This window comes from Populus nigra, chromosome 1 (assembly GCF_951802175.1).
Source record: "Populus nigra chromosome 1, ddPopNigr1.1, whole genome shotgun sequence".
Classification (NCBI taxonomy): domain Eukaryota; kingdom Viridiplantae; phylum Streptophyta; class Magnoliopsida; order Malpighiales; family Salicaceae; genus Populus; species Populus nigra.
Window position 1 is genome coordinate 46397879 of NC_084852.1, and position 72089 is coordinate 46469967.

Below are 72089 nucleotides of genomic sequence, written 5' to 3' on the forward strand. Positions count from 1 at the left end.
AAGTTTACAAACTCTCACATTGTTATCACTTGATTCTGCTCATATATTTATTTAACAAGTATTCTTAAAACCTTCATTTTCACACACACACTTTAACATATGATTGTGAGTGGCGTTTTGGATTATTACATTATTTATGTTCTTTTGTTAAAGGTAACAATTAAGGGAAAGGGATAGTATATAATTTGTAAAAAAAAACAAATTGATGATAATAAAAATGTAGATAAGTTTGGTTTCGTAGCTTCCCTAACCTAAGCAATTAATCCAGAAGAGGTGTTTTAACACCTAATACCCTAAAGTCAATTGACTTGGGAGCTATTGGCCCAAAGCTTGTTATATAGGTTAAGGAGAAAAGCTTAAGGGAATCAAACATTGCACTATTTATGTATCAGTATCTGCAACCCGAGTTACTAAGCTCGTAGGGGTGTCTCAACACTTAATGTCCTAAGATCAACTGGTATGGGAGTCATTAGCCAGAAGCTCGTTACATGGGTTAAAGATGTATTGTGTTTTAAGTTATATATATATGTATATATATTTAAAAAAAAGGAAAAAGAAAAGAAAAAGATAATAATCCCAACCCAAGGAAGATAACCTTAAACATTAAAATAAAAATTTTGTTTTCGTTCAAGTAAAGCCCCATAACTATATGTTGATGTATTGAGCACAAAAAAAAGGTTTATTAATATCTTGTTTAAGAGGTATTGAGCAGATATATAAATTTAATGAGAGTTTGTTTATCTGGATAAATTAATGGAAGTTGAATGATGAATGCCTTGCTTTGGCAAATTTACAAATTGTTTTTCTATTTTAATGCTTTGATTACTAGAGACTAGTAATAAGTTGGTTGGGAGGTGTGATTAGTACTTAAAAGTGCATTTTTATCAAGGTTTTATATCATCATTTTGCACTTGAAGTATCAATAATTTCTTAACTAAAACATGTTTTATAATAACAAGTCTGATACTATAAGATACCTTAAATTTATAGTAAATGTTCATCTTAAATGCAGACCTATCACATAAATCAATGGATTGATTGATCAGTTTAACTACTGAAATTGAGAAGACAAAGAGAGGGTTAAGCTTAGAAAAGAGATGTTGGTTCAGTCCAAACTGAAACATTGTTCAGTCATTGGGTCATATCTGGAGCTGTAGATCTTGAATTTCAATTTGGTTTTATATGGATAGAAAGCTAAGACATAAGCCTAAAACATTCAAGGGAATGCAAGACTCAATTCTGCTGTTTGGAAGTCCAAATCTTAGCAACAACGGAGAAGTCAAAATTTGTTCTACAGCCCAGACACTATTCAGTGTTCAGCCCATATATAGAGTTCTAGAAGTCCAAATGCACTGATTCTTCTTTTTTTTTGGAAATCTGAGACAATTTCCTAGAACTTTCATGATTTAAGTCTGTTCAAATTCTGATGTTATCAATAAAGTTTTGTTCGGACAGGAATATAAGGATTGTCACCAAGTCAAGATGAGGCCACCCACTCAACAATTAGTCATCAAATCAATAGTTTCAAATTTTGGCCTATAAAAGGAGGTATTTGTTATGCATTTAGGCATCTTGGTTTTCAGATCAAAATCATGCTCTTGCTCTCTCTCTTTGTAATGCTTAAGTTTTATTTATATTAATCTCTTGTTTATGCTTTTCATTTCCTTTCCTTTACTTAGTTAACTTATATTTTATTTATGTTCTTATCTTGTTTATTTATGTTTCTCTCTTTCATTATGTTTAGTTAAGTTTATTATGTCAAGGTGAAAAGGTTACACTAATGGCGTAAGAATAAGTATAGTGTAAACTCAACATGGACTTTAATGTTTAATACTAACATGTTTTATATTTATTATCTTGTTCACTTTTAATACTTTGCTTGTTAAATGGTTAATCTAAATCTATGTTATATAACCCTTGGTACAAAAAATACTTGGCACTTTTATAGCCCAAACTGTATGGTATAATCGACACCTGTGCTATGAAAGGAACTTGATTTGTTGTTAACATAAGTTATAATCATGAATGCCTGACAACATTTACAAGTATTAACATTATTCGAATGAGATAACTAATGTAATCATGTTAACAATTTATAATCTGATTGGAACCCCATTTGTGTGTGGTTTCTAGTTGAATAATAAGATGTTATATTATACTTGTTTGACATACAATTAGTGGATCCTCTAACCTTGACAATTGTTTTTATCATTATTTAATCTTTATATCAATATCACATCTCAAAGCACTCTTTATTATTATTATTATTGTCGCGGGGGGCGCGATGTCGTCTGGCGACGGCGGAGGCTCTCTGTTGTGCCTCCTGATGAAGGGTGTTGTGTGTTGGGAAGTGTTTTTGGATTTAATCATAAAATTATGATTAATATTTAGGAGTCGCCACCTAGTATTATGGTCACTAGGAACCTATGGTCTGCGAGAGTCGGGGTAAGGGACTGGTTGTGCAAGGGGAAGACGCATCACCCCGAGTGCACCCTACCTAAGGTAAGCTGCATTGTTGTTTGATTGTTTTTTTTTTAAGTCAGGTTTCTATTTATTGGTCTTTTCTAAGGCTCAAGGCAGATCTCTCTTCATGAGAGAGTCTCTACCTTATTGGGTTAAATCCTAACCGTTCTAAAGTTTAAATTTTAGCATACTTTTTCGTGTAATTTTACACCTCACAAATATTAAAGTCTACATTTGGATCCTAAAAAAAAATATAAAAATATTTTTGACATGTTGGTCAAATCCTAATGGATAATCATAAACTAGTTTTTGGATTTTTTTAACATGAAAAAAGATGCAATTTTTTTTGAAAAAATATGCTTGAAAAAAATTTAGGATTTGGCAGTATGCAATAAAATATTTTTCTTTTTGAATTTTTTTAAAATATTTCGGAGAAAACCGGGCATTTTAATACCGAATTTGTATTTTACAGTGTAAATATACAACCCGATATTATGCAAAATTGATAGAAAAATATTTGGGAAAATCATAAATTTTTTAAAATATTTTTGAAATTTTTTGGATATTTATTATTATTATTATTATTATTATTATTATTATATATTTTTTGTCCACTGGAACTGTGGACGTGAATTATAATTCACGTCCACTATTCACGCATGAACAGTGGAACAGGGAGACGAAGGCGAAGTAAGGGAGGCGGACCACTTGGCATGGGGTGATGGCTGGCTGGGAGGACGACCTGAAGCCGGCGGTGGAAACGGCGGTGGAGTTGGCTGCCTAAGTTGGCTGCAGCTGGAAGAGGAAGAAAAGGAGGAAATCTGCAGAGGGGAGAGAGACGTTCACGGTGGCTTATTACAGACACAGTAGTGGCTGGCCGGTGGTCTTGGCAACACGTGGTGGTGCTGTTTTCTCAAGGCAGAGCTGGAAGAAGAGACGTTGACGGAGGAGGAAGAAAGAAGAAGAAGCAGAAGAAGAAAATCTGCAGCGGGGAGGAGGAGAGGAAGGAGAGGAGAGAGACGCGGTGTCTGCTCTACCACTGGTAAATGTCTGTTGGTGCAGGAGAAAGGTTTCTGTAGTGGATCGGATGGTGGGAATATCAGTGATGGTGGTGGTGGTGGCCAAAGGCCACGGTGGAGAGAGAAAGAAAATAAGAAATGTGTAGAAACCAGAAGAAAAACTGATTTTCTCCTCTTCCAAGCCATCAAACCCGCATCTATTTATAGGCGGAGGAAGAGGGTAATCTCGTCTACACCGAGGTAAAATTTCAGTCATTGATTCATATGGGAAGGATCCCAACCGTTGGCTCAAAGTAGGCATGGTGCACTGTCAAATTATCAAATCTGCAGCTGCAGGCTGCCTGAGTTGTCATGTTTAGGCCGCCACCAGCGCCGATGGGCTGTCATTCAGACTAGAATATTCACATATATCTGTAGAGGAACTGCAGAGGATCATTTTCCTGCAATTTTGGTTAACGTTTGTGGACGTTAGGTGTATTAAATGCACCTGCAACGTAGGTAACCGGACCAGCCTTTTCAGGAAAAAAAAATGAAGAAGACAATGAACAGTGCTGAGTTCTGTTTTTGGCCAAATTTCATTTCAGTCCTCCATCATTCAATTACTTTCAATAGAACCCCTAATTGACCCTAAACTTTTGCAATTAAGCCCCTGATGAATTTTAATTGCAGCCCTGAAGTTATGCGCCTTTTACAATATGATCCTTGGTCTCGGATTTCTTCAATTTAGCCCCTAATTGACCCCAAAACTTCAATTTTCTTGTAATTTTGCCCCTAATTTCAATCAAATAACTTGGTAAAAATTAAATTTGGTCTCTTAAAATTTCAATCTTATCAATTAAGCCCAAATTAGGCTCCCGAACTTAATGTTTCACCAATTAAGCCCCAAATAAAATTAATTTGATCCATTTAAAGTATAATTAAGTCCTTGCACTTAATTAAATCCTTCAATTGGATCCCAATTAGTTCTTAAACATAATTAAAATTTAATTTAGCCCATGATTAAATCAAATTGGCCCATTAAAAATTTAATTATGTCAATGGACTTAATTTTTATGCAAATTCATCCAATAATAATTTAATTTGACCTTAAATTTGCATTTTCTCTCTATTTTGGGGCATAGTGGGATGCAATTAGGCCTTGAATTTCCTTCAAATTGTTTTGATCGCAGACTCTTTCTTTATGGAAGAAAGAATTGAAGACAAGCCACGCCAACACAAGTGGCCAGTGGCAGCTACCGTGTAATTTACACTTTTTTATACCTTGAAGTGATGAGTGAATGGTTGCCAAGATCCCTTGGACTTCGTCCAAACTCGGTACTGCAGGTTTGAATAGTTCAAATTTTAGTAGATACAACTTTGTGCTGCAAGTGGTATTAATTTTTTTAATAAAAAAATATTTAATTTTGCTAACATGTTTTGGAATAATTTTTTAATAATAAATTCAAAATACAATGCATATTACATAAAAAAAATTTTTATATTGATTTGATGACATGTTCGATGATATTTTTTTTAATATTAAAATGATGATATATTAGATTGACTTATATTAATCCAAAATTTATAATGATACAAATAAATACGAGCTTTAATTAAAAGAATTACATAAACACTTACAACAAATACTTTTGTTCTGCCATCGACAAATTCTTTCACCCATTTCTTCCTATCCCCTTTCCTTATATAAGTTTCTTCTTATAATTTCATTGAAGTGTGTTTGCTTCCAAGCTGTTTTTTCAAATAAATAGTATGTAAAAAGTCTCATAAATGAAGACTAAATAAAAAATTAAAAAAAATATTTAAATATACAACAATGAGCTTTTACCAGGCACTTTGCATGGTTAACAAAGGAAAGTGCTCTTCTAAAATGCTTCCTCACATAACAATAAGTTTTATAAGGAACATATGGTTTTTCATATATAAACTAATAAAAATATTTCTCAATAAATAAGTTTTTAAGTACATGCATCGTCATAATATCTTTATAGTAGAACTTTTTTATTACACTTTGTACATGGATATCTAATTTCATCCCCATCAATATTGTTCATATTAGAAAGCATAAAATTAATAAAAAAAACCCCAAACCTTTTAAGATAATCTTTATTATACAAACCTTTAAAGAGTCTCAATATATTAAAAAACAATCATCCATTGTTTATAAAGCCTATAAAGAATTAATATTGATAACAAAATTTATTAATAAAGTAACTATCAACTCAAAATTCAGATAATTATTCTAAATAAAATCTCAATTCAATAACTAATTATCATTTTTACACAAATTCAATCTTGTGACAAAATGTGAACTAAACAATAAAAACTAATAAATAATCGGTAGCCAACTAAATATTCATCGTTTGTTCAATTCAGATTTATTTAACCTAATTAAACTTTTAATTATTATCAATTCAAAAAAAATTATTTTTTTTTTAATTTTCAACTTAATAATATAATTAATAAAATATAATTGGTCCCAACTTGGCTTTTATAAAATTAATGTGACGTGGGAATAGCTGTCCAGCCAAACGAGGATGAAGACGTGTTAACTTGACTAGTCTAAGTCCTCTTTGCGAGTTGGGGCGTCTAGCAACAGGAAGTTCCAACATATAGCTCTAATTTCTATCTTTTGGGAGAAATCGATATATAGTCAAGTCACAGAGAGTATCTCTCTCTCTCTCTCTCTCTCTCTCTCTCTCTCTCTCTCAGCTCTAGACCAGAGAATCCGCCCATTACAGCTAGCAGCAAAGGTCGAGCTTGCTAGTTTCAAACAAGTAAGCGATAGTTTTTTACAGTATCAGTTGATTGTTTATCCATTAATTATTAACCATTGTGCAATATGCAGGCACTCCATTGATTGGTGTGAATATTTAACTTATTTAATTGGTTTGTTTTTCCATGTCTTAATTCATGATCTGAAACTACTCAAAAACCCTTTACCATGCGGGAGCCAAAGCTTTAAAGATTGAGTTTATGATTTGAGAATTATATACATATGCTTCTTTCAAACTTACGAGACATATATATATATATATATATATATATATATATATATATATATATATATATATATATATGCTTCTTTTTGTTTGTTAAAAATAAATCTATCGTTTGTTTTTTCCTATATTGTTCTCGTTGTTATTGTTATTGAAACTCAAGAGTCAAGACTACTTCCGGTTTTTTTTTTAAAAAAAAAAACAAAAATCATATTATTAAGCTAAACGTCATTAATGAGATTCAAAAACATGTGTATAATATTTAAATTGTCAATCTTTCAGAAGCTCTAGCGTCATTTTAGAAGTTTTTATTTTATTTTTGAATGAATAGGTATTTTCTTAAACCACATAATTTTTTATATACTATTTGGAAAATAAAACGTTTTCAATTTAATTAAATATGTGTTTTTAAATATGAGTTATTTTCAACTAACAAATGTTTGGTTTTTAATAAATATGAGTTATTTTCATTTATTTTTTTATAAGACATAATTTTATTAATCTTAATTTATTGAATATGATTTTCTATAACTTTTACACAAAAGAATTATATATTTTCGAGCAAAATATGTGTTTTTTTAAAAAACAAAAAACTCTGTTTGTGGTTTCTCAACAAACATGTGTTTAATTTTTACTAGATATAAATTGTTTTTATTTATTTTTTTTAAAAAATAAAAAACATATTCTGATTAATATTGATGAACTCAATTTATTGAACAAGGTCTTCTATAAATTCCCCACAAAAAAAAAATCATTTTCATCCAAAATACTTGTTATTATGAAATAACTCTTTTATGTTTCTTCAACAATCACGTGTTTGATTTTTAATGAATAGAAATTGGTTTTAATGTGATGGGTGCGATGATTTCATGATGTAATATCATACTATGCGTTAACAACTTTCTAACAATTACAAACAATAATTTTCTGGATATAAATACAGAAAATAATAATTATTGTAAATAATATTTTTAAAACATATATATAGACAATAGCATAAAATTTAATTCACTATTTTGTCTTGCATATATATGATCATCCGACTAATTATTATATTATTATCGGAACTTTGCTAGTACAAATTTACTCATAACTATATTTTAAACACTTTTTTTAGTCATTCTAAAACGACTTTTAATTTATCCTCAACATCAACATTTTTTTAATGCTCTCCTGTGCTTCAATTATATTTAACATTTTGTATCCTTTGATTCAGGACGAAGAGATGAATCGTCCGGACCGTTTATCCCGTCAAATCCAGATGTCGCTTCAAAACTTGTCAACTAATCAGTCCACATGCAGTATTTTTAAGGTCCCCCGTGGCCAACGCTTCGTGAACGAAAGGGCATATGAACCGGAAATCGTCTCTATTGGTCCTTATCACCGTGGAAAAGATGACTTGAAGATGATGGAAGAATATAAAAAACACTATCTACAAAAGTTTCTTCAACGCAGGCCGGAAAATAGCTTGACAAGTTATGTTGCGGCCATGAGAGGTTTGGAAGCACAAGCTCATCGATACTATGAGCAGCCCGTAAGCCTTGGCGAGGATGCATTTGTTGAAATGTTGCTTCTTGATGGTTGCTTTGTTGTTGAGCTCATTTGCAAGCTTGCCACGTCTGGGCTTCAACAAGGAGATCAAAATGATCCCGTTATTGGAAATTTATTGATTCTCTCTAGAATATCATATGATATTCTGTTACTAGAAAATCAACTTCCATTTTGTGTTCTTTTGAAGTTGTTTTCCATGGCGATGCCGAACGAAAAGGTCCCTTTCATTGATAAGGCATCAGGTTTCTTCGAATGGATGTATCCAGGCTCGGGGCTCGAGAGAAGCAATACAATTTCTTCCCATGAATGCAAGCATCTTCTGGACTTAGTATATCATAATTGGCTGCTGCCTTCACCTTCTGAGCTGCCCAGTGGGATTGAAGCAAAGAACACGAAATTGGAGTTCATACGCAGTGCCAAAGAGCTGAAAGACGCTGGCATTAAGTTTGGAAAACAAGAAGGATCGTCTGGGTTGTTCCTAGGTGTGCGTTTTGAAAAAGACATGATAAAAATCCCATGTTTGAAAATTGATGATACAACAGAGTCTCTATTCCGAAATCTTATTGCCTATGAACAATGCTCACAGCGTCAACATCTGTACGTCACTGATTATATAACATTGATGGATTGTCTGATCAACACTCGAGAGGATGTGCGGATACTTCGACACCGCGGAATTATTGAAAATGGATTGGGTGATGATGAGATGGTTTGCACCTTATTCAACAAATTAGGCATAAATGTCATGATCTCCGATCGTGGTCGCTTTTATTATGCTCAATTATTCAAACGTGTGGAGAAGCACTGCGCTCAGCGGCGCAATGTGTGGTTGGTGAAACTGAGGCGTAATCATTTCAACAGTCCATGGTCACTGATTTCCTTTTTAGCTGCTCTCACATTGCTTCTGCTCACCCTGGTGCAAACTGTATTCACAGTTATGTCTTATTTCAAACCGGACCCGAAAACAGGGATAAAATAGGATGATCGTGAAACAGATTCATCACACAGTTCTGTCTACTTTCACATAAACCGTCTTTTCCATTTTAGAAAATCTCCAATAACTTGCTGAGGAAATATCTGCATTTGATATGGATCAATGGTACATATCACCCTTTCTGGGATCTTCGAAGGTTAAATAAAATCGTATTTTGGAGCTTCACTTATCAGGTTAGACTTTTAAGTTGATTGGTTCTTGAATAGGATGGTGTATGATTTTTCATAAACTTAAGATATTGCATGTATTTAACCTCTTATTTGGCTTGTAATATTTCTTAGTTTCCACTGCCCAGCTAGGTTATGGATCTATAATCCATTGCAGAATAAGATTTTTGTTTATTATTATTCTCCATTTGTTTCCTCATTTTTCTTTTTAATTTATCATTTGATTTTCTCTTTTTTCCCACTGAAATTGTTAATTTTATTGATTTTTGTTTCATTTTTAGAAAGAATTGCCTTACAAGCAAGAACATTCAGGTATCAGTGATTAATGGGTGGTTGTTGAGATCCCTTCGTCTTCCAAACTCGGTAACGCAGGTTTTAATAGTTCAAACTTCAGATTATTGTTTCCTGCTGCCTTGAAAGTTGTATTCATTTCTTGGACAATTTTTTTAAAAAATATTGTTACGTTGAATTGAATGATATTTGTTTTTTAAATATTTAGGTATTAATATATTAGATTAATTCAGGTTAACTTATGAAGTTTGTAATTCGAATTAAAAGATCATTATAACACTATAGAAATAAAGTTAAAATAAATTATGAAAATTAGTTCATAATTGATTAAATATTAAAAAAAAACTGAAAAAAATTATAAACATATAAAAAAAAACCACTTAAGTTAACCTGGTTTGACCTACCAAACATGTGATCCGGTTCACATTATAGAAATAAAGTTAAAATAAATTATGAAAATTAATTCATAATCGATCAAATGTTAAAAAAAGTAAAACTGAAAAAAATTTATAAAAAGGATAAAAAAATCATGAGTCAACTCGGTTTGACCTACCAAACCTATGATCTGGTTCATCAAACCGTAATAACTCTATAGAAATAAAATCAAGATAAATTATGAAGGTCAATTCCTAATCAATCCAATTTTAAAAATAAAACTACAAAAAAAATTATAAAAAGAAAAAAAATACTTTAGTCAACTTGGGTTGACCTACCAAACTCGTAATTCAAATTATAAGACCGTAATAACCCTATAAAAAGAAAATCAAGATAAATTATGAAGGTCATTTCCTAATTAACTCAATATTGAAAAATAAAATTATAAAAGAATAAAAAAACTATTCAATTAAAAAAGGATAAAAAAATAAATCGGGTCAACTCGAGTCAAGTTGTCAAACATATAACCTACATCATGGGATCAGGATAACCCCATAAAAAACAAATAAAAAAATTATAAAGTCTGGTAAAAAGTATTATTCAATTAGATAAGGAAATAAAAAAAATTAACAAAGTCAACTTCCTGAACTTGCAATCGGGTCATAAAATCGGTATAATGAAAAAATTATGAAGCTTACTTTCTAATTAATTCAATGTTTAATGATGAAATAAAAAAAATAAATTAGAAAAAGAAACAAGAAAAATACATGAGTCAAATTGAATTAACAATAAAAATCATGAGAACTATATATAATTCAATAAAAAAAGCTGAATTCTAAAAAATTAATAACTAACTAGTGAACTGAATTACATGGAAACATTTTTAGAGAATTTTAAGTCATCTTTGAAGTGGAGTTGACCCAAGGAATTGCCATTAGTCATAACAAAAGCCCACACTTCAGTTAAGGGAATGTATATTGGGCCTCAAAGTCCACAAAAGATAAGGCCCATATTATTCTCTTCAATAATGGTGCCCGAAGAGAGAGCAGCACTACATATGATCTCCTTCGGCCCTCCTCCAGAGACCATTCTATACTGATCTCAGCCTCTTTAATGGTATCGTCAATCTTCTGCACTACAAGCTTCGTTGCATTTATGAGTTTCTGCAATGCTGCTAGATCCATGAGTGTCTCCTTCAGCTCATTGGTAGCTGCTTTTTTTACTGTTACGCCATTTGCTATTACAGATTTCAGTATAGAATGCATGTGGGCAATCTTTTCGACTTCAGAAATCTTGGCTAACGATTGGCTTTAGCCATGATACCTGAAGTCTTGCAGCTTCTAAACTTTTCACCTCATTTTGGATGATTCTGATATCAGAAATTAATAGTGAGAGGGAAGTCGGCGCTTAGTAGTCAGCGAACAACATCACAGACAATTTCCAGCGAAGGAGCCAGAGAGTTCACTGATTGCCCCTGTTTAGATCACAAACAGTCAAAACAAAAATGTGGTGCGGTCTGAACAATCAAAATCAACAGACATGCACGATTGTCTATTAACATACCAGGTCAACATGAATATATCCTTAGCAGCATAATCAACCTTGCATCATCCATCCAGATTCATGAGTCTGTGAGTGTGTTTAATGCAGCCCGCCATGTTTCTCACAGACTCGAATCTAACTGACTTGTCACGTCATTTAAGAATTAAATTTAATGCATGTATCTACATCTTTAACAAACCCTTTTTTCCACAATAAAACAGCTCTTCGCCATTCCACACAAGTAACATCAGCAGTGTTTTCTATCTTGTGAGTATTTCTTGTACTTCGTTAACATTCAATGATTTTCATTAATGGAGTCAGTTTTCGATCAGAAACTCTTGGAAATCCAAAAATATTCCTGTTTCGAAAGAAACTAGTGATAGTATGGCCCTCTCATTTCATAAATCAGATTCCCTCTTTTCAAAGAGAAGCTTCTGTTTTTTTTCTTCTGAAAATCCTTGTCATTTATCCATCAATATTCTTTTATAATAAATCATAAAATAAATTATAAAGAACATATTTACTTATGACTAGAAGAAATAAATTTCGCTTAATTTTGTTTTTACCAACACTGAAATCAAATAGATATATATTTTTTTACCGTAACTGAAATAAATAAAAAAACCAACTTATTTTTTAACAATTAATGTACCAAAATTTTAATGGTGAGGGTAAATGACAATCTTTTACAATTGAAGTTCAATTATTTTTATTTTTATTCTTTTGTTCTTCTATTTATTTTTTCAAGTAATTTTTTTTCACGTTTGAAATTTTAAAAATATATTATTGATTTTAAAAATTTTAAAAATTGATGTAAAAAAATTGAAAAAAAATCATTTAATATATTTTCAAGTAAAACAATACTTTTAGAGCATTTTGATATTGTAATAGTGATTATTTGTCAAAGTATTTTCTGCTTTAAAATATATTGAAATATTTTTTTTTTATTTTTTAAAATTTATTTTTAATATAAAAAACGATCTAAAAACACTTAAAAAATCTTAAGCAAAACAAATGAATTTTTTTTTTTAATATTTTTGAAATACAAAACTAAAAACTAATAAAAAAACATTCATGATGATGTGTTCATGTGGTGAAGTAAAGAAATCTACTTTGTTGATTTGCAGTCGATTTAGTGATAAAGTAAAGTCGGTACGTAGAAACATAATCCAAGATAAAAAATGATTTAACCCTACAAGATTATGTATGTTAATAAATGTATCCAAAAATATTTTAATCATTTTGCCCAGTCTATATCTACAAAACACATTATCCATAGCCGGGGGGGGGGGGGGGGGGGGGGGGGGGACATTATCTGTATGCAGAACATGAGCTTTGACGGAGAAGTCCGCGTTCTTCCCTCTCCTGTCTTTTTTTTTAATACTTAGGGTGGACCGGTCCAACCATATGAGTTGGGCTGAAACAAGTGCAACACGGGTTGGGTAGGTTGATGGCCTAACAATCTTCCTTTTTTTTTTTACACATGTTGGGCTAGGATGGAATGGGTCTAGCTCAACTTACTTGGTTACTAGCTCAGCCCAGTGGCCATGTTAATTATATGTAGAATGTGAATAAATATTTACATCATGCAGATTATGGGTAAAATAAGGGAAGGAAGATTAAAAAGCTCACCCGATACGGTTATTATCACCGGTCTAGCGTGAGGATGGTAGAAGTGCTAGCGGCTCACAGCAGTGCTGAGGGGTTATAAAGGTGTTGGGCCACCGATTATCATGGTGTGTGTGAGATGTTGGTGGCTGAAGAAGCAGCGAAGAAAGAGAAAAGAGGTAGCAATATCATAAACACTGGAATCTGCATTCTATCTCTAGTCTTGGGTATAAAGGGGTATAATTATGCTTCAAATTTATCCAAAATTTCAACTTGAATTTTTTGTATGTATCTGAGATCTTTTTTGGCCAACTTTTGTCACATCGTCAGTCCTCTTGTTATTATTATGTTATTTTTTATTTTTTATTTTTTTAAAAAAGGGTAAATTTTGGGAAATAACTCAAAAATAGGTTATGAATAGTTTTGATATTGTCCTTTATCTTCCCATTCACGTCCATAACCATGTTGTAAATGTTCTCAAACACATTCTTTTCTATGTGCATAACATCAAGGTTATAGTAGAGGAGATTGGTTTTCTAATAAAAAAGTTCATAGAAAATACTTTGTTTAGCTTAATTCTAGGTCAAACCAAAACCAAGAAATTTATACTTACTGGATTGAAAATCAAACACAATATTACTGTACTTCGACACCACATCATATAATTCCTCACTCAAAAGAAGCAGTGGAGCAACATCTCTTTCATTCTATTCCCTTCATGTAAAATGCTTCTCACTCATTCAATAATTATATCATAACCGGCCTTACTCAACCCATGATCTGACTTGATGGTGAACACTGGTGCAACAAACAATAATTTACTGTGATTTGAGCAACCATCCCATAATGATTCGTTAGAATCTTTTAAAAGATCAAAAAACCTGGTTGCGTTTGCATTAAATTATTCATCTACGATTAGATATTGACTGGCATGATCCTAATTCATTCTCATCACGTCCATAACTATATTCTTATAAGGATTCCTATTGTTATGTACAACTTCATGCACATTGCTAGCACTAAAAGTTGACTAAAGCATCCTCTCTACCTTGGTATCGTGAGGAACATATGGTTCTTCATGTGCATATCAATACATGTAATTCTTCATGAACTCTTTTTGTAGGTATGGTTACAACATTTGAATCGATAAATTTTTTTTTCTTACACCTCTTGTATGGACATCTAATATTGTCTGCACTAATATGTCTCAGATTAGATAGTGTGTGATTAATAAAATCTTAAACCTTATTATAATAATTCATCCACCATAACTCATGGGGTGAATCTCAATACATTCATAAACGATCATTCATTACTTATATCAAACCTATTTAAATAATGATAATTACAAGTATTATTTAACTTCGTTAACTAAATAAATTTGCAAAAACATTGGTTTAACTTAATCTTATTCAATCTATTTTAATAGTTCTCTTAATTCATAATCAATTATATATCTACATAAATTGCTTCTGCTCACCCTGGTGCAAACTGCATTCACAGTTATGTCTTATTTCAAACCGGACCCGAAAACAGGGATAAAATAGGATGATCGTGAAACAGATTCATCATACAGTTCTGTCTACTTTCACATAAACCGTCTTTTCCATTTTAGAAAATCTCCAATAACTTGCTGAGGAAATATCTGCATTTGATATGGATCAATGGTACATATCACCCTTTCTGGGATCTTCGAAGGTTAAATAAAATCGTATTTTGGAGCTTCACTTATCAGGTTAGACTTTTAAGTTGATTGGTTCTTGAATAGGATGGTGTATGATTTTTCATAAACTTAAGATATTGCATGTATTTAACCTCTTATTTGGCTTGTAATATTTCTTATTTTCCACTGCCCAGCTAGGTTATGGATCTATAATCTATTGCAGAATAAGATTTTCGTTTATTATTATTCTCCATTTGTTTCCTCATTTTTCTTTTTAATTTATCATTTGATTTTCTCTTTTTTCCCACTGAAATTGTTATTTTTATTGATTTTTGTTTCATTTTTAGAAAGAATTGCCTTACAAGCAAGAACATTCAGGTATCACTACTAAATAGCTTTGGGATGGAACTGATAAAATTAATTAGTTTCAGACGTAATTGAGAATAGGTATATAAAGAATGGGGTTCCCTTTCTTTTTTTCTTCGCTGGCTCTCCTTAAATTGAAATTTGATTAGTTGTTTTTTCAAGGTCTAAATCTTGATTAAACTATATGATAGTTGCTTGATTATCATAACTTATCATATCATAGTGGACAGTGGCAGCTACCGTGTAATTTACAAATTTTATACAATGAAGTGATTAATGGGTGGTTGTTGAGATCCCTTCGTCTTCCAAACTCGGTAACGCAGGTTTTAATAGTTCAAACTTCAGATAATTGTTTCCTGCTGCCTTGAAAGTTGTATTCATTTCTTGGACAATTTTTTTAAAAAATATTGTTACATTGAATTGAATGATATTTGTTTTTTAAATATTTAGGTATTAATATATTAGATTAATCCAGGTTAACTTGTGAAGTTTATGATCCGAATTAAAAGATCATTATAACACTATAGAAATAAAGTTAAAATAAATTATGAAGATTAATTCATAATTGATTAAATATTAAAAAAAATAAAACTGAAAAAAATTATAAAAATATATAAAAAAACCACTTGAGTTAACCTGGTTTGACCTACCAAACCTGTGATCCGGTTCACATTATAGAAATAAAGTTAAAATAAATTATGAAGATTAATTCATAATCGATCAAATGTTAAAAAAAGTAAAACTGAAAAAAATTTATAAAAAGGATAAAAAAATCATGAGTCAACTCGGTTTGACCTACCAAACCTATGATCTGGTTCATGAAACCGTAATAACCCTATAGAAATAAAATCAAGATAACTTATGAAGGTCAATTCCTAATCAATCCAATTTTAAAAATAAAACTACAAACAAAATTATAAAAAGAAAAAAAATACTTTAGTCAACTTGGGTTGACCTACCAAACTCGTAATTCAGATTATAAGACCGTAATAACCCTATAAAAAGAAAATCAAGATAAATTATGAAGGTCATTTCCTAATTAACTCAATATTGAAAAATAAAATTATAAAAAGAATAAAAAAACTATTCAATTAAAAAAGGATAAAAAAATAAATCGGGTCAACTCGAGTCAAGTTGTCAAACATATAACCTACATCATGGGATCAGGATAACCCCATAAAAAACAAATAAAAAAATTATAAAGTCTGGTAAAAAGTATTATTCAATTAGATAAGGAAATAAAAAAAATTAACAAAGTCAACTTCCTGAACTTGCAATCGGGTCATAAAATCGGTATAATGAAAAAATTATGAAGCTTACTTTCTAATTAATTCAATGTTTAATGATGAAATAAAAAAAATAAATTAGAAAAAGAAACAAGAAAAATACATGAGTCAAATTGAATTAACAATAAAAATCATGAGAACTATATATAATTCAATAAAAAAAGCTGAATTCTAAAAAATTAATAACTAACTAGTGAACTGAATTACATGGAAACATTTTTAGAGAATTTTAAGTCATCTTTGAAGTGGAGTTGACCCAAGGAATTGCCATTAGTCATAACAAAAGCCCACACTTCAGTTAAGGGAATGTATATTGGGCCTCAAAGTCCACAAAAGATAAGGCCCATATTATTCTCTTCAATAATGGTGCCCGAAGAGAGAGCAGCACTACATATGATCTCCTTCGGCCCTCCTCCAGAGACCATTCTATACTGATCTCAGCCTCTTTAATGGTATCGTCAATCTTCTGCACTACAAGCTTCGTTGCATTTATGAGTTTCTGCAATGCTGCTAGATCCATGAGTGTCTCCTTCAGCTCATTGGTAGCTGCTTTTTTTACTGTTACGCCATTTGCTATTACAGATTTCAGTATAGAATGCATGTGGGCAATCTTTTCGACTTCAGAAATCTTGGCTAACGATTGGCTTTAGCCATGATACCTGAAGTCTTGCGGCTTCTAAACTTTCACCTCATTTTGGATGATTCTGATATCAGAAATGGTGAGAGGGAAGTCGGCGCTTAGTAGTCAGCGAACAACATCACAGACAATTTCCAGCGAAGGAGCCAGAGAGTTCACTGATTGCCCCTGTTTAGATCACAAACAGTCAAAACAAAAATGTGGTGCGGTCTGAACAATCAAAATCAACAGACATGCACGATTGTCTATTAACATACCAGGTCAACATGAATATATCCTTAGCAGCATAATCAACCTTGAATACCTTGTCACATAACAATGGCAAGACAGAAGCAAATTATGGACTAGAAGAGGGGGGGGGGGGATGGGATCCAACCTAGCCCACCCGATAACCTCTCTTTATTTTTTTGTACTTAGACGGGTCGTGCAACATGGGTTGGGAAGGCTGATAGCCTAACAATCTTCTTTTTTTTTTTTAACATGTTGGGCTAGGTTGGAATGGATCTAGCCCAACTTATATGGTTACTAGCTCAGTCCAGTGACCATGTTAATTATGTGTAGAATGCAAATAAATATTTACATTTTGCATGCAGATTATGGGGAAAATGAGGGAAGGAAGATTAAAAAGCTCACCTGATATGGTTGTTATCATCGGTCTAACGTAAGGATGGTAGAAGTGCTGGCGGTTCACAGCGATGCTGAAGGGTTATGGGCTAAAAGGGATCCAACCTAGCCCACCCGATAACCTCTTTCTATTTTTTTGTACTTAGGTTGGACCCGATCCAATCATATGAGTTGAGCTGAAACAAGTGCAACATGGGTTGGGTAGGCTGATAGCCTAACAATCTTCCTTTTTTTTTTAACATGTTGGGCTAGGTTGGAATGGGTCTAGCCCAACTTATATGGTCACTAGCTCAGCCCAGTGACCATGTTAATTATGTGTAGAATGTGAATAAATATTTACATTTTGCATGCAGATTATGAAGAAAATGAGGAAAGGAAGATTAAAAAGCTCACCTGATACGGTTGTTATCATCGGTCTAATGTAAGGATGGTAGAAGTGCTAGCGGTTCACAACGATGCTGAGGGGTTATAAAGGTGTTAGGCCATCGATTATCATGGTGTGTGAGATGGTGGTGGCTAAAGAAGCAGCGGAGAAAGAGAAAAGAGGCGGCAATGGCATACACAAACCATAATCTACATTCTATTTCTAGTCTTAGGTACAAAAGGGTATAATTATGCTTCAAATTTGTTCAAAATTTCAACCTGATTTTTTTATATGTACCTCGGATCTTCTTCGGCGAACTTTTATCACATCGTCTGTCCTCTTGTTATTATTTTTTTTTATTTCAAGAGAAAAAAGGGTGAATTTTGGGAAATAACCTAAAAATGGGTTATGACACTAGTCTTGATGTTGTCCTTTGTCTTTCTATTCACGTCCATAAACCATGTTGAAAATGTTCTTAAACACGTTCTTTTCTATGTGTATAACATCAAGGTTATAATAGAGAAGATTGGTCTTCAAATAAGGAAGCTCCTAGAAAATATTTTGTTTAACTCAATTGTGGGTCAAATCTACATCTCCATGCATGTTGGTAGCACTAAAAGTTGATCAAATCATCCTCTCTTCTATGGTATCGTGAAGAACATATGGTTCTTCATGTGCATACCAACACATGTATTTCTTCATGAATTTTTTTTGTAGAAGATGTATCATTACAACATTTGAATCGATAATTTTTTTTTTCTTACACCTCTTGTATGGACATCTAATATTGTCTTCACTAATATTTTTCAGATTAGATAGTGTGTAATTAATAAAATCTTAAACCTTATTATAATAATTCATCCACCATAACTCTTAGGGTGAATCTCGATACATTTATAAACGATCATCCATTACTTATGTCAACCCTATTTAAATAATGATGATTACAAGTATTATTTAACTTCGTTAACTAAAGAAATTTGCAAAAATATTAGTTTAACTTAATCTTATTCAATTTATTTTAATAGTTCTCTTAATTCATAATCAATTGTATATCTACATAAATTCAAATTTCTACACATTTACCAAAAATTACAACTCGACAATGAAATTAATAAAATATAAAACGAACATGTTAAATAAGCTATTATTTATTTCATCACACAACACCAAAGTAAAAAATTTGACATAAGTTTCATCAATTTACAAACAAATACAATTTTACAAAATCTAAAATAAACCATAACATGAACAAATCATAAATTCATACAACAAAATTATTTGAGAAAAAAACTATAAAATAAGTAAACACCCAAACAAAATATATATACTGCAAAAATATGCAAAAAAAATTAACATTTAAAAATTATGTTCAAATAAAAATGGGTAGACTTGCTTACTTAAAGCAGAGAATCCTCAATAAAATCTGAATTAGAACATCAATGTTGACAAATCAAGTATTGTTGTGACTAAATTTGTTGTGGGAGGTTGAATTGTGTTGAAATTAAAAGAGGTGGGGAGAGTGGTTGTTTGCTGCATTAAAAAATACATAAAGAAGAAGAAGAAATAAGGGGAGGCGGAGAGAAGGATTGACCACTAGGTCATAAATAAAATAGTATCAACGGATTTACCGACAAAATTATTTTGTTGGACATTTCATATATTATTTTGTCAGTAAAAAATATCACATCAAATATAATTTGTCTTTTTAAAATTTATTATAATATCATCTATAATTCTATCAATATATATATCAAAAAATTATTTTTATTGATATATTTGTAGAGGAATATCATCATCAGATTAATTCTATCAATAAAACCGTTGGTAAAATATCTTGCAGTCCTTTGATTAAAATGCTGGTCTAAATAAAAAACGAACGTTAAAAAAGAAGATGAAGACAGGTCAATCAGTGGGAAAACAAGAGAACTAGGAAGGGAAGGAATCTCAGGATAACCATTAATTGATGTGATGGGTCTTTCTTTATACAAGCAAGAAACAAGAAACATGTGGTTATACGAAACATAGTTTTACCTTGATTAGACCAAAAGGTAAACGTTGGTCGTCATGAGCATTCTCGAATAGGGAAATTAAAAAAAAAAAGGATGGTGATTGTTTATTACTTTATTTCATCATGATTTACTTATTCCTGTGCACATATATATGATATATAGATTCAAACTATGCATTTACATAATCAATTATTGTATTTTGTTCTGTAATTATCCAAGAAACTATGTTTTTTTTTTTATAATCAATCCAAGAAACTATGTTGATTGTAGATATGTTTGATGAACCATTTTTTTTTATCAAATTCAAATAATAATAATAATAAGGTTAAGGTAAAAAATATATTGTAATATCATTATTTCGATACATTAATATATTAATAATAGAACAAAAATTGGTTGTTCGGAAATTACAAATATATGTTTTGAATAATACCATCTTCTTAAATAGTTAAGTTTCATGTGAAAGCCAAAGAAAAACAAGAGGACAGGAGAGGGGTCAAAAACAGCATGCACTTTTGCTCCAAAAAATACATGCATAAAACAATAAGTTTTCCATGTAAGATTTATTAGTAGCTTTATTTCTTTTTTTTTCCCACCAGATTCTTTGCTGGTTTACTTGTATTAATTAATCAGCGGACATTCATTTCACTATCTCGTTTAATATCAATAAAATTATTGATGAAATAATTCTTTTAATAATTTACAGTCATAATTACTGATAAAATCTTTTCCTAATCTAATTCAATTGGTATATATGAATGAAATACTTCAATCAGTATATACTGATAAAATTACAAATAAAATATTCAAAATAATTTTTTTAAAAAATCAGTTCATTGACATACAAGTTTTCACGGAGAATAATTCTTTTGATAATTTACGGTTATAATTACCGATAAATTTTTTTTGTATGTAATTCAATCGGTATATACCAATAAAATACTTCAATCAATATATACCAACAAAATTACAAAAAAAAATGTTCAAAATAATTTTTTAAAAATATCAATTCACTGACATACAAGTTTGTTTTTGCGGGGAATATTCAGATTCATGAGTCTGTGAGTGTGTTTAATGAAGCCCGCCATGTTTCTCACAGACTCGAATCTAACTGACTTGTCACATCATTAAGAATTAAATTTAATCCATGTATCTACATCTTTAACAAACCCTTTTTCCCACAATAAAACAGCTCTTCGCCATTCAACAGTAACATCAGCAGTGTTTTCTATCTTGTGAGTATTTCTTGTACTTCGTTAACATTCAATGATTTTCATTAATGGAGTTAGTTTTCAATCAGATACTCTTGGAAATCCAAAAACATTCCTGTTTCGAAAGAAATTAGTGATAGTTTTCAAAGAGAAGCTTCTGTTTCTTCTTCTTCTGAAAATCCTGGTCATTTATCCATTAATATTCTTTTATAATAAATCATAAAATAAATTATAAAGAACATATTTACTTATGACTAAAAGCAATGCATTTCGCTTAATTTGTTTTTACTAACACTGAAATCAAATAGATATTTTTTTAACCGTAACTGAAATAAATAAAAAAACCCAACTTTTTTTTAACAATTAATGTACCAAAATTTTAATGGTGAGGGTAAACGACAATTTTTACATTTCAAGTTCTTTTATTTTTGTTTTTATTTCTATTTTCTATTTTTATTCTTTTGTTCTTCTATTTATTTTTTCGAGTAATTTTTTTGTTGACAGGTATGTATCGCATACTAGATTTGTATTTTACAGTAAAAATTTACATATCAAATATACAATGATATCATCGAAAATAAGATGCAAGGGACCATAAATAAATCAAAGAAGATGTCTGTTTGACTAGATATCAAAATAAAATAAAGTAAAATAAAAGAGGTAAGGCATAAGAGTGTGTTTTGCCAAACACTCCCTCGATCAAGAACAAATTGGGCTGGCTGAGCCTGCCCAAACCCAACCCAGTCTCAGCTATTTTGTTATTTTTATTTTTTTAGGCCTGGTCTAGCTCAGCTTGTACAAACGTTGGTCACCGGTCCAAGTTAGTGAGCAGTCTGCAACAGGGAGCACGCGTGAAACACTTCATGCACGCTCTGCATAGTAAGAGTGTAATTAAAATTGTGAGCAGGAGAAGAAAGGCTCACCTGGTGCAGAAGACCGAAGACAAAGACGATGGTGATGTCTGGCCAGACGATGTCCTATCCCGTTTTCCATTTGTCTCCTGCCCTTTTTTGTGTTTCTGGGTCCTCTCATTCTCTCTCCGTTCTTGTTCTATTTCTTTTTCTTGTTCCCTTTCTCTCTGTTTTTCTCTTTTTTTCCCTTTGTTTTATGTTATGTTCTTTTTTTCTCCCTGCATTTGCTCATTCTGCCTGCGTTTTTCTCCTGTATTTTGTCCATGTTCTTGCGTCTGTGTATTAGTTTTATGCCTTGTCCTCTGTTGTCTTCCCCCTTGGTTTCCTTTTGTTTTGGTTCTCTGTGTTCGTTCGTCCCTCTGCTCATTCTCTCCTTTCCTAGTTCGTGGCCTTTCAATAGCTTTTAAAAAGCCAGAGAATGCCATGCGGTTGCCTCCAGGTAATGAGGTGACCCACTGTTTTTATTGCAGGAGTAACGCATCGTGGGGTAGCTGGCAAGCGTGGTTCATGAATGAAGAAGGTGATGAACAATTTTCTTTGAAACTACGCTAGTTTCACCCGAAATGGATATTTTTAATTTGCCCCCTAAACTTCTAACATATAGCAATTGGGTCCTTATGAAAATCTTTTTTTTTATTTTACCCCTGGATCAATTGCAATTGAACCCCTGGATTTCAGCGCCAGTTACAAAACAGTTCTTGGTTCCCAATTTCATCAATTCAGTCCTTAATTGGCTTTTCAACTTAAAATTATTCCAAAATTACCCATAGAAAAATCAATTAACCCACTTATAGTATTACAACATATTCATTTTGGTCCTTGGATTTTTAATTTCTTGCAATTTGGACCCGAATTAGCTCCAAACTTTGGTATTTCTTCAATTAAGCCCCTAATTTCATTAATTAAACTAATTTCAAGTTTAATTAAGTCCCCAAATTTATCAATTATTTTTATTTCTACCAAAATTGACTTCTAAATATTTAATTCCATCCCTATTCCAATTTACATTGTCTTGACCCAAATTTTTAATAGGCCTTGATCTAATCATGGGCCAAATTAAATTTTAATTATGTTTAAGAATTAATTTGGGTTCAATTTAAGGATTTAATTAAGTGCAAGAACTTAATTATACTTTAAATGGGTCAAATTAATTTTATTTGGGGCTTAATTGGTGAAAAATTAAGTTTGGGAGCTTAATTTGGGCTTAATTGGGAAGATTGGAATTTTAAGAGACCAAATTTAATTTTTACCAAGTTAATTGATTGAAATTAGGGGCCAAATTGCAAGAAAATTAAAGTTTTGGGGTCAATTAGGGGTTAAATTGACAAAATTTGCAGTCAAGGACCAATATGCAAAAGGCGCCAAACTATAGGGGTTTAATTGACAAAATCTCGGGGTCAAATTGAAGAAATTGAAATTTTAATGGTCAATTAGGGATGAAATTGCATAAATCCGAGACCAAGGACCATATTGCAAAAGGCGCGTAAATTTGGGGCTGAAGTTGAAGTTACGCCGAGACCAAATTGCATTAAATTAAAAGTTTAGAGTCAATTAGGGGTTCTATTAAAAGCAATTGAAAGCTGGAGGACTAAATTGAACATTGACGAAAATCCCTAATTTTAACTCAAAACAATGCCTTTTTGCGTTTAAAAAAAAAGAGAGAGACAAGCTGACACGTTGCCTGGTCACTGTTCATCATTTTCCCTGTGAAGCTGTCAGGATAGCAGTTTTGCAGGTGCATTTAATGCCTCGTATGTCTCCCAAAATTGACAACACATGCACCAAAATGGCCACTTAAAATCCCTCTATCCCCGAGTATTATCCATTCAGGCCTATAAACATCAAAATTGCTCTGATGACCAGCGTAAAGTGGCCACCTCGGGCAGCCTTGGACTGTCAAATTTGGTAGTTCGAGGTGCACACTTTGAACCGACGGTTTGGATTCTTCCAGTCAAATCAAGGGTTGGAAATTTTTGCCTCTTGAAGACAAGATTGCCCTCTTCCACCACCTATAAATAGAGCTGAATTTCATGGTCTGAGAGAGGAGAAAATCAGGTCCAAAATCAGCCAAAAACCAGCCCCTCTGCCCCTGTTTCTACAGTTTTTCTCTCCCTCTCTCTCTCTGCCGTTCCAGCCACCAACCAGGGCCACCACCAGCTTCTCCACCACTAGCTCCACCACAGGTAGCTATCCCAACCACAAGTCGGCCACCCCCACGCCTGAAACAGCCACCGCTTCTTCCTCTCTCTCACTTCTGCAGAAGTCTTCATCTTCTCCCCATGATTAAATCCAAAACCCTTTCTAACACACAACACCTCATCATCAGGAGGCACGACAAGAGCCTCTGCTGTCGCTAGATGACGTCGCGGCGCTTGCGCCCCCGCGACAATAACAACAAGGTTATATAATAGAGAAGATTGGTCTTTCAATAAGGAAATTCTCACAAAATACTTTGTTGGATATTGACCGCAATGACCCTGATTCTTATCATTTCATCCATAATCATATTCCTATAAGGATTACTATTATTATCCACAACTTCATGCAAGTTGGTAGCACTAGAAATTGACTCAATCATCCTCTCTACCATGATATTATGAGGAACATATGGTTCTTCGTGTGTAGACCAATACATGTATTTTTTCATGAACTTTTTTGGTTGTAGAAGATGCATCGTTACAACATTTAAATTGATAATTTTTTTTAACACCTCTTGTATAGACATCTAATACTATCTCCGCTAATATTTCTCAGATTAGATGGTGTATAATTAATAAAACCTTGAATCTCATTACAATAATTCATCATTCACAACCCCTGAATTGAATCTGAATACATTCATTACTTATATCAAAGCTGTTTAAATAATGATTATAACAGGTATTACTTAACTACGTTAACTAAATAAATTTGTAAGAATATTGGTTTAACCCAGTTTTATTTAATCTATTTTAATAGTTCTCTTAATTCATTATCAATTGTATATCTACATAAATTTAAATTTCTACACATTTACTAAAAAACACAACTCGACAATAAAATTAACAAAATATAAAACAAACTTGTTAAATAAGCTATTATTTATTTCATCACAAAACACCTAAGTCAACTATTTGTCATAAGTTTTATCAATTTACAAACAAATATAATTTTTTAAAATCTTAAAAAAACCATAACATATACAAATCATAAATCCATACAACAAAATTATCTGAGAATAAAACAAGTAAACACCCCCGCAAAATATATATACTACAAAAATATGCAAAAAACATTAACATGAAAAAAAATTGTGTTGAAATTAATAAAAATAGGTAATTTGTTTACTTAAGGTAGAGAATCCTCAATAAAATTTGAATTAGAACACGGATTCTGATAAACTGAGTATTATGGTGGTCGAATCTATTGTGAGAGGTTGAATTGTGTTGAAATTAAGGGGAAGAGGAAAGGGTGATTGTTTGTTGCATAAAAAAAATAAATAAAGAAAGAGAAATTAAGGAGGGAGGAGGAGAGAAGGATAAATTGGTAAGTCATCAATAAAATAGTACCAATGAATTTATCAGCAAAATTATTTTATCAAGCATTTCATCTATCATTCTATCAGTAACAATTATTACATCACAATATAATTTGTCTTTTTAAAATGGTCATGAGCATTTTTGAATAGGGAAATTAAAAAAAATATTGTAATATCTTTGGAGATTTCATTATTTCGATACATTCATATATTAATAGAACAAAAATCGCTTGTTTGGAAATTACAAATCTATGTTTTGAATAATACCATCTTCTTAAATAGTTAAGTTTCATGTAAAAGCCAAAGAAAAACAAGAGGACAGGAGAGTGGTAAAAAACAGCATGCACTTTTGGTCCCAAAAATACCATGTAAGATTTATTCGTAGCTTTATTACTTTTTTTCCCACCAGATTCTTTGCTGGTTTACTTGTATTAATTAATCAGTGGACATTCATTTATTCGTCATTTTTTCTAGATTAAATCGAATTCACACTGGGTTGTAGAAAAGTAGGCTTATATAAATATTATAATCAATATATTATTTTAATAATTGATTTTTTAAGTGTTTTTTATTTAAAAATATATTAAAATAAAATTTTTATATTATTATTATTTAAATTTTATTTTTAGCATTAACAAATCAAAATAATAAAAAACACACACAAAAAAATTATAATTTAAAACAATTTTTTTTTAAATACAATTTCATCGCAAAAATAAACATCATTTATATCTTATATACAAAAAAAAAATTCATTTCATATTTTGTATTTGTATTTGTATTTGTATGGTTATCAAACACAATTTTATTTCCTTCTCTTGTTCAATGGTCCCATCTTCTTTATTTAAATTAATTTTATATTTTCTATTCTAAAATAATATCTAGATTTTCAACATCAACACTTGCCACCCAACCTAGCATTAATGCCCTTATCTTTCTACTTCCAAAAGAAAGTACTGCTCGCTGTCCATATCTAGAATTATGATCTGCGTATTTTTTTCCACCAAATTCTTTGCTGGTTTTCCAAAAGAACACTTGTCATCCATGAGTACTGCTTGTGATCTACAACCAATATGTCTTTGTGTATAATATATTTTAATTTCTTAATTTATCAGTAGCTTATAATTACATTTTGGTCAAACACAAGAGTCAAAAACTAGAGTACAAAACAAATTTTAATTAATCAATGGACATTAATTTATTCATAAATTCTTTTAAAAGAGTGGATTAAAACAAATATAAATTCAGGACATGGTGTTGACGATTCAGATTACAAAAACTCAGTCACGTACCTATAAATACATCTGCTCCACCACTTCTTTCCTTGTAGTATCCACCTCCTAAATCAAGAGAAAAGGAAAACACCTCCCTCTCTCTGTCTCTCTTCCTTCGTTCTACCACCAAACACGCACACATAATACACATATCAAAAAAACATGCCTGTCGATACTTCATCACTTCCATGCCAAGGCCAAACTGTCTGTGTCACCGGGGCTGGTGGCTTCATTGCTTCATGGATTGTTAAGCTTCTTCTAGAGAAAGGTTACTCTGTTAAAGGAACTGTGAGGAACCCAGGTTAGTTTATAATAATCAAGCACTTGGTTTCTTTCCCTTTCCCTTTTCTGTTATTAAGATTGTGTTAATTTAATGCTTTGTCTTTGTGTTGTTATACACAGCTGATCCCAAGAATTCCCATTTGAGGGAGCTTGAAGGAGCTCAAGAAAGATTAACTTTATGCAAGGCTGATATTCTTGATTATGAGTCTCTTAAAGAGGCTACTCAAGGGTGTGATGGAGTTTTCCATACTGCTTGTCCTGTCACGGACGATCCGGTATGTTTCCTTTTTTTTTCTTTTCTTTTCGGTACATTGGTAGTAAAAAATTTGTTTGGATGCTGAGAATTTTAAGACAAGAATATAAAAACAACACTTGGACTTCCAAGGACAAATTTTAGGTTGCCGGTAAATTTAAGTACGGATGTCACCGACAAATGTTAGTAAAAGATTTTTCCGTAATTCATGATGCAAAGTATGTTTTCTTCAAATTTGGTTTTGATGATTTTGTGTTGCAATACTTGAAGGACAAGGTGATGGAGCCAGCAGTGAATGGAACCAAGAATGTGATCATGGCAGCAGCTGAGGCCAAAGTCCGACGAGTGGTTTTCACGTCCTCAATTGGTACTGTGTACATGGACCCCAATAGGAGCCCTGATGTTGTCGTTGATGAATCTTGCTGGAGTGATCTTGAGTATTGCAAGAACACCAAGGTATTTAATTAATAACATGTGATGATTAACATAATTAAATAGCTCCTAATTAGAGCACTCAAAGCATACAGAGTAGGTGTAAATAAGAATATCTCTAAGATATCGTGATGTAAGTTCATTATTCCTTGCGTCATAGGGTTTACTGCATCTTGAAATCCTAATTGCCTATCCTTCACATCTTGATGTAAGTTCATCTTGGAATTGCAGAATTGGTATTGCTATGGAAAGACCGTGGCAGAGCAGGATGCATGGGATGTGGCTAGGAAGAAAGGAGTTGACCTAGTGGTGGTGAACCCAGTGGTGGTGCTTGGACCATTGTTGCAACCCACTGTCAATGCTAGCATCCTTCACATCCTCAAGTACCTAACCGGCTCAGCCAAGACATATGCTAACGCTGTTCAAGCTTATGTGCATGTTAGGGATGTGGCCGTAGCCCACATTTTAGTCTTCGAGACACCTTCTGCCTCCGGCCGTTACATTTGCTTTGAGAAAATGCTTCACCGTGGAGAGGTGGTGGAAATCCTTGCAAAGTTCTTCCCGGAGTATCCCATCCCCACCAAGTAAGTTCTTATGATTTTGAACAACTTTATAATAATCACGAGCTTAACACCTCTAAAAAACTACTTCAATGGAAAAGTTAGAATAAATTGGCTTTTTCTAACGTAATGAAACTTGTATTATTTTTCTAATTAACGTATTTTTCTTTCATGGTCCTTTCCCGATTTTTCTTCAAATCTTCATCGGCAAAATTATATATATTATGATTTTAAGAAACAAAATATTTGCACAAGAAAGTCAATTTATTTACGGCTTGTATATTTTTTACTTTCTCGTTGACATTTGATATATATATTTAGCAACTTAGTGCAATGAATGTTGGAAGATTTTGTACAATAATTAAATTAAAGAATAAAATCCTGTTGCATGTTCTCTGATTCTTCATCCCTATTCATCCCAAAATAAGAAAATAAATGAAGAAAAGGGTTTTCTGTCCTTATTATAAATATACTAAAAAAAACATGAGCTAGTGAATATTAATATTCACTACTAATAATCCAATGGATAAGGTTGTGATCTCCTCTTTTTGGTTTCTTAATGGTATCGTGGGGCCATTGTTGTCCCAGTTTTGACTCGTATGATAATATTAACCAAAAATCATGAAAAATCGAATCCCCCGTGGCATAATTTTTTTTAATCATCAACAAAGAAAACTAAATGCTTGAGTGGACTTGTTTCTCTAATTGTAGTGCTTAAGATCAGACAAGTTGATTGAATGTTCCTAGTTGGGTTGCTAAGGTTATACGAAACTGTTTTTTCTGCTGTCTTCAAATTAACCTACCAAGTTTGTAGAAAGAATTATTAATAATGTTGAGGTTTTTATTCATATTGAATATTAATATTTTGTATTGCAATGCATTTGCAGGTGTTCTGATGAGAAGAACCCAAGAAAACAAAACTACAAGCTCACAAACCAGAAGATCAAGGATCTGGGCATCGAATTCGTCCCAGTAAAACAGTGCTTGTATGAAACTGTTAAGAGCTTGCAGGAAAAGGGTATCCTTCCAATCCTAAAACATGCTGAAGACTCTGTGAAAATTCAATAAGGGCTCACTGATTAGCAGGGTATGGGTGCACACCTCAAGTGTGGTTGAAGTTGTTTGTAAAATACATACTAAAAAAAAGAATATACTAAAGAAGAATGTCAATGTCAGAGTGTGAGTGTTACTGTCTTCTATATGTAAAGACTTCTAATTGTCTTCATGCTTAGATTAATCGTTTTATAATGAATGTTTTAATCCCTAAATTAATCAATTATTGGATGTAACTTTTGAGTGTTTCGCTTGTATTTTTTCTTTTTGTTTTTGGTTGTTGTTGTTTAAGTTTAATTCAATTTCAAAATGGAATCCCTACCATCTCTGTGGCTTCCCTTGGATTGAGAATTGATTATCTATCTTTCAAGTAACAACAGCAGTGTGTTCAATGCAGCCCGCCATGTTTCTCACAGGCTTGAATCTAACTGACTTGTCACAATATCTTTATAAAAATCCTTCTTTTCCCAATAGAACAGCTCTTCTCCATTCAACGCAAGTAACAACAGCAGTGTGTTCTATCCTGCAAGTATTTCTTGTACTTCGTTAACATTCAATAGTTTTCATTAATGGAGCTAGTTTTCCATCAGAAACTCTTAGAAATCCAAAAACATTCCTGTTTCAAAAGAAACTAGACAGTATTGCACTATGATTTCATATATAAATCAGACTCCCTCTTTTGAAAGAAAAGCTTCTGTTTTTTTTCTTCTGAAAATCCTGGTCATTTATCCATCAATATTCGTTTATAATAAATCATAAAATAAATTATAAAGAACATATTTACTTATGACTAAAAGCAATACATTTCGCTTAATTATTTTTTTACCGACACTGAAATCAAATAGATATTTTTTACCGACACTGAAAAAATTAAACTTATTTTTTAATAGTTAATGTACTAAAATTTTAATGGTGAGGGTTAATGACAGTCTTTTACATTTTAAGTTAATTTGTTTTTCTATTTTTTCTATTTTTATTCTTTTATTCTTCTATTTATTTTTTCGAGTAATTTGTTTTTGAGTTTGAAATTTTAAAAATATATTTTTGATTTAAAAACTTAATATAAAAAATCTGAAAAAAAAACATTTAATATGTTCTCAAGTAAAAATTACTTTTAGAGCCTTTTAAATATTGTGATAGTGGTTGTTTTTTAAAGTGTTTTTCGCTTAGAAATATATCAAAATAATTTTTTTATTTATTTATATTTTAACATCAAAACGATCTGAAAATACCCATAAAATCTGAAGCAATGAAAAGATAAAAAAAAATTAAACTTTTTTAAACTCGTAAAAAAACATGCATGATATTGTACGGATGTGGTGAAATCAAGAAATCTACCTTGTTGATTTGCCGATTTACCAAACATGTTGGCAGTCATCAACAGGTCAATTTAGTGATAAAGTAAAGTCGGTAGAAACATAACCCATGCATAAAAAATGATTGAACCCTACAAGATTATGTATGTTAAGTCATAAATGTATCAAAAAATGTCATGTATGATTAGCCCAGTCTATAAATAAGTTAATCTACAAAACAGATTATCCATAGCCACACGAAATTTTTTTTGCATTTCTCTTCGTTCTTCAAAAGAAGTTCTGCAAGAGTGGATGCGAGAAAAAAGAAATTCGTGGTGACATGCTATCTGAACATCTCAAGCTAATGGTTTATTCCGCATGGTTGTTTGGTCCACAAAGATGTTAGGTCATCGCATAACAATGGTAAGACAGAAGCAAATTATGGATTAGAAAAGGAAATAGATTATAACCAAATACGGGAAGAGAGAGAGAGAGAACGGTCTTGTTTAAGGAGTCGCCGCCTAGTATTATGGTCACAATAAACCCTAACTGGTCAACAGAGATTTTATGGTCTGAGATTGGTTACGCAAAAGAAAATATATTATCACCCGTTAAACATCCTCCTGAGGCAGGCTGCATTGCTGGTTTTACCTTAAATTACTAAGAGTTTATTAGATTATGTTATGATGGTTTGCTTATTTTTGTTATTCATTTTTGAGTCTCCACACAAAAAGGGAGAAAATACAAAGAAAAATAATAAAAAAATATATTCGGAGGAAAACCAGAAAAATAATAACAGTGAGAAGAGGATACCAAAGCGCTTAGAAAATGACCAAAATTGACCTAGTGACAAAGAAAATTCAAAATCAGATACAAAGATTGACAAAGGAGGTTAAAAATACAAAGATTGAAATTTGACAGTATTATTTTTTACTGATGAGAGCTCTATTGACAAAGAAAATTCAATTTGAAGAAGAAAAGTTCAAAATCAGATATTTACATACTCAAATAAATTTTATTTAAGATTTAATTGAATTTATGGAGGGTTTGATTTCAAGATTTAAGTCAATTTTGGCTTTAATTTGAAGAAATTAAATTTCAAGGGTCAAATTACAATTTTTAAGAGTTGATTTGGCAAATCAGGGGCTTAATTGCATAAATATCAAAGTTTGATGAGCAATTAGGGACTTGATTGAAGAAATCCAAAACCAAGGATTGTCTTGTAAATGATGTTAAAATCAAGGGATCTAATTACAATTTACCTAGAGGCTTGATTACAAAATTGCAAAACTTCAATAACCAAATTGAAACTATCCATTTGAATTGGAAACGGTGTCGTTTCAGAAAGACTATTCATTGCTTTCTTTTTCAAAAATCATTTCAACAGTAAAAGCAACGGAGCCGTTTCAGCAGTAAAGGCACTAAAACTGTTTCAATCATGGCGCACGTCTCACGGCTAGTATCCCTCACCCACATGATGTATGTCATTACCAAGCCTGTCGTTACCACCACATGGCATTCTTTGGCCTTATAAAAGCCAGAGAAAGGCCACGAACTCGAGAGAGGGGGAAACGAGAGAAGAAATGAAAAAAACCAGAGGGGGACGAACAAATAAAAATGAAAAACAAAAGGCACGTCCTACCTAAGGTAAACTGCATTGTTGTTTGATTGTTTTTTCTAAGTCGGGTTTCTATTCATTGGTCTTTTCTAAGGCTCAAGACAGATCTCTCTTCATGAGAAAGTCTCTACCTTATTGGGTTAAATCCTAGCCGTTCTAAAGTCTGAATATTAGCATCGCATTTATTTACATCTTGTATCTTTAGTCCTTGAGGGTGTACTTTATCATGTAATTTTACACCCCACAAATATTAAAGTCTACATCGGGATCCTAAAAAAAGATTGGAAAATGATTTTTGACATATTGGTCAAATCCTAATGGATAATCATAAACTGGTTACGATATTCTTTGTTGGATTTTTTAAACATGAAAAAGATGCAATTTTTTTATGAAAAATATGCTTGGAAAATTTTAGGATTTGGCCGTATGCAACAAAATATTTTTTTTCTTTTCGAAAATGTTTTAATTTTTTTTTGAAATATTTCGGAGAAAACCAGATATTTTAATAACGGATTTGTATTTTATAGTGTAAATATACAACCCGATATTATGCAAAATTGTTAGAAAAATATTTGAGAAAATCACAATTTTTTTTCAAAGGATTTTTGAATTTTTTGTTTTTTTAAAAGAAATATATAATATAATATATTATATTAATTAAATATTATTAAAACAGGTGGGCTAGGCCGGCCCAAATAATTGGGCCAGGCATAAACCAAGAAAACAGTGGGCCAATATCGGCCCAAAATGGTTAGGCCGATCTCGGCCCAACATACATTCTTTCTCTAATTTTTGGGGGTCGGCCCGGACCTGAACCAAACATTTGGTCTGGGCTAGAACTAGCCCGACCCAAGTGAAATGAATTATATGCAAAATGTGAACAATAAGTTCACATTCTGCATGCAACTTTGCAGTTGCAGCCGGCGGAGTAAAACGGGAGGCAACCTTGGAGGGGGGGAAGCAGTTGTTGTCACTGGCCTAGAGTGAGGTTGGAGGTGGTCTAGGTAGTCGCCATGAAGCTGGTGGCGGCATTTGTGGAGGAGTCGGTGCTGCTGCTATAGATACTGGAGAAGGAAGAACACAAAAATGGTGGTGGTGATGGGCTGCTACCATTGTGGAGGAAAAAAGGAGGAGCTTTCGGTTGAGAGGGATAACTGTGGTGGAGAGGGTGAAAGACGAGCTGGTGGTAGCGTGGCTTGGAGTTGCTGAGAGCATAGTGGAGAGAGAGTGTAGAGAGAGAGACTTGTTGCAGAAAAAAACTGAGGAGGAGGCTGGTTTTTTTTAATTTTTGGACCCCATTTTCTCATCTCTTAGGTCATCAACGGAGCCTCTATTTATAGGTGGTGGAAGAGAGTAATCTCATCTACACCGAGGTAAAATTTCAGCCCTTGATTTGGTTGGAAAGGATCCTAACCATTGGTTCAAAGCAGCCTCTCTAAGTTGTCAAATCTGCAGGAAAAGGCTGCCTGAGTTGACCTCTTCACGTTGTCGCCTGTATCGCAGTGCTGTCATTCATCCTGAAATGTTCACATGGGATTGTAGAAGAACTACAGGGGATCCGTTTCTTGCAAGTTTTGTTTGATTTGATGGATAAATCAAGCATTAAATGCACCTGCAAAGTAGGCACCCAGACAGTTTCTTTCGGGTAAAAGAAGAAGACAATGAACAATGACCAGATGATACGTCGTGTGGTCCTCTTTTTTTAATGTAAAACGACGCTGTTTTGTATTGAATTAGGGATTTAAATTGAATTTTTAATTTAGTCCTTCATCTTTCAATTGCTTTCAATTGAACCCCTAATTGTCCATAAACTTCTGATTTAACGCAATTAAGTCCTTGATGAACTTCAATTAGAACCTCGAAGTTACGCGCCTATTGCAATATGGTCCTTGGCCTTGGATTTTGTCAATTTAACCCCTAATTGACCATTATAATTTCAATTTCTTCAATTGCACCCCTGGTTTTTGTCAATTAAGCCCTTACATTGTGCCGCCTTTTGTAGATTGGTCCTTGGCTGTGAATTTCTTCAATTTAACCCTTAATTGACCCCAAAACTTCAATTTTCTTGCAATTTGGCCCCTAATTTCAATCAATTAACTTGGTAAAAATTAAATTTGGTCTCTTAACATTCCAAGTTCCTCAATTAAGCCCAAATTAGGCTCTCAAACTTCATTTTTTCACCAATTAAGCCCCAAATAAAATTAATTTGACCCCTTTAAAGTATAATTAAGTCCTTGCACTTAATTAAATCCTTCAATTGGACCCAAATTAATTCTTAAACATAATTAAAATTTAATTTGACCCATGATTAAATCAAATTGACATATTAAAAATTTAATTATGTCCTTAGACTTAATTTTTATGCCAATTCGTCCAACAATCATTTAATTTGACCTTGAATTTGCATTTTTCTCCATTTTAGGGCATAATGGGGTGCAATTAGATCTTGAATTTCTTCCAAAAAAATTACAGCTTGATTCCCCGGCCTACTTTCTCCACCTTGCCAGCCTTTATTTTATTTTTTGATTTTTATTTTGAAAAAAAGTGAATTTTTGGGAATAACCCAGAATTGGGTTATAACAGTTGCCCCCCTCTTTACAAGGCTTAAGATAGAAAGTCTCGTAAGAGACTTTAGATAGTAAGCGTTGTAAAGAAGAAAAAGAAGAATGAGAGATGATGGACTCATTATATTGAGAAATGATGAATCCTTTTGAAGGCTAGAAAGCACACTCAGAGTAAAAAATGGAAGATTTTTCTTTTGAAAATTTAGAGATTTTAAAGTGGTCGAATTGTCATGGGTGACTTACCCAAAGAAAATTTTAATTTTTTTTTGAGGTAGTGTTATTGTAATGGGAGACCTACCCTGGTGAAAAATGCAAAGTTTTTTCAAAGTGGTGGAGATTTTTCAAAGTGGTCTTGTTGTAATGGGTGACTTTGTAACATCCCCCATTTCAGGGATAAAACCACAATCTCATGTCAATAGAAAAACAGAGTAGTTAAATTTATATATATATATATATATATATATATATATATATATATATATATATATATATATATTCATGGTCTTTGTATTAACATCTACCGGAATTTCAACGGAGTCCCCCCTATACCGGAAGGTCCCAAATTACCGACATGTAACCTGTTTACACTTCTAACAGTTCGCATCTCATAATTTAATTCCCGACCCAATCATCCTGGGTTTCAATTCCACAATTATACTCACACCTATCAACCATAATATTTATGATATGCATGATATAACAAAAATATCATTATGGATGGATAATTTAAATAAATATAAATACATAGACATGAAATATGGTTATATAAACTACAACGTTAAATTCATTCAATCAAGTTTAAACATTTATCATACAAATTAAGTTATACAAATATTTTCATGTTTACAAAATACAAGGGTATACTCCCTAGAACCTAGATTTCAAAAACGAAACATAAGCTAGGATCTACTTTTGTCATGCATGCGATGATCCTGATATAAAATGCATATTATTGCAAGGTGAATATCACAATAAATATAACAATATGAATATCTAATAATTTCAACAGGGTAACATGCATTCATATTTCATTTACTTCTCCCTTCTAGTTTTTTTTTCTTCTTTTTTTTATTAAAATCTCTTCCTTATTCAAACTATTAATAATCGTTCCCTCTGCCACTATCAACCTTCATTCCAGACCTTATAAGATCAACGTGATTACTTTTGCTTATCAAATTACCGATACCACTTTCACTGGTATCGTCATCACCATCCCATAGGAGTCGATATAAGGCGATCCCTTTACCTAGAATCCTAACATACACTAAATGTATGCTGGCCATTACAAGGTGATCCCCTTACCCGGGATCCTAACATACACTCAATGTATGCTAGACAATACATGGTAATCCCCTTACCCAGGATCCTAACATACACTCAATGTATGCTAGACAATACATGGTGAATGCTAGTTTATGCCTCAAATCACACTTCTCATATTTCCTTTGTCAGTGATAATTTCATCACTTGGCAACTTTTCACCTTGAATACACATACATTCAGTAATTCACATTTCACATAAAAAATATATTAAATCATGGAATTTAACTAGAAAGCATAGGTGTGAATCACCTACCTGCAATAGAAGCTCTACTCGTGCTCCCCTGCTGCTGCTGTTGCACCACGTCTGTGGTCCCCCCTGCAAATCACAGGTTTATCTCATAAATTTTCCTCACTCAAGGATATGTTTTATAATAACCATATCAACAACCAATAAGTCTTTCTTTCAGTCATTTCTTAGTACTTTATGTTTTTCTCATTTCACTCATTATTACTGTCGTTCTTTGTCCAATCTTAGTTATCATTCCTTTCTTTATATTTGGACTATCACTGTCCAACTATTACTGCCTCGTTTTTGAACAGTTACTGTCTGACCTCTCCTCATATTTTTATCTATATCTGGAGTTATAGAACTCCGATTCAAGCAACATTTATGGCGTTGGAAAGGTATGACATGAGGCTACAAGTTCTATGTTTTGAGAAGAACCCAGTTTTGCCTCTAAGATAGTCTAAATCGCTCATTAACAAACACTTGGACTGTTACTGTCCAACTGTTACTGCCTCGTTTTTGAACAGTTATTGTTTGACGTCTCTTCATATTTTTAACTATATCTAGAGTTATAGAACTCCGATTCAAGCAACATTTGTGGCATTGGAAAGGTAAGACATGAGGCTACAAGTTCTATGTTTTGAGAAGAACCCAGTTCTGCCTCTAAGGTAGTCAAAATTGCTAATTAACAAACACTTGGACTGTTATTGTCCAACTGTTACTGTCCATTTTTGAACTGTTACTGTTTGACCTCTCCTTAGATTTTTAACTATATCTGGAGTTATAGAACTCTGATTCAAGAGAAATTTATGGCGTTGGAAAGGTAAGACATGAGGCTACAAGTTTTATGTTTTTAGAAGAACTCAGTTCTGCCTCTAAGGTAGTCAAAATCGCTCATTAACAAACACATGGACTGTTACTGTCCAACTGTTACTGTCCATTTTTGAACTGTTATTGTCTGACCTCTCCTCAGATTTTTAACTATATCTGGAGTTATAGAACTCCGATTCAAGAGAAATTTATGGCATTGGAAAGGTAAGACATAAGGCTACAAGTTCTATGTTTTTAGAAGAACCCAGTTCTGCCTCTAAGGTAGTCAAAATTGCTCATTAACAAACACATGGACTGTTACTGTCCAACTGTTACTGTCCATTTTTGAATTGTTACTATCTGACCTCTCCTCAGATTTTTAACTATATTTGGAGTTATAGAACTCCTATTCAAGCAAAATTTATGGCATTGGAAAGGTAAGATATGAGGCTAGAAGTTCTATGTTTTGAGAAGAACCCAGTTCTGCCTCTAAGGTAGTCAAAATCGCTCATCAATGAACTAGACCTACTACCCTATAGGGTCTATCATGACCCAGTCTCGGTTGGTGACCCATAACTGGAGTTCTATGACTCCAAATTGAGCAAGAACAATTTCATTAGTTAGTAAACATCCAAAACTACAATTTCTATGAAAGAACTTGATCCTAATTCCTTCATTCTCCTACCCAAAATCTCTTTGAAGGTCAAGAGACGAAACTGTCCAGATTCATCAACCTTTTCATTTACACACAACACATGAAGTTCTTTACTTTAACAACTCTTACTTTTTCCTCAATTCAAGTCTAAGAACTCAATATATAAATTAACATCCAGGCATCAATTCATAATCGACTTGAAATGATTCATAAGACCAAGTTTAGAATATCTTAACTGATGCGAATCAAGGCTTCGATCCCTCCTTTTCTTTCTAATGACAGCCGACCCTCCCCTCTTCTCTTCCTGTTCAATTTTTCTTGTTAATCCCTTTCCCACCAGGGTTTATTTTACCTGTAACCCTCAATCTGGGATGGGTTTTTGAAATTTTGGTGTTTCTCTCTTGATTTGTAAAAATAGATATAAAAACTCCCTCTTTTCTTTCTTTACGTAGCTGCAAATCTGTTTTTGGTGAGAATAGGAGTATTTATGCTCTATAATTATTCTTATTTGCATTTAGGCCCTATTTTCTTTAAGTGTATTCGTTCTTGCCCCCACTTCTTTTTATTTTAGTTTATTTTCTTTAATTTAATCCAGCCTTGGTTTTTTTTTCTTGGGATTTACAAACCTGCCCAAATGAAAAAAAAATTGGAGGTGGTGAGAAATACGAGGATTTCTCAAAATAGTTTCATTGTAATGGGCAACTGGCCCAAATAGAAGATAAGAGTTTTTAAAGAGGTCTGTTGTGATGGGTGACCTACCCAGGCAAAAAATGAGATGTCTTGAAGGGACAACATGATAGGGCTTGAAGGCGCACTATTCAAGAGATGGAAGATCAAAGGAGTGTTCGAAAAGAGATAGGAACGAAGGGGAACGAGGGCTGAAAAGTGCACTCAAAAGAAGGTAGGGTTAGAAAACGCACTACCTAAGAGGTGACAACTCAAAGATGCACTCGAAAGGAGGCAGAGTTAGAAAACACACTACCTATGAGGTAAGGGCTTGAAGGCGGACTCAAAAAAAGGTAAGGTTAGGAAACACACTACCTAAGATGGTCGAGGGCTCTAAAGCGCACTCAAAAGGAGGCAGGGTTGGAAAACACACTACCTATGAGGTGAGGGCTCGAAGGCGCACTCAAAAAGAGGTAAAGTTAGGAAGCGCACTACCTAAGATGGTCGAGGGCTTTAAGGTGCATTCAAAAGGAGGCAGGGTTAGAAAACACACTACCCATGAGGTGAGGGCTCGAAGGCGCACTCAAAAAGAGGTAAGGTTAGAAAACACACTACCCAAGAGGTGAGGGCTCGAAGGCGCACTCGAAAGGAGGCAGGGTTAGAAAACGCACTACCTATGAGGTGAGGGCTCGAAGGCACACTCGAAAAGAGGTAAGATTGAAAAACAAACTACCTAAGGTGGTCGAGGGCTCTGAGGCGCACTCAAAAAGAGGCAGAGTTAGAAAACGCACTACCCATAAGGTGAGGGCTTGAAGGCGCACTAGAAAGGAGGTAAGGTTAGAAAATGCACTACCCAAGGTGGTCGAGGGCTCTAAGGCGCACTCAAAAGGAGGCAGGGTTAGAAAACACTACCTATGAGGTGAGGGCTCGAAGGCGCACTCAAAAAGAGGTAAAGTTAGGAAGCGCACTACCTAAGATGGTCGAGGGCTTTAAGGTGCATTCAAAAGGAGGCAGGGTTAGAAAACACACTACCCATGAGGTGAGGGCTCGAAGGCGCACTCAAAAAGAGGTAAGGTTAGAAAACACACTAACCAAGAGGTGAGGGCTCGAAGGCGCACTCGAAAGGAGGCAGGGTTAGAAAACGCACTACCCATGAGGTGAGGGCTCGAAGGCACACTCGAAAAGAGGTAAGATTGAAAAACAAACTACCTAAGGTGGTCGAGGGCTCTGAGGCGCACTAAAAAAGAGGCAGAGTTAGAAAACGCACTACCCATAAGGTGAGGGCTTGAAGGCGCACTAGAAAGGAGGTAAGGTTAGAAAACGCACTACCAAGGTGGTCGAGGGCTCTAAGGCGCACTCAAAAGGAGGCAGGGTTAGAAAACACTACCTATGAGGTGAGGGCTCGAAGGCGCACTCAAAAAGAGGTAAGGTTATAAAACGCATTACCTAAAGTGGTCAAGGGCTCAACGGCACACTCAAAAGAAGGTATGGTTAGAAAACACAATACTCAGGAGATAATGGCTCAAAGGCGCATTCAAAAGGAGGTATTGTTAGAAAACACAATAGCCAGAGATAATGGCTCAAATGCACATTCAAAAGGGAGATAGGGCTAGAAAGCACACTATCTGGATGATGAGGGCTCAACAACCCGCTCAAAAAAAGGTGACGATGAGACACTGATCTGTCAAGGATGAAAGTGCATCATGATCAATATGCATGTGTACTTACCTGAGAAATATAGGTCCCCTTTTCTTCATGGAGTTTTCCTTTTTTCTAAAATTTGAGTCTCTGATAGTAAGCTTTAATGGCTCTTTCCACTCTTGCTTACTCAAGGCATATCTTATAATCTTGACCTCTAGGAGGGATATGACATCAACATACTTCTTTGCCCATAAACCTTTATCTAAAGGATTGCCAGCTTTGCCTAATATTTTCTATTTTTTAGAAGGGAAATCATGGAGTCAACCTTATGTGTTTTGATGGATTGCCTCCCAGTTTGATCATGTCTCCAAGTGTTCAATTTGGGTTCTCCTTGGGGATGAAGCTATGTGGAAGAAGATCCGGTTATTTACAAGGGGTTGTTTTCATGAAGAATTTTTGGAATTTCAAAGCAATTCTGAAAAATTATTTTGATGTTTGTTCAAAACAAACTTGTTCTGAAGAATTCAAGAGATTCTCATGGATAGGTTTGCATGAGTGTTGAAAAATTTTGTTTTGCTTTAAGTGAAAATGTGAAGTGATGTTTTGTTGGTCAAAGCATTCATTTTGCGGGTTTCAAAGAACTAGTTTTCAAAGCATTCATTTTGCTTGCATGAATAATGACTTGTTTCACATGGGAAAGCAAAGTCTACTGGTCCACATTGCTTGCCTTTGATCAAAAAGGGCTTGATTGGGCACGTAACGTAGGCTTTGGCTCTTTGCTATGAACAAAAAGGATATTTATAGGCTCAAAAGCTGTTTAAGGGACTTTAAAACTAAGGATCACTAGTGCTTATATCCCAAACTTTTTTTTTGTCCATGAATTCCTGGACCTTGGAATTGATTTGCAAAATGATCCACAACGCCCCTCAATGTTGGGCTTTTTCTTATTTTTGATTTTGAGCATCATTATATTAGTGATTTTTGTGGCATGCTCAAATATTTTTGGAACTCTTTCATGCCCCCCAGCTTTGTTTGGATTTTTTTATCATTGAGGATTTTCTTTCATGCCCCTCGATGTTGTTTAGACACTTTTATCATTGAGGACTTTTTCATGCCCCTAGAGTTGTTTGGGCACTTTTAATCATTAAGGATTTTTTACACATGCCCCCCCAATATAGGGTGTGATCCTAGCCAAGGTTATTTTTTCAAGAAAATGTTATTTGGCTCAAAAGGAGACTACAAGGGATTTTTAGCATTGTGAAAGGATGATCAAAGATGGCTTTTTTTTTATTTCAAGTGCATGTAGTTAGAATTGGTAAGCTTTGCTTTCTTTTATGTGAATATGAAAAATGGTTTCTCATTATTCATGCAATCAAAACTCAGCTTCAGAGTTATCTCATGGCATTTGAGTTGTTCTTCAAGTTTTCAAAGGTATCGGGATATCACTTGAATTTTCAAAACTTGTTTATTAGAACAAACACCAATTTGATTTTTGTTTTTGTATTAAAACTTTGATGTCCCAAAAATCCTTGGTGTAGTGGTTTTGTGAGTAAAAGGTGTGTTCAGTATGTTATTTGCATGAAGGCATATCATGAACATAGAAAAACACATGATCTTATTAACAAGAAGGCTCATTTGATAAAGAAAGTCTTGTGGTATTATGAGCTAAATTGCCAACAAGACTAAAACAGATTGAAACAGACATGATCAAATAAAAGGAAATAATTAGGTAGGCTCCATCTTCCCATTCTATAGCAGAACTTTGTCCTCTATCCTCGAGAGTGCACACTGCCTTCTTCACACCCTACTCTTGCCATTAGTGCTTTGAGGTTTTCGGAGCATTCCACCTCCAGTGCATTCACCGATCCAGTACCTGAAGTATGATTAGGTAGAGGGTTTGAACTCATGTTTGGAGTTCCTTTGGAGGTTATCCATCCAGCTTTAATCAAATGCATGAGCCTTTTCTTGAAGGCACTTCAAGTATGAATGTTGTGTCCCGCGGCGCCAGCATGGTACTCGCAAGTAAGGTCAGGCTTATACTAGTTGGGGTAAGGTGGTTGTAGAGGTGTCAAGGGTTCTTGAGCTATATACCTGATGTTCAGCAGCTTTTGGTACATCTCATTTAAGGGCAGTGGTAATGGAGGTAGTTGTTCTTGGGCTCTTTGGTGTTTGGTTTGAGGCTTAGGTTTTTTAGTAGGAAAAGAAGAGTTGAAATTGATGTTGGCGATTTGGGGTGAAGAGGATGAAGTGTGGTAATTTTGGAATGGGTTCTTCCTACCCCTTATAGTTACCCTCAACATGGTCAACCTCTTTCTTTTTACCTTCGAAGCCCCTTTTCTCCACAGGTGCAGAGATTCTACCACTCTTTACTCCTTATTCTATGGGCTCAACTATTGCCACAACATCAGTAAATTGCTGGGCTGAACTACCCATCACATGCTCGTAGTATAGGTCCTTGAGCGTGTTAGCAAACAGAGTGACCATCTCTTTATCCAAGAGCGGAGGATGTACTTGAGCAGCTAAGTCTCTCCACCTTTGAGCATATTCCCTTATGCTTTCCTTGTCCCTTTTTCTCTAGATTGGACAGACTGGTTCTATCAGGAGAATATCTATATTGTACTTGTATTGCTTGATAAAAGCATCCACTAAGTCTTTCCATTTTTGGATCTTTGTGTTGTCCAATCTCATATACCAGCTCAATGCCAACCCACCCAAGCTATCCTAGAAAAAATGCATCAGTAGTTTCTCATCGTGTACTACTTCTGTCATTTTGTTGCAGTAGAATTTTAAATGAGTTATGGGGCATTGTGTTCCAATGTATTTGATGAATTTAGGAACACAAAACTTCTTCAGGACAACCATATTTGGGACCAAACATATTTCTGCTGCCCATATTGGATCGTACAAGTCTACCCCTTCAATGGCTCTAATCCGGGCTTCTAATGCCGAAATCTTATCTTGATCAATGCCATTAGATGACTTGGTCTTGTGGGACTCATTGGCAAATGGATCTATGACTGTAGGGGCGGGTACCGGTGTCGTTGAGTGTACAAATGCTGGATTGTATGGAGGTTTTTGACCATGTTCACTCATTATTTCTTCGGGTTGAGCTGTTGTTAGAGGCTGAACAAAAATAGCAGGTCGGTTGGAAGGACCTTCACCAGAGGCATTTCTAATTGTTTGCTTGAGTAAGCTAGTAAGGTGAGCCACACTTGCTTTCATAGACTCTAACTCTTCTTGGAAGTGGGCATCACGATAGCACGCTCTTCATCTTCCATGTTTCTTGCTCAAAGTCAGGTGTTGTAGGCTCTTTAGGGACCTATATTTCAACCTGTTGCATGTATGTATGTTATTTATAATGGATTGATGTATGTGTATGGATGCAAATGTATGCACATTGGGTATGAATGGCAAAAACCTATTCAGAATGAATATGTAGGGAGTTCATGCTCTAAAGGAAGGTTCTAGGTCATTACATGATAGGTAGGCTTTCTACCTAGTTTTAAAAGGGTCTATGAACTGCCTAGTGACCACCTCACGTGAAGGCAGTATAGGTGTTTACAAGGAATGGTTGGGGCACAGTGTAACCACCATTACCGAGTAAACACTCAACTCATAGTTGGATGTTTCATGAATCTGAACCCTGACTGACAGTTATGAGACAAACCACTACTCCCCACCTAACCTAGAATTGGGTTTATTCGTAAAATTAAAATGCATGCTAAAGTGGTAAAAATACGAGCTAAAATTAAAGACCAGCAAAAAGGCAAACAATCAAACAATCAAAGCTTATTTCAACCAGACAAGATTGTCCTTAGTGGAGTCGCCATCCTATCGCTGGGGGCGCGAGCGGCAGCGCGACATCGTCTGGCGACGACGGAGGCTCTTATGGTGCCTCCTATATGAGGTGTTGTGTGTTGGGAAGGGTTTTTGGTTTTAATCATAAAACTATGATTAGTGTTTAGGAGTCGCCACTTAGTATTATAGTCACTAGGAACCTATGGTTTGCGAGAGTCTGAGTAAGGGACTAATTGTGTAAGGGAAAGACGCATCACCCCTAGTGCACCCTACCTAAGGTAAGCTGCATTGTTGTTTGATTGTTTTTTCTAAGTCGAGTTTCTATTTGTTTTTCTTTTCTAAGGCTCAAGGCAGATCTCTCTTCATGAGAAAGTCTCTACCTTATTGGGTTAAATCCTAGGCGTTCTAAAGTCTGAATATTAGCATCGCATTTTTTTACATCTTGTATCTTTAATACTTGATGGTGTACTTTATCGTGTAATTTTACACCCCATAAATATTAAAGTTTACATCTGGATCCTAAAAAAAGATTGGAAAATGATTTTTGACATGTTGGCCAAATCCTAATGGATAATCATAAACTGGTTATGATATCCATTTTTGGATTTTTTTAAACATGAAAAGATGCAATTTTTTTATGAAAAATATGCTTGGAAAAATTTTAGGTTTTGACTGTATGCAACAAAATATTTTTTTCTTTCCAAAAATGTTTTAAAATTTAAAAAAAAATATTTCAAAGAAAACCAGGTATTTTAATACCGGATTTATATTTTACAATGTAAATATACAACCCAATATTATGCAAAATTGGTAGAAAAATATTTGAGAAAATCACAATTTTTTTTCAAAGGATTTTAGAATTTTTTTTAGATTTTTGTTGTTTTTTTAAAAGAAATATATAATATAATATATTATATTAATTAAATATTATTAAAACAGGTGGGCCGAGCCAGCTCAGACAACTAGGCCAGGCATAAACCCAAAAACCAGTGGGCCGATTTGGGCCCAACATACTTTCTTTCTTTACTTTTTGGGGGTCGGGCCGGACCCATTCCAAACATTTGGTCTAGGCTAGAATTGGCCCGACCCAAGTGAAATGAATTATATACAGAACGTGAATAGTAAGTTCGATTTGATTGAGAAATCAAGCATTAAATGCACCTGCAAAGTAGGCACCCAGGCAGTTTCTTTCGGGTAAAAGAAGAAGACAATGAACAGTGACCAGACGATGCGTAAAAATCTCATAAATAAAATAGTACGAATGGATTTATTGACAGAATTATTCTATCAAGTATGTCGCACCCTCCCGAGAGCTCGACGTCGCGGCGACCCAATCCTTCGTAGCGGGGATTGATGTTGGGGTCTTTCTGTTGTGAAAAAAGGAGTTGCCACCTAGTATTATGGTCACTAGGAAACCTAACTGGTCTTTCAGAGATTCTAAGGCAAGGGACTGGTTGCGTAAAGGGAAGGTTTTAGCACCCCTAGTACGCCCTACCTAAGGTAAGCTGCTTGGTGTTTGATTTGTCCTATAACTGTTAATATGTTGATGTTCTCTAATCCCATCAGTTTCCTAGGATAAGTCTGCTCTGATGAACGAAATCTAGGGTGCTCGCAAACCGTGAAGTAAAAAAAATTTGAAATGTCCTCGATTATAATCAAGGCTTCTTTCAAGGATGTGTGCGGATTTATTATTCCTAGGAAATTATTTTGGATATTTACCTTTTATCCAAATATTAACAGTGAATAATAACAAATTATACCCAATAATATTTTGGATATTCGTCCTTTAAGGATTTCTTTATCCAAACATTAGCGGTGAATAATAACAAATTATCCCCGATAATATTTTGGATATTCGTCCTTTAGGGATTTCTTTATCCAAACATTAGTGGTGAATAATAGATGAATTCCCCAAAAATAAGATTTTTATATTTTTTTGGAATATTGGCCAATACCCTTTGGAGTTTTACAAACATGTAAAATCCAGAAATGCAAGAAAAATGATTTTTGTTGTGTTTAAGAAATCCATGCGAAAACACATTTTTGAAACTTCAAATATTTGTTTTTTAGATAAAAGATGTAAAAACAATGTTAGGGTATTGGCCGTATGCATGAAAACAAAACATTTTTTTCATTTTTATATTTTTTTCTGATGTCTTGACGAAAACCAGGTATTTTCATACCGGATTTGTATCTTTATAGTACAAAAATACAAACTTGCAGAAAATCACAGATTTTTTGAATACATATTTGAAGAAAACTTTTGAATGGGCCATACCCGGCCCAAAAGAAAAATGAGCCGAAATCAGCCCAACAGCATGGGCTTACTTTCTACAGGGCTGGACTCAGCCCAGCAGCATGGACTGGGCTGATATTCCAGCCCGAAACAAACAGTAACCTGATACTGTACATGAGTACAGTAACCGGGTTACTGTACACGCATAGTAACCGGGGTTGCTCTACATAGCACAGTAACCCGTTAATTAATTAGCTGGTTACTGTGCACGCACAGTAACCGGCTAATTATTTTGTGGCTTGCAGAGCGTGCAGAGTGCACATTCTGCATGCAAGAAGAGGACCCTAAACGGTGATAAGGGAAAGGGTTACCTGAGATGCTGAGCTTGGATAGATGGGCTGACAGTGGTGTTGGTGGCCGGTTTGGCGGTGGCGTTGCTGCGGCCTTCTTCCTCCTCCCTGCTGTTTTGGCACTGCTTCTTCTTTTTGTTTCCTTTGCTCCCTCTGTCAACAACTGTTCTTCCCTCTCTACAGCAGCTTCAATGGAGGTGCAGGTGGTATGGAATGGCTGGGATGAAGATGGTGGTCGGTGGCTGTGGAAACCGGGGACAGCAGCTGTTCTCTCTTCCCCTCTGCAGAGGTGTTGCTGGGGCTGTTGGAGCTGCAGTGAAGGAGAAGTTGAGGTGAAGATCTGCCGCTGGCTTTGTGTTGATGAGAGGGAGAGGGGACAGTGCTGGGGCTACTGGAAGAGAATGAGAGGAAAGGAAAATGATGAGTTCTCTGGTTTGTCTTTGGCCAGGCAAAAAAAAAGGGAAAGAACGGCGCTGGTTTAGGTGGGGTGAGAGGCTGAGAGTTTCGGTCAGCTGTTGTGGGGAAGAAGCAAAAATCAAAAGCCTAGGGGGAGGGGGTTGAAGCTGGCGGCCGGCGTTGGAAGTAAAGGAAGAAATCTGCAGAAATTGGGTGAAAATGCTGGTTTTTTGGCTGACTTTGGACCCGATCTTTTTTTCTCTCCAGGTCTTCAACAGAGATTCTATTTATAGGCGGAGTAAGAGGGCCATATTGTCTATATTGGGGAAAATTTTCAGCCCTTTATTCGACTCGAGGAATCCAAACCGTTGGTTCAAAGTGTGCACCTCAAGCTGCCAAATTTGGCAGCTCAAGGCTGTGAACTGCTCGAGGTGGCCACTTTGAGCCACTCAACGGAGCCGTTTCTAAATTTTTCAAACCGACCGGACCATTCTCCAGGATAAAGGGGTTTCAGGTGGACATGTTGGTGCACGTTTTGTTGAATTTGAAGGCCAGACGTTTCAGGAAAATGCGCCTGCAAAGCAGCCACTCGGGCAGCTTTTTGAGGAAGAAAGTGAACAGTAACAGGCGACGTGTCACCTGATTTCCCTGCGCCATTTTCAAATCAGTCCTCCAGTTTTCAATTTCTTCAATTTGGCCCCGGATCAAATCCAATACAGCCCCTTTGATTTACGCGCCTTTTCCAAATTGGTCCCTGGTTTTGGATTTTCTCAATTAAGTCCCTAATTGGCCATTAAACTTCAATATTTATGCAATTAAGCCCCTGATTGGACCTAATAAATTCCTAAAAATTATAATTTGGCCCCAGAACTTTAATTTCTTCTAATTAAAGCCCAAATTGACTTAAAAATCAATTTTTCTTGCAATCGAATCCTCTATAAATTCAAAAATGAAAATCCAATTAAGTCCATAAACATCCAAATTTGGGCTTTTCTCCTCAAAATTCAAATTTTCCTTCTCAATAGGGCTCTCATCCTTCAAGAATATACTGTCAAAAATCAAATCTTTGTATTTTTAACCTCCTTGGCCAATTTTCCGACCATTTTCTGAGCGCTTCTACCTCCTGTTATTTTCCTAACCTCCTTTGGCCTTTTATTTTTATTTTTTTGTGGGGACCCAAAAATGGGTTACAACAAAGTATTTTATTTGTCATTCTGTTGGTAGAAAATATCATATCACAATAGGATTTGTCTTTATGAGATCGAACTTTGTTGTCCAGATAATTTCATCAGTAAAGGCATTGGTAAAAGATTATGCAGTTCTTTGATTAAAATGCTGGTCTAAATTAAACAAAATGTTGTTACTCATTTTTGGACCCGACATGATGGAGACATTGTATACCTCTTTTGAACTGAGTGTAGGAGTTTAACTCATGTTTGCTGGAAGATTGATAAAAGCAGAGAAAGAAATATTTTTTTCGAAACCTTGTTTGAGTTGTTTTCTGCTCTCTTTACCCATCCCCTTTGCTACCAAAATCATCAGGTTTTCTTAGATTGATCAGGAATCTTCATAATGCTAAATTTGTTCCTTCTTTATCTGGTCTTTAAGGTTGGATAAATCCTGCATAATTTGTACTAAAAATTTTAGTTCTATTGCTGTCGCAATTTATTTTTTTTGCTCTAACTTACGCTCTGATTCTGACTTGATCATGTACGATATCTAACCATCCTAGCTATATTCTATCACTCATGACATATTGAAAAATTGACCTGCATCTTTATTAGGTCCTAAGGATCACTGTTCTTATGGAAAACTCTTAGTCAGAATTGGATATTTGCATTGTCACATCAAGAATATTTTTTACCAACTAGATTCCTGTTAGATTCAGTTATCTAAAAAGATTTTATCTCACTTCGACTCCTTCATCAAAGTTGTAGTCCTGGACACGTAGATAAATTTAGGCTTTTGAATCGCTTGATTTCGATATCAGAAGCTCAAGATATTCTCGTTTGAATATCTAAACGTGAAAGTAGAGAATTTTGTTGCGAGAAGGATCCTGGCCTGAGTTTTGCACTAAAAACTCTATTTCTATCATAAATTTTATTGATCTGTTCTTAGTTCATACTCTAAATCATATCAGGATTCTCGGCATTGTCAGTTTTCTGAATTAGATCAGGAGACCCTTTTGATCAACCAGATTACTGCCAGATTCTGTTCTCTAAAATGATTTTATCTCACTTCGACTCCTTCATCAAAGTTGTAGTCCTAGACGCGTAGATAAATTTGGGCTTTTGAATTGCTTGATTTCGATATTAGAAGCTCAGGATATTCCCGTTTGAATATCTAGTGTGAAAGTAGGGATTCCTGCCGTGAGAAGGATTTTTGCCCAAGTTTGCAAGGACACAAATGCAAGATGCTTAAAGATTGAAGACCAATTGCAGGCCAATTTGAAGCGCCCTTTTATGGACCAAGGACCAAATGGAAAAGGTGTTAAAATAAGGGAGTTGATTGAAGATAAAATTAGAAGAATTTTGCCGAGTGACGAAATTGAAGAACATGAATTAGATCAGAAAAGGAAAACAATGCCTCCCCATCTGCAATTCTTTCTTTCCTTTTCTCTGCACAGCTACCCCAGTTATCTTCTTTCCTTTTATCTACAAACCATGTTTTTATTGCCTCATTTTAAAGGGAGCAGCTGGTGCTTCATGGTCCCAGATATGAAAGGAAAGAAAGGAGTCGCACCATCCTTTATACTAGAAAGAAATCACTGATGATCGAGAATCAGAATCTAAATATTTTGGTTTCCTATTTTTGCTCACCCGATATTACACCCTAGACTTAATGTAATATTTGTTTCCTAAATAAAGCCATTTATAGGCTATATAGAAGCCTCAACTACTAACCTAAAGGGGTAGAGAGAGAGAGGACAACCAAAGAAAGACAAAAAATGTAAGAGATGTAAGTAGTTAGGAGAGAAAAAACGCAGAGAATATAGGGAGTTTCTTATTCCTTCATCCTTGCGTTGCTGTGAGATCAAGAAGGCAGGTGATAAGAAATCTCTATTTACGTGGGTGATTGGGTGCATGGCTGGGGTACAGCTGGGTATAAGGTTTACGTGGGCTACTATTGTTTTGTGTTTTATTGAATTAATCAATTAATAACGTAATGTGGGAATAGGAGTTGCTGAAAGCATTCCTAGTCTTTAGCTCCACTATTGGAGTTCCGGTTATTTTGAATTATTATTATATTGAGGTGGCCTATTTAGGTTCATGTTTTCTGTATTGAAAAAAGACATTGAATAAGAAAAATACTCTTCAAAATCTCTGTTCTTCTTCTTCCCTTACCTTCCCCAAATTCTAGGTCAAACCAAAACCAAGAAATTTATACTTACTGGATTGAAAATCAAACACAATATCACTGTACTTCGACACCACATCATATAATTCCTCACCCAAAAGAAGCAGTGGAGCAACATCTCTTTCATTCTATTCCCTTCATGTAAAATGCTTCTCACTCATTCAATAATTATATCATAACCGGCCTTACTCAACCCATGATCTGACTTGATGGTGAACACTGGTGCAACAACCAATAATTTACTGTGATTTGAGCAACCATCCCATAATGATTCGTTAGAATCTTTTAAAAGATCAAAAAACTTGGTTGCGTTTGCATTAAATTATTCATCTACGATTAGATATTGACTTGCATGATCCTAATTCATTCTCATCGCGTCCATAACTATATTCTTATAAGGATTCCTATTGTTATGTACAACTTCATGCACATTGCTAGCACTAAAAGTTGACTAAAGCATCCTCTCTACCTTGGTATCGTGAGGAACATATGGTTCTTCATGTGCATATCAATACATGTAATTCTTCATGAACTCTTTTTGTAGGTATGGTTACAACATTTGAATCGATAAATTTTTTTTTCTTACACCTCTTGTATGGACATCTAATATTGTCTGCACTAATATTTCTCAGATTAGATAGTGTGTGATTAATAAAATCTTAAACCTTATTATAATAATTCATCCACCATAACTCATGGGGTGAATCTCAATACATTCATAAACGATCATCCATTACTTATATCAAACCTATTTAAATAATGATAATTACAAGTATTATTTAACTTCGTTAACTAAATAAATTTGCAAAAACATTGGTTTAACTTAATCTTAATCAATCTATTTTAATAGTTCTCTTAATTCATAATCAATTGTATATCTACATAAATTGCTTCTGCTCACCCTGGTGCAAACTGCATTCACAGTTATGTCTTATTTCAAACCGGACCCGAAAACAGGGATAAAATAGGATGATCATGAAACAGATTCATTACACAGTTCTGTCTTCTTTCACATAAACCATCTTTTCCATGTTAGAAAATCTCCAATAACTTGCTGAGGAAATATCTGCATTCGATATGGATCAATGGTACATATCACCCTTTCTGGGATCTTCGAAGGTTAAATAAAATTGTATTTTGGAGCTTCACTTATCAGGTTAGACTTTTAAGTTGATTGGTTCTTGAATAGGATGGTGTATGATTTTTCATAAACTTAAGATATTGCATGTATTTAACCTCTTATTTGGCTTGTAATATTTCTTAGTTTCCACTGCCCAGCTAGGTTATGGATCTATAATCTATTGCAGAATAAGATTTTTGTTTATTATTATTCTCCATTTATTTCCTCATTTTTCTTTTTAATTTATCATTTGATTTTCTCTTTTTTCCCACTGAAATTGTTAATTTTATTGATTTTTGTTTCATTTTTAGAAAGAATTGCCTCACAAGCAAGAACATTCAGGTATCACTATTGTTAGGTGGTTGTTGAGATCTCTTGAGTCCGTTTGAAAACATGGGTCAACACATGTAATTTACAAATTTTATACAATGAAGTGATTAATGGGTGGTTGTTGAGATCTTTTGAGCTCGTTTGGAAACGCAGGTCAACACGTGTTTTTAAAAAATTATATTTGTTTATTAAAAATTATTTTTTATATATTTTGGATCGTTTTGATGCGCTGATCTCAAAAATAATTTTAAAAAATATAAAAAACACCATTTTGATGCATTTTAGCACAAATTGTTTTTTTAAAAAAACAACCACAACCACACTTCCAAACATGCCTGAATCTTCTTCCACACTCGCTAACGCAGGTTTTAATAGCTCAAACTTCGGATTATTGTTCCTGCTACATTGAAAGTTGTATTCATTTCTTGGACAATATTTTTTTCTAAATATTGTTACATTGAATTGAATGATATTTGTTTTTTAAATATTTAAATATTGATATATTAGATTAATTCAGATTAACTTATAAAGTTTGTAATCCGAATTACGAGATCATTATAACACTATAGAAATAAAGTTAAAATAAATTATGAAAATTAATTCATAATCGATCAAATGTTAAAAAAAATAAAACTGAAAAAAATTATAAAAAGGATAAAAAAATTATCTGAGTCAACCCGATTTGACCTACCAAACCTCTAATCTAGTTCATGAGATCGTGATAACTCTATAAAAATAAAATCAAGATAAATTATAAAACTACAAACAAAATTATAAAAAGGAAAAAAATTACTTGAGTCAACTTGAGTTGACCTACCAAACTCGTAATTCAAATCATGAGACCGTAATAACCCTATAAAAAATCAAAATAAATTATGAAGGTCAATTCTTAATTAACTTAATATTAAAAAATAAAATTATAAAAAGAAAAAAAACTATTCAATTAAAAAAGGAAAAAAAATAAATCGGGTCAACTTGTTAAACATATGACCTTCATCATGGAATTAAGATAACCCCATAAAAAATAAAAAAAATTACAAAGCCCGGTAAGAAAAATTATTCAATTAGAAAAGGAAATAAAAAAATTAACAAAGTCAACTTACTGAACTTGCAATAGGGTCATAAGATTGGTATAACAAAAAAAAATTATGAAACTCAATTTCTAATTAACTTAATGTTAAATGATGAAATGAATAAAATTAGAAAAAGAAACAAGAAAAATACATGAGTCAACTTGAATTAACATGTTAAACCCGTGACCTGAGCCATGAAATCATGATAAATTTATATAAAATAAATAAAAATATATTATGGCTCACTTCTAATAAATTTAATATTAAAGATTAAAAGAAAAAAAATCATGAGACCTATATATAATTCAATAAAAAAAAGCTGAATTCTAAAAAATTAATAACTAACTAATGAACTGAATTAAATGGAAACACTTTTTAGAGAATTTTAAGTCATCTTTGAAGTGGAGTTGACCCAAGGAATTGCCATTAGTCATAACAAAAGCCCACACTTCAGTTTAGGGAATGTATATTGGGCCTCAAAGTCTACAAAAGATAAGGCCCATATTATTCTTTTCAATAATGTGTGCCCATAGAGAGAGCAGCACTACATATGATCTCCTTCGGCCCTCCTCAAGAGACCATTCTATACTGATCTCAGCCTCTTTAATGGTATCGTCAATCTTCTGCACTACAAGCTTCGTTGCATTTATGCGTTTCTGCAATGCTGCTAGATCCATGAGTGTCTCCTCCAGCTCATTAGTAGCTGCTTTTTTTACTGTTACGCCATTTGCTATTACAGATTTCAGTATAGAATGCATGTGGGCAATCTTTTCGACTTCAGAAATCTTGGCTAACGATTGGCTTTAGCCATGATACCTGAAGTCTTGCGGCTTCTAAACTTTCACCTCATTTTGGATGATTCTGATATCAGAAATGGTGAGAGGGAAGTCGGCGCTTAGTAGTCAGCGAACAACATCACAGACAATTTCCAGCGAAGGAGCCAGAGAGTTCACTGATTGCCCCTGTTTAGATCACAAACAGTCAAAACAAAAATGTGGTGCGGTCTGAACAATCAAAATCAACAGACATGCACGATTGTCTATTAACATACCAGGTCAACATGAATATATCCTTAGCAGCATAATCAACCTTTAATACCTTGTCACACAACAATGGCAAGACAGAAGCAAATTATGGACTAGAAAGGGGGGGGGGGGGGGGTTATGGGCTAAAAGGGATCCAACCTAGCTCACCCGATAACCTCTCTCTATTTTTTTGTACTTAGGCTGGACCCGATCCAACCATATGAGTTGAGCTAAAACAAGTGCAACATGGGTTGGGTAGGCTGATAGCCTAACAATCTTCCTTTTTTTTTTTTAACATGTTGGGCTAGGTTGGAATGGGTCTAGCCCAATTTATATGGTTACTAGCTCAGCCCAGTGACCATATTAATTATTTGTAGAATGTGAATAAATATTTACATTTTGCATGCAGATTATGGGGAAAATGAGGGAAGGAAGATTAAAAAGCTCACCTGATACGGTTGTTATCATCGGTCTAATGTAAGGATGGTAGAAGTGCTGACGGTTCACAGCGATGCTAAGGGGTTATGGGCTAAAAGGGATCCAACCTTGCCCACCCGATAACCTCTTTCTATTTTTTTGTACTTAGGTTGGACCCGATCCAACCATATAAGTTGAGCTGAAACAAGTGCAACATGGGTTGGGTAGGCTGATAGCCTAACAATCTTCCTTTTTTTTTTTTACATGTTGGGCTAGGATGGAATGGGTGTAGCCCAACTTATATGGTCACTAGCTTAGCCCAGTGACCCTGTTAATTATGTGTAGAATGTGAATAAATATTTACATTTTGCATGCAGATTATGAGGAAAATGAGGAAAGGAAGATTAAAAAGCTCACCTGATACAGTTGTTATCATCGGTCTAATGTAAGGATGGTAGAAGTGTTGGCGGTTCACAGCGATGCTGAGGGGTTATAAAGGTGTTAGGCCACCGATTATCATGGTGTGTGAGATGGTGGTGGCTAAAGAAGCAGCGGAGAAAGAGAAAAGAGGCGGCAATGGCATACACAAACCATAATCTACATTCTATTTCCAGTCTTAGGTACAAAAGGGTATAATTATGCTTCAAATTTGTCCAAAATTTCAACCTAATTTTTTTATATGTACCTCGGATCTTCTTCGGCGAACTTTTATCACATCGTCTGTCCTCTTGTTATTATTATTTTTTTTATTTCAAGAGAAAAAAGGGTGAATTTTGGGAAATAACCCAAAAATGGGTTATGACACTAGTCTTGATGTTGTCCTTTGTCTTCCTATTCACATCCATAAACCATGTTGAAAATGTTCTTAAACACGTTCTTTTCTATGTGCATAACATCAAGGTTATAATAGAGAAGATTGGTCTTCAAATAAGGAAGCTCCTAGAAAATATTTTGTTTAACTCAATTGTGGGTCAAATCTACATCTCCATGCACGTTGGTAGCACTAAAAGTTGATCAAATCATCCTCTCTTCCATGATATCGTGAAGAACATATGGTTCTTCATGTGCATACCAACACATGTATTTCTTCATGAATTTTTTTTATAGAAGATGTATCATTACAACATTTGAATCGATAAATTTTTTTTTCTTACACCTCTTGTATGGACATCTAATATTGTCTTCACTAATATTTCTTAGATTAGATAGTATGTAATTAATAAAATCTTAAACCTTATTATAATAATTCATCCACCATAACTCTTAAGGTGAATCTCGATACATTTATAAACGATCATCCATTACTTATGTCAACCCTATTTAAATAATGATGATTACAAGTATTATTTAACTTCGCTAACTAAAGAAATTTGCAAAAATATTAGTTTAACTTAATCTTATTCAATTTATTTTAACAGTTCTCTTAATTCATAATCAATTGTATATCTACATAAATTCAAATTTCTACACATTTACCAAAAATTACAACTCGACAATGAAATTAATAAAATAAACGAACATGTTAAATAAGCTATTATTTATTTCATCACACAACACCAAAGTAAAAAATTTGACATAAGTTTCATCAATTTACAAACAAATACAATTTTACAAAATCTAAAATAAACCATAACATGAACAAATCATAAATTCATACAACAAAATTATTTGAAAAAAAAATTATAAAATAAGTAAACACCCGAACAAAATATATATACTGCAAAAATATGCAAAAAAAATTAACATTTAAAAATTATGTTCAAATAAAAATGGGTAGACTTGCTTACTTAAGGCAGAGAATCCTCAATAAAATGTGAATTAGAACATGAATGCTGACAAATCAAGTATTGTTGTGACTAAATTTGTTGTGGGAGGTTGAATTGTATTGAAATTAAAAGAGGTGGGGAGGGTGGTTGTTTGCTGCATCAAAAAATACATAAAGAAGAAGAAAAAATAAGGGGAGGCGGAGAGAAGGATTGACCACTAGGTCATAAATAAAATAGTATCAACGGATTTACCGACAAAATTATTTCGTTGGACATTTCATATATTATTTTGTCAGTAAAAAATGTCACATCAAATATAATTTATCTTTTTAAAATTTATTATAATATCATTTATAATTCTATCAATATATATATCAAAAAATTATTTTTGTTGATATATTTGTAGAGGAATATCATCATCAGATTAATTCTATCAATAAAACCGTTGGTAAAATATCTTGCAGTCCTTTGATTAAAATGCTGGTCTAAATAAAAAACGAACGTTAAAAAAGAAGATGAAGACAGGTCAATCAGTGGGAAAACAAGAGAACTAGGAAGGGAAGGAATCTCAGGATAACCATTAATTGATGTGAAAGCCAAAGAAAAACAAGAGGACAGGAGAGTGGTCAAAAACAGCATGCACTTTTGCTCCAAAAAATACATGCATAAAACAATAAGTTTTCCATGTAAGATTTATTAGTAGCTTTATTTCATTTTTTTTCCCACCAGATTCTTTGCTGGTTTACTTGTATTAATTAATCAGCGGACACTCATTTCACTATCTCGTTTAATATCAATAAAATTATTGATGAAATAATTCTTTTAATAATTTACAGTCATAATTACTGATAAAATCTTTTCCTAATGTAATTCAATTGGTATATATGAATGAAATACTTCAATCAGTATATACTGATAAAATTACAGATAAAATATTCAAAATAATTTTTTAAAAAAATCAGTTTATTGACATACAAGTTTTTACGGAGAATAATTCTTTTGATAATTTACGGTTATAATTACTGATAAATTTTTTTTGTATGTAATTCAATCGGTATATACCAATAAAATACTTCAATCAATATATACCAACAAAATTACAAAAAAAAAATATTCAAAATAATTTTTTAAAAAAATCAATTCACTGACATACAAGTTTGTTTTTGCGGGGAATATTCAGATTCATGAGTCTGTGAGTGTGTTTAATGAAGCCCGCCATGTTTCTCACAGACTCGAATCTAACTGACTTGTCACATCATTAAGAATTAAATTTAATCCATGTATCTACATCTTTAACAAACCCTTTTTCCCACAATAAAACAGCTCTTCGCCATTCAACAGTAACATCAGCAGTGTTTTCTATCTTGTGAGTATTTCTTGTACTTCGTTAACATTCAATGATTTTCATTAATGGAGTTAGTTTTCAATCAGAAACTCTTGGAAATCCAAAAACATTCCTGTTTCGAAAGAAATTAGTGATAGTTTTCAAAAGAGAAGCTTCTGTTTCTTCTTCTTCTGAAAATCCTGGTCATTTATCCATTAATATTCTTTTATAATAAATCATAAAATAAATTATAAAGAACATATTTACTTATGACTAAAAGCAATGCATTTCGCTTAATTTGTTTTTACTAACACTGAAATCAAATAGATATTTTTTTAACCGTAACTGAAATAAATAAAAAAACCAACTTATTTTTTAACAATTAATGTACCAAAATTTTAATGGTGAGGGTAAACGACAATTTTTACATTTCAAGTTCATTTATTTTTGTTTTTATTTCTATTTTCTATTTTTATTCTTTTATTCTTCTATTTATTTTTTCGAGTAATTTTTTTGTTGACAAGTATGTATCGCATACTAGATTTGTATTTTACAGTAAAAATTTACATATCAAATATACAATAATATCATCGAAAATAAGATGCAAGGGACCATAAATAAATCAAAGAAAATGTCTGTTTGACTAGATATCAAAATAAAATGAAGTAGAATAAAAGAGATAAGTCATAAGAGTGTGTTTTACCAAACACTTCCTCGGTCAAGAACAAATTGGGCTGGCTGAGCCTGCCCAAACCCAACCCAGTCACAGCTATTTTGTTATTTTTATTTTTTAAAGCCAGGTCTAGCTCAGCTTGTACAAGCGTCGGTCACTAGCCCAAGTTAGTGACCAGTCTGCAGCAGGGAGCACGCGTGAAACACTTCATGCACGCTCTGCATAGTAAGAGTGTAATTAAAATTGTGAGCAGGAGAAGAAAGGCTCACCTGGTGCAGAAGACCGAAGACGAAGATGATGGTGATGTCTGGCCAGACGATGTCCTATCCCGTTATCCATTTGTCTCCTGCCCTTTTTTGTGTTTCTGGGTCCTCTCATTCTCTCTCCGTTCTTGTTCTATTTCTTTTTCTTGTTCCCTCTCTCTCTGTTTTTCTCTTTTTTTCCCTTTGTTTTCTGTTATGTTCTTTTTGTCTCCCTGCATTTGCTCATTCTGCCTGTGTTTTTCTCCTGTATTTTGTCCCTGTTCTTGCGTCTGTGTATTAGTTTTATGCCTTGTCCTCTGTTGTCTTCCCCCTTGGTTTCCTTCTGTTTTGGTTCTCTGTGTTCGTTCGTCCCTCTGCTCGTTCTCTCCTTTCCTAGTTCGTGGCCTTTCTCTAGCTTTTAGAAAGCCAGAGAATGCCATGCGGTCGCCTCCAGGTAATGAGGTGACCCACCGTTGTTATTGCAGGAGTAACGCATCGTGGGGTAGCTGGCAGGCGTGATTCATGAATGAAGAAGGTGATGAACAATTTTCTTTGAAACTGCGCTAGTTTCACCCGAAATGGATATTTTCAATTTGCCCCCTAAACTTCTGACATTTAGCAATTGGGTCCTTATGAAAATCTTTTTTTTAATTTTACCCCTGGATCAATTGCAATTGAACCCCTGGATTTCAGCGCCAGTTCCAAAACAGTTCTTGGTTCCCAATTTCATCAATTCAGTCCTTAATTGGCTTTTCAACTTAAAATTATTCCAAAATTACCCATAGAAAAATCAAGTAACCCACTTATAGTATTACAACATATTCATTTTGGTCCTTGGATTTTTAATTTCTTGCAATTTGGACCCGAATTAGCTCCAAACTTTGGTATTTCTTCAATTAAGCCCCTAATTTCATTAATTAAACTAATTTCAAGTTCAATTAAGTCCCCAAATTTATCAATTATTTTTATTTCTACCAAAATTGACTTCTAAATATTTAATTCCATCCCTATTCCAATTTACATTGTCTTGACCCAAATTTTTAATAGGCCTTGATCTAATCATGGGCCAAATTAAATTTTAATTATGTTTAAGAATTAATTTGGGTTCAATTTAAGGATTTAATTAAGTGCAAGAACTTAATTATACTTTAAATGGGTCAAATTAAATTTATTTGGGGCTTAATTGGTGAAAAATTAAGTTTAGGAGCTTAATTTTGGCTTAATTGAGAAGATTGGAATTTTAAGAGACCAAATTTAATTTTTACCAAGTTAATTGATTGAAATTAGGGGCTAAATTGCAAGAAAATTGAAGTTTTGGGGTCAATTAGGGGTTAAATTGACAAAATTCACAGTCAAGGACCAATATGCAAAAGGTGTCAAACTATAGGGGTTTAATTGACAAAATCCCGGGGTCAAATTGAAGAAATTGAAATTTTAATTGTCAATTAGGGATGAAATTGCATAAATCCGAGACCAATGACCATATTGCAAAAGGCGCGTAAATTTGGGTCTGAAGTTGAAGTTACGTCTGGACCAAATTGCATTAAATCAAAAGTTTAGAGTCAATTAGGGGTTCTATTGAAAGCAATTGAAAGCTGGAGGACTAAATTGAACATTGGCGAAAATCCCTAATTTTAACTCAAAACAGCGCCTTTTTGCGTTAAAAAAAAAAGAGACCAGGTGACGCGTCGCCTTGTCACTGTTCATCATCTTCCCTGTAAAGCTGTCAGGGTAGCAGTTTTGCAGGTGCATTTAATGCCTCGTATATCCCCCAAAATTGACAACACATGCACCAAAATGGCCACTTAAAATCCCTCTATCCCCGAGTATTATCCATTCAGGCTATAAACATCAAAACTGCTCCGATGACCAGCCTAAAGTGGCCACCTCGGGCAGCCTTGGACTGTCAAATTTGGTAGTTCGAGGTGCACACTTTGAACCAACGGTTTGGATTCTTCCAGTCAAATCAAGGGCTGAAAATTTTTGCCTCGTGAAGACAAGATTGCCCTCTTCCACCGCCTATAAATAGAGCAGAATTTCATGGCCTGAGAGAGAAGAAAATCGGGTCCAAAATGAGCCAAAAACCAGCCTCTCTGCCCCTGTTTCTGTAGTTTTTCTCTCCCTCTCTCTCTCTGCCGTTCCAGCCACCAACCAGGGCCACCACCAGCTTCTCCACCACTAGCTCCACCACAGGTAGCTATCCCAACCACAAGTCGGCCACCCCCACACCTGAAACAGCCACCGCTTCTTCCTCTCTCTCACTTCTGCAGAAGTCTTCATCTTCTCCCCATGATTAAATCCAAAACCCTTTCTAACACACAACACCTCATCATCAGGAGGCACGACAAGAGCCTCTGTTGTCACTAGATGACGTCGCGGCGCTTGCACCCCCGCGACAATAACAACAAGGTTATATAGTAGAGAAGATTGGTCTTTCAATAAGGAAATTCTCACAAAATACTTTGTTGGATATTGACCGCAATGACCCTGATTCATTATCATTTCATCCATAATCATATTCCTATAAGGATTACTATTATTATCCACAACTTCATGCACGTTGCTAGCACTAGAAGTTGACTCAATCATCCTCTCTACCATGATATTATGAGGAACATATGGTTCTTTGTGTATAGACCAATACATGTATTTTTTCATGAACTTTTTTGGTTGTAGAAGATGTATTGTTACAACATTTAAATTGATAATTTTTTTAACACCTTTTGTATAGACATCTAATACTATCTCCGCTAATATTTCTCAGATTAGATAGTGTATAATTAATAAAACCTTGAATCTCATTACAATAATTCATCATTCACAGCCCTTGAATTGAATCTAAATACATTCATTACTTATATCAAAGCTGTTTAAATAATGATTATAATAAGTATTACTTAACTACGTTAACTAAATAAATTTGTAAGAATATTGGTTTAGCCCAATTTTATTTAATCTATTTTAATAGTTCTCTTAATTCATTATCAATTGTATATCTACATAAATTTAAATTTCTACACATTTACTGAAAAACACATCTCGACAATAAAATTAACAAAATATAAAACAAACTTGTTAAATAAGTTATTATTGATTTCATCACAAAACACCTAAGTCAACTATTTGTCATAAGTTTTATCAATTTACAAACAAATATAATTTTTAAAAATCTTAAAAAAACCATAACATATACAAATCATAAATCCATACAACAAAATTATCTAAGAATAAAACAAGTAAAAACCCCCGCAAAATATATATACTACAAAAATATGCAAAAAACATTAACATGAAAAAAAATTGTGTTGAAATTAATAAAAATAGGTAATTTGTTTACTTAAGGTAGAGAATCCTCAATAAAATTTGAATTAGAACACGGATTCTGATAAACTGAGTATTATGGTGGTCGAATCTATTGTGAGAGGTTGAATTGTGTTGAAATTAAGGGGAAGAGGAAAGGGTGATTGTTTGTTGCATAAAAAAAATAAATAAAGAAAGAGAAATTAAGGAGGGAGGAGGAGAGAAGGATAAATTGGTAAGTCATCAATAAAATAGTACCAATGAATTTATCAGCAAAATTATTTTATCAAGCATTTCATCTATCATTCTATCAGTAACAATTATTACATCACAATATAATTTGTCTTTTTAAAATGGTCATGAGCATTTTTGAATAGGGAAATTAAAAAAAATATTGTAATATCTTTGGAGATTTCATTATTTCGATACATTCATATATTAATAGAACAAAAATCGCTTGTTTGGAAATTACAAATCTATGTTTTGAATAATACCATCTTCTTAAATAGTTAAGTTTCATGTAAAAGCCAAAGAAAAACAAGAGGACAGGAGAGTGGTAAAAAACAGCATGCACTTTTGGTCCCAAAAATACCATGTAAGATTTATTCGTAGCTTTATTACTTTTTTTCCCACCAGATTCTTTGCTGGTTTACTTGTATTAATTAATCAGTGGACATTCATTTATTCGTCATTTTTTCTAGATTAAATCGAATTCACACTGGGTTGTAGAAAAGTAGGCTTATATAAATATTATAATCAATATATTATTTTAATAATTGATTTTTTAAGTGTTTTTTATTTAAAAATATATTAAAATAAAATTTTTATATTATTATTATTTAAATTTTATTTTTAGCATTAACAAATCAAAATAATAAAAAACACACACAAAAAAATTATAATTTAAAACAATTTTTTTTTAAATACAATTTCATCGCAAAAATAAACATCATTTATATCTTATATACAAAAAAAAAATCATTTCATATTTTGTATTTGTATTTGTATTTGTATGGTTATCAAACACAATTTTATTTCCTTCTCTTGTTCAATGGTCCCATCTTCTTTATTTAAATTAATTTTATATTTTCTATTCTAAAATAATATCTAGATTTTCAACATCAACACTTGCCACCCAACCTAGCATTAATGCCCTTATCTTTCTACTTCCAAAAGAAAGTACTGTTCGCTGTCCATATCTAGAATTATGATCTGCGTATTTTTTTCCACCAAATTCTTTGCTGGTTTTCCAAAAGAACACTTGTCATCCATGAGTACTGCTTGTGATCTACAACCAATATGTCTTTGTGTATAATATATTTTAATTTCTTAATTTATCAGTAGCTTATAATTACATTTTGGTCAAACACAAGAGTCAAAAACTAGAGTACAAAACAAATTTTAATTAATCAATGGACATTAATTTATTCATAAATTCTTTTAAAAGAGTGGATTAAAACAAATATAAATTCAGGACATGGTGTTGACGATTCAGATTACAAAAACTCAGTCACGTACCTATAAATACATCTGCTCCACCACTTCTTTCCTTGTAGTATCCACCTCCTAAATCAAGAGAAAAGGAAAACACCTCCCTCTCTCTGTCTCTCTTCCTTCGTTCTACCACCAAACACGCACACATAATACACATATCAAAAAAACATGCCTGTCGATACTTCATCACTTCCATGCCAAGGCCAAACTGTCTGTGTCACCGGGGCTGGTGGCTTCATTGCTTCATGGATTGTTAAGCTTCTTCTAGAGAAAGGTTACTCTGTTAAAGGAACTGTGAGGAACCCAGGTTAGTTTATAATAATCAAGCACTTGGTTTCTTTCCCTTTCCCTTTTCTGTTATTAAGATTGTGTTAATTTAATGCTTTGTCTTTGTGTTGTTATACACAGCTGATCCCAAGAATTCCCATTTGAGGGAGCTTGAAGGAGCTCAAGAAAGATTAACTTTATGCAAGGCTGATATTCTTGATTATGAGTCTCTTAAAGAGGCTACTCAAGGGTGTGATGGAGTTTTCCATACTGCTTGTCCTGTCACGGACGATCCGGTATGTTTCCTTTTTTTTTCTTTTCTTTTCGGTACATTGGCAGTAAAAAATTTGTTTGGATGCTGAGAATTTTAAGACAAGAATATAAAAACAACACTTGGACTTCCAAGGACAAATTTTAGGTTGCCGGTAAATTTAAGTACGGATGTCACCGACAAATGTTAGTAAAAGATTTTTCCGTAATTCATGATGCAAAGTATGTTTTCTTCAAATTTGGTTTTGATGATTTTGTGTTGCAATACTTGAAGGACAAGGTGATGGAGCCAGCAGTGAATGGAACCAAGAATGTGATCATGGCAGCAGCTGAGGCCAAAGTCCGACGAGTGGTTTTCACGTCCTCAATTGGTACTGTGTACATGGACCCCAATAGGAGCCCTGATGTTGTCGTTGATGAATCTTGCTGGAGTGATCTTGAGTATTGCAAGAACACCAAGGTATTTAATTAATAACATGTGATGATTAACATAATTAAATAGCTCCTAATTAGAGCACTCAAAGCATACAGAGTAGGTGTAAATAAGAATATCTCTAAGATATCGTGATGTAAGTTCATTATTCCTTGCGTCATAGGGCTTACTGCATCTTGAAATCCTAATTGCCTATCCTTCACATCTTGATGTAAGTTCATCTTGGAATTGCAGAATTGGTATTGCTATGGAAAGACCGTGGCAGAGCAGGATGCATGGGATGTGGCTAGGAAGAAAGGAGTTGACCTAGTGGTGGTGAACCCAGTGGTGGTGCTTGGACCATTGTTGCAACCCACTGTCAATGCTAGCATCCTTCACATCCTCAAGTACCTAACCGGCTCAGCCAAGACATATGCTAACGCTGTTCAAGCTTATGTGCATGTTAGGGATGTGGCCGTGGCCCACATTTTAGTCTTCGAGACACCTTCTGCCTCCGGCCGTTACATTTGCTTTGAGAAAATGCTTCACCGTGGAGAGGTGGTGGAAATCCTTGCAAAGTTCTTCCCGGAGTATCCCATCCCCACCAAGTAAGTTCTTATGCTTTTGAACAACTTTATAATAATCACGAGCTTAACACCTCTAAAAAACTACTTCAATGGAAAAGTTAGAATAAATTGGCTTTTTCTAACGTAATGAAACTTGTATTATTTTTCTAATTAACGTATTTTTCTTTAATGGTCCTTTCCCGATTTTTCTTCAAATCTTCATCGGCAAAATTATATATATTATGATTTTAAGAAACAAAATATTTGCACAAGAAAGTCAATTTATTTAAGGCTTGTATATTTTTTACTTTCTCGTTGACATTTGATATATATATTTAGCAACTTAGTGCAATGAATGTTGGAAGATTTTGTACAATAATTAAATTAAAGAATAAAATCCTGTTGCATGACAGTTCTCTGATACTTCATCCCTATTCATCCCAAAATAAGAAAATAAATGAAGAAAAGGGTTTTCTGTCCTTATTGTAAATATACTAAAAAAAACATGAGCTAGTGAATATTAATATTCACTACTAATAATCCAATGGATAAGGTTGTGATCTCCTCTTTTTGGTTTCTTAATGGTATCGTGGGGCAATTGTTGTCCCAGTTTTGACTCGTATGATAATCTTAATCAAAAATCATGAAAAATCGAATCCCCCGTGGCATAATTTTTTTTAATCATCAACAAAGAAAACTAAATGCTTGAGTGGACTTGTTTCTCTAATTGTAGTGCTTAAGATCAGACAAGTTGATTGAATGTTCCTAGTTGGGTTGCTAAGGTTATACGAAACTGTTTTTTCTGCTGTCTTCAAATAAACCTACCAAGTTTGTAGAAAGAATTATTAATAATGTTGTGGTTTTTATTCATATTGAATATTAATATTTTGTATTGCAATGCATTTGCAGGTGTTCTGATGAGAAGAACCCAAGAAAACAAAACTACAAGCTCACAAACCAGAAGATCAAGGATCTGGGCATCGAATTCGTCCCAGTAAAACAGTGCTTGTATGAAACTGTTAAGAGCTTGCAGGAAAAGGGTATCCTTCCAATCCTAAAACATGCTGAAGACTCTATGAAAATTCAATAAGGGCTCACTGATTAGCATGGTATGGGTGCACACCTCAAGTGTGGTTGAAGTTGTTTGTAAAATACATACTAAAAAAAAGAATATACTAAAGAAGAATGTCAATGTCAGAGTGTGAGTGTTACTGTCTTCTATATGTAAAGACTTCTAATTGTCTTCGTGCTTAGATTAATCCTTTTATAATGAATGTTTTAATCCCTAAATTAATCAATTATTGGATGTAACTTTTGAGTGTTTCGCTTGTATTTTTTGTTTTTGTTTTTGGTTGTTGTTGTTTAAGTTTAATTCAATTTCAAAATGGAATCCCTACCATCTCTGTGGCTTCCCTTGGATTGAGAATTGATTATCTATCTTTCAAGTAACAACAGCAGTGTGTTCAATGCAGCCCGCCATGTTTCTCACAGGCTTGAATCTAACTGACTTGTCACAATATCTTTATAAAAATCCTTCTTTTCCCAATAGAACAGTTCTTCGCCATTCAACGCAAGTAACAACAGCAGTGTGTTCTATCCTGCAAGTATTTCTTGTACTTCGTTAACATTCAATAGTTTTCATTAATGGAGCTAGTTTTCCATCAGAAACTCTTAGAAATCCAAAAACATTCCTGTTTCAAAAGAAACTAGACAGTATTGCACTATCATTTCATATATAAATCAGACTCCCTCTTTTGAAAGAAAACCTTCTGTTTGTTTTCTTCTGAAAATCCTTGTCATTTATCCATCAATATTCGTTTATAATAAATCATAAAATAAATTATAAAGAACATATTTACTTATGACTAAAAGCAATACATTTCGCTTAATTATTTTTTTACCGACACTGAAATCAAATACATATTTTTTACCGACGCTGAAAAAATTAAACTTATTTTTTAATAGTTAATGTACCAAACTTTTAATGGTGAGGGTTAATGACAGTCTTTTACATTTTAAGTTCATTTATTTTTATTTTTTTATTCTTCTATTTATTTTTTCAAGTAAAAATTACTTTTAAAGCGTGTTTAAATATTGTGGTAGTGGTTGTTTTTTAAAGTATTTCTCACTTAAAAATGTATCGAAATAATATTTTTTTATTTATATTTTAATATTAAAACAATCTGAAAAACCCACGAAATCTGAAGCAAAGAAAAGATTAAAAAAATTTAAATTTTATTAAACTCGTAAAAAAACATGCATGATATTGTACGGATGTGGTGAAATCAAGAAATCTACCTTGTTGATTTGCCGATTTACCAAACATGTTGGCAGTCATCAAAAGGTCAATTTAGTGATAGATTAAAGTCCGTAGAAACATAACCCATGCATAAAAAATGATTGAACCCTACAAGATTATGTATGTTAAGTCATAAATGTATCAAAAAATGTCATGTATAATTAGCCCAGTCTATAAATAAGTTAATCTACAAAACAGATTATCCATAGCCACACTAAATTTTTTTTGCATTTCTCTTTGTTCTTCAAGTTCTGCAAGAGTGGATGCGAGAAAAAAGAAATTCGTGGTGACATGCTATCTGAACATCTCAAGCTAATGGTTTATTCCGCATAGTTGTTTGGTCCACAAAGATGTTCAGTCATCGCACAACAATGGTAAGACAGAAGCAAATTATGGATTAGAAAAGGAAATAGATTATAACCAAATACCGGAAGAGAGAGAGAGAACGGTCTTATTTAAAGAGTCGGCACCGAGTATTATGATTACCATGAACTCTAACTGGTAATAGAGATTTTATGGTCCGAAATTGGTTACGCAAAAGGAAATATATTATCACCCGTTAAATATATTCCCGAAACAGGCTGCATTACTGATGTTACCTTAAATTACAAAGAGTTTATTAGATTATGTTATGATGGTTTGCTTATTGTTGTTATTTATTTTTGGGTCTCCACACAAAAAAGGAGAAAATACAAAGAAAAATAATAAAAAAATATATTTGAAAGAAAACAAGAAAAATAATAACAGTGAGAAGAGGATACCAAAGCGCTTAGAAAATGACCAAAATTGGTTAAGGAGGTTAAAAATACAAAGATTGAAATTTGACAGTATTATTTTTTACTGATGAGAGTTCTGTTGACAAACAAAATTCAATTTGAAGAAGAAAAGTTCAAAATCATATATTTACATACTCAAATAAATTTTATTTAAGGTTTAATTGAATTTATGGAGGGTTTGATTGCAAGATTTAAGTCAATTTTGGCTTTAATTTGAAGAAATTAAATTTCAGGGATCAAATTACAATTTTTAAGAGTTGATTTGGTCAAATCAGGGGCTTAATTGTATAAATATCAAAGTTTGATGAGCAATTAGGGACTTAATTGAAGAAATCCAAAACCAAGGACTGTCTTGTAAATGGCGCTAAAATCAAGGGATCTAATTATCATTTACCCATAGGCTTGATTACAAAATCGCAAAACTCTAATGACCAAATTGAAACTATCCATTTGAATTGGAAACGGTGTCGTTTCAGAAAGACTATTCATTGCCTTCTTTTTCAAAAATCATTTCAACAATAAAAGCAATGGAGCCGTTTTAGCAGTGAAGGCATTAAAACTGTTTCAATCATGGCGCACGTCTCACAGCTGGTATCCCTCGCCCACATGATGTATGTCGTTACCAAGCTTGTCGTTACCACTGCATGGAATTCTTAGGCCTTATAAAAGCCAGAGAAAGGCCATGAACTTGAGAGGGGGGGGGGGAACGGGAGAAGAACTGAAAAAAACCAGAAGGGGACGAACAAACAAAAATGAAAAACAAAAGGCACGCCCTATCTAAGGTAAGGTGTATTGTTGTTTGATTGTTTTTTCTAAGTTAGGTTTCTATTCGTTGGTCTTTTCTAAGGCTCAAGGGAGATCTCTCTTCATGGAAAGTCTTTACCTTATTGGATTAAATTCTAGTCGTTCTAAAGTCTGAATATTAGCATCACATTTATTTACATCTTGTATCTTTAATACTTGAGGGTGTACTTTATCATGTAATTTTACACCCCACAAATATTAAAGTCTACATCAGGATCCTAAAAAAAGATTGGAAAATGATTTTTGACATGTCGGCCAAATTCTAATGAATAATCATAAACTGGTTACGATATCCATTTTTGAATTTTTTAGATTCGCAGAAGGATGACGGGGAGAGAAGAAAAATGGAAACAGGGGGATGGCTGGTTTTTTTGCGCTTTTTGGACCCAAACTTCTCCCTCCTCAAGCAATGAAATGAACCCCTATTTATAGGATGTGGAAGAGAGACATTTTGTCTTTAATGGTGCCGAATCGTGGCCTTTGGTTCGGTTGGGACGGATCTCATCCGTTGATTCAAAGTGTGCATCGTGAGTTGCAAAATTTGCAGGAAAAGGTTGTTTGTGTTGGCCTCTTTAGGCTGACACCGTGGCCCGTTTCATGTTAATAGGCCTGAACGAATCATACTCGGGGATATAGGGATGTCAAGTGATCATTTTGGTGCATTTTTTTTTTCAATTTTCATGGACATATAAGGCATTAAATGCACCTTAAAGGTAGCTCTCTGAGCTATCATTTCGGGTAAAATCATGGAAGATAATTGTTGCTACCCAATTTTTGACCCATGTTTTCGGTAAATTTTCAGAAAAATCCAAAAATAGCGAAAAAACATTGAAAATCCAAAAAAAAAAAAGTTCAGGGACAATTTTGAAGCCTAAACAATATTTTTACCTATGCATAGGAAATTTTGAATATTGGAGGGAGAGGCAACACAAAAAAAAGAGGAAACCCTAGAACTTTTTTTCTTCACCCGAAACCAGCCGCTCCCCCTGGCCCAAGACCATTTGATCCCTCTCTTTTGGCTGAAAATCAGGGACTCAGCCCCCACCCAGGGTCTTCTTTTCCTTGTTTCCAGCTGACAATGGAGGTCCCTCCTTATGAGAGAGAACCCCTATTTCTTCTCATCCCCAACTACACCAAAAGGGGGGATTTTCCATTTTCTTCTTCCTCACAGCCGTGGGCAGAGGCCCACGGCTCCCCAGTCCCTCTTCCTTCCCCGCTGAACCCCCTCCCCCTTGGATCACCATTTTCCTTTCTTCTCTGCACAGAACCTCCCTACTGTCATTTCCCATAGCCGGCCATTTTCCCCCTGCCAAAAAAAAACCTCACCCTCTCACACACGGCAGCCACCCCTCCAGGGAAACCCAACTCCCAGCCAACAAAAGCCAGTCGGCGGCCCTCAGCCTTGGAAAAAGAGAACCAGCCGGCCATCTCTCTCAGCTGCTCCCTTCTCCAGCCGCAGCGGCGCCTTCTTCATCCGACAGCACCCAGCAGAGCCTTCCTTCTCCAGCTCCTCCCTCACAAATCGCCCTGCAGCCGACCTCCAGCAGCGGCAGCTTCTGCCCACAGCCGACAGACCCAGCTCTCTCTCCATCAACCGACCACAAGCAGCACCACAGGACAGCCTCATCTCCACCGACCAGAGAGCGGGCAGGGTCGTTCCCCATCGCCTCAGACCCACGATCTCCTTCTACCGGCCAACAGCAGTCTTCCTTTCCCCAGCGCCGTCCACATCGTCAGCCAACAGCGCCGTCCACAGATCCACCCGAAGCAGAGGAGAAGAAGATGAAACCCATAACAGTTGATCCGCAGTGAAGCAGATCCGAAGAAGGAGAAGAGAGAAGCAGATCTGAAAACAGTGAAATAAAAATCTAAAATCGACTGTTGTTGCGATTTTGTTTGTGGTTGCAGGTGATTGTGTTTGTCACCACCGGTAGAGAAGGGAAAAGGAAAGGAAGCTGAGCCAGACCACCGGTTTCCAGCCTTTCCAGCGGCGGCGCTGGGAAGACGCGCCGCCACTGTTCCTGCGGTTCCAAAGGGCTTCCTGACACTGTTCCGGGTTGTTTTAGGTCATTTTTGTAATTTTTAAATTGTTTAATGTAATATTTGTTTAGTTTGAAGTTTTATTTGTATGTTGAAAATGTGGATGTAAAAAGAAAAGAAAAAAAGAGAAAAGAAAAGAAAGTATAGTGAAAGTGAATGTGTGATTTGAATTTTATTTATGAATGTTTTTTTTCTATGATAAAATTGCAAGAATAAAGAAGAATTTAATATTTTGATTTCTTCACGGATAAAGAATTATGAACTTACATGTAAGTCGTATTTTTAAAATTCGATGAAAGAATAGAATTTTTAAAACTTCTTTAACACATTAAGTTCACGAAGCAGCTTACCTCAGATAGGGTGTGTTAGGGGTGTTAATACCTTCCCTAACCACAACCAGTCTCTTACCCGCAAATCTCTGATAAGACCAGTACCCGGGTTTCCTAGTAGCCTTCAGTTAAATACTAGGTGGCGACTCCAACGAATCAAATCAAGCAAAACGAGAAACAAAAAATCACCAAGCCGATGCCGCGCGGATTTTTTTTCACGTGCGACAGAATGGCGACTCCACTGGGGAAAGGTATTGTTTCAACTTTATTGGACTAAGCTTTGTGTTTTTGATGTGTTTAAATTTTTTGCTTTTTGTCTTATTTTTTTATTCATGCATTGTGTAGAATTGTCTCATGCATCACATGTTTTAATTTTTGAAAGCACACACAAGCTTCAGGTTAGGTGGGGGACTAGCAGCTTGCCTTATGACTTGAGTCAAGGTTTAAGTTTGTGTAAACCCCAACTCTTCGTTGAGTGCTTAGACTGCTAGTGATTGGTATATGTGCCATACCACTATCTGCTGAGCCCCCATATTGCCTTTACGAGGGTGATCACTGGGACAACAAGAGACCCTTTTTAGAGACCAAGTAGTAAACTTACCCTTTGTCTCACGTGAAAAGATTAGAACCTGCTGTTAGGATGTATGCTTCGTAAATAGTTGTTTTGCATCAGGGCAAACCCTTCTTGAAGCATCTTGAATTCAGGACTTGTGGGTGACCCAATGGCCGTCACTCAGAAAATTTTCATTGTAGAGTTTGGGCAAGAATCAAGATTCTTGTTTCATCATACAAGAGTTACGACCATATGTCACCCCTCGAAGGGCGAGTTCTTCATATAGATTACATGTTCATACATTTATCATGCATGTACCATGAGGAAAAATAGGTTCCCCCACACAAGCTGTGCTACACGTGAATGAAGAAAGATGATAGAAACGAAGAAAGTTGTCGGAGGGAGGCTCATTGTCAAAAGGAAGTTGAGAGCATCAGAGGTGAAGTAGCTAGAATCAGATCTGCTTGAACAAGTGTAGAGCATCAAAGGGAAAGGGAATGTCTACACAGTCTTCGGTGGGAACATTGCTCGTCCATGTCCCATTAAAGCTACACCTCTCCTTTTCAGTCATGAACAATGACAATAATGCCTTCAGTCATAACTAATGACAACTTTTGTTCTCG

The 72089-nt window shown here is 34.0% G+C and overlaps 3 protein-coding genes across 3 annotated transcripts; all 3 read left to right on the forward strand.

Annotated features, from left to right (window-relative positions):
* Positions 1-6101: 6101 nt before the first annotated feature.
* Positions 6102-9370, forward strand: LOC133703628 (UPF0481 protein At3g47200-like). Its single transcript, XM_062128249.1, has 2 exons — positions 6102-6256; positions 7695-9370. Exon 2 carries the CDS (start codon positions 7704-7706, stop codon positions 9006-9008), a length of 1305 nt encoding a protein of 434 aa, XP_061984233.1. The 5' UTR covers positions 6102-6256; positions 7695-7703; the 3' UTR covers positions 9009-9370.
* Positions 9371-26891: 17521 nt separating this feature from the next.
* Positions 26892-29629, forward strand: LOC133681197 (cinnamoyl-CoA reductase 1-like). Its single transcript, XM_062104365.1, has 5 exons — positions 26892-27172; positions 27274-27428; positions 27677-27862; positions 28070-28422; positions 29286-29629. The coding sequence occupies exons 1-5, from the start codon at positions 27034-27036 to the stop codon at positions 29464-29466; spliced, it is 1014 nt and encodes a 337-aa protein (XP_061960349.1). The 5' UTR covers positions 26892-27033; the 3' UTR covers positions 29467-29629.
* A 33546-nt stretch (positions 29630-63175) lies between these two features.
* On the forward strand, positions 63176-65988 carry LOC133669973 (cinnamoyl-CoA reductase 1-like). Its single transcript, XM_062090729.1, has 5 exons — positions 63176-63457; positions 63559-63713; positions 63962-64147; positions 64355-64707; positions 65575-65988. The coding sequence occupies exons 1-5, from the start codon at positions 63319-63321 to the stop codon at positions 65753-65755; spliced, it is 1014 nt and encodes a 337-aa protein (XP_061946713.1). The 5' UTR covers positions 63176-63318; the 3' UTR covers positions 65756-65988.
* The last annotated feature ends 6101 nt before the right edge of the window (positions 65989-72089 follow it).

Excerpts from the sequence above, each read along its gene's own strand:
- LOC133703628 (XM_062128249.1), top strand. The coding sequence starts at position 7,704 with ATGAATCGTCCGGACCGTTTATCCCGTCAAATCCAGATGTCGCTTCAA.
- LOC133681197 (XM_062104365.1), top strand. The coding sequence starts at position 27,034 with ATGCCTGTCGATACTTCATCACTTCCATGCCAAGGCCAAACTGTCTGT. Across the intron at positions 27,429-27,676 it reads GTCCTGTCACGGACGATCCG|GACAAGGTGATGGAGCCAGC; the intron begins GTATGTTTCCTT and ends CAATACTTGAAG. Across the intron at positions 27,863-28,069 it reads AGTATTGCAAGAACACCAAG|AATTGGTATTGCTATGGAAA; the intron begins GTATTTAATTAA and ends TTGGAATTGCAG.
- LOC133669973 (XM_062090729.1), top strand. The coding sequence starts at position 63,319 with ATGCCTGTCGATACTTCATCACTTCCATGCCAAGGCCAAACTGTCTGT. Across the intron at positions 64,148-64,354 it reads AGTATTGCAAGAACACCAAG|AATTGGTATTGCTATGGAAA; the intron begins GTATTTAATTAA and ends TTGGAATTGCAG. Across the intron at positions 64,708-65,574 it reads GAGTATCCCATCCCCACCAA|GTGTTCTGATGAGAAGAACC; the intron begins GTAAGTTCTTAT and ends ATGCATTTGCAG.